The sequence below is a fragment of the Nicotiana tabacum genome, chromosome 20 (genome assembly GCF_000715075.1).
Source record: "Nicotiana tabacum cultivar K326 chromosome 20, ASM71507v2, whole genome shotgun sequence".
Classification (NCBI taxonomy): domain Eukaryota; kingdom Viridiplantae; phylum Streptophyta; class Magnoliopsida; order Solanales; family Solanaceae; genus Nicotiana; species Nicotiana tabacum.
The window spans coordinates 39,925,379-39,991,506 of NC_134099.1; the positions used below are offsets into that span (position 1 = coordinate 39,925,379).

At 38.4% G+C, this 66,128-nt stretch overlaps 1 protein-coding gene and 1 long non-coding RNA gene across 5 annotated transcripts; one reads left to right on the plus strand and one right to left on the minus strand.

Moving 5' to 3' along the window:
- Positions 1-3,902: 3,902 nt before the first annotated feature.
- LOC107801460 (uncharacterized) lies at positions 3,903-8,454 on the minus strand. 3 transcript variants are annotated; one of them, XR_012703763.1, is made up of 3 exons: positions 6,080-8,443; positions 4,810-5,237; positions 3,903-4,248 (listed from the first exon to the last, which is right to left on the minus strand). It is a non-coding gene; the product is annotated as an uncharacterized LOC107801460 (long non-coding RNA). The 3 variants fall into 3 exon arrangements; XR_012703762.1 differs by having other exon boundaries at positions 4,796-5,237; positions 6,080-8,442; XR_012703761.1 differs by having other exon boundaries at positions 3,903-5,237; positions 6,080-8,454.
- Positions 8,455-10,892: 2,438 nt separating this feature from the next.
- On the plus strand, positions 10,893-21,983 carry LOC107801461 (ubiquitin-like-specific protease 1D). Of its 2 annotated transcripts, none has more exons than XM_016624789.2 (14): positions 10,893-11,281; positions 12,199-12,244; positions 12,609-12,703; positions 12,799-13,043; positions 14,305-14,353; positions 15,617-15,693; positions 15,788-15,820; positions 15,923-16,018; positions 17,724-17,826; positions 19,035-19,132; positions 19,548-19,670; positions 20,123-20,234; positions 21,170-21,277; positions 21,372-21,983. In XM_016624789.2, exons 1-14 carry the CDS (start codon positions 10,961-10,963, stop codon positions 21,468-21,470), a joined length of 1,605 nt encoding a protein of 534 aa, XP_016480275.2. In that variant the 5' UTR covers positions 10,893-10,960; the 3' UTR covers positions 21,471-21,983. The 2 variants fall into 2 exon arrangements, with proteins under 2 accessions (XP_016480275.2, XP_016480276.2); XM_016624790.2 differs by having other exon boundaries at positions 19,038-19,132.
- The last annotated feature ends 44,145 nt before the right edge of the window (positions 21,984-66,128 follow it).

Genomic DNA, 66,128 nt, shown 5'->3' on the forward strand with positions numbered 1-66,128 from the left:
ATCCATATAAGTCTGACAACACAAACTAACTGAAGATCCTAACTATGACCTTAGTACATAAGCCTTAAAATCAAATCCTCAACATTCGGAGCTCATTATAAGACCCGATTCTCGCATATATATACTGTGCAAATCTAAACAAACTGTATCAGGCCACAAATCTGAACAAACTGTATCAATCCATAACCATAACCCAAGATATAATCACATGTTATACCGCAAAACTCAAGTACATAGCAATTACTTTCGGCAATAATAACTGCTCAATAATAAATCTGGTACCAGTAACAAACCTCGTATTAAGTAAAACATTGTTCAGAACCTTTGTACACTGCCAATCTTGAATGAAACATGCAGAAACTCATAATTATTTATCAAATCAACTAGTCGTGGAGTTTTCTTGCCCGGTAAGAACTATTGCCAAATTATAAACTAACTTCTAATATTATTCTTCCAAACATACCTTAACCAAATCCGATAGTACTAATTCTAGATCCAATAACCTTATCTCGTCTAGTAAGAGCTTCTTAATCGACATGCCATACCAATACCATCTATAACCCTATATCATCCAATCCGTACACCAGACAAGCAAAAACTCCAATATACCCAATGATGAAAAGAGAATCAAATGTGATAACCATCCCGCAAGCTAAATAGATACCACCACAAGCGAACTGCTATAAACCCATCACACAAAGGAGAACCAAACCACACGAGATAAACACAAAGTGTCATATCCCGACATAAATCTGATGTGATGCGTGACCCATTCCAAACACCGATCCACATGAAATACCTTGAGCCATGATGCTCATAATCAACAACCATATACATAACAACAACAACACATGCGAAGTTCACGACCATGACCATGGAGAAACTAATAACACAATATACCATAACAGGAAAGCCATACCCCAGGCGCAATCAACTATTCAACACCCCAAGAGCCATCTTGCCTAATTTCTGTCATAAGGCCCAAATAGAACCGCGTCACATGTGCAACTAACCAACAGATCACAACCCATCGTAGCATAAAAAAGTAACACATAGGACATATTAGAACACGAACAAGCTCAAATCTAATTGAATGACACATCCCTCGACAATAGTATTATCGGGTCAACAAATTCGTCATGGTGTAGAATACACATCCTCATTAGGCCTACCCATGGGCCTCCAAATTAATTTTAGTCATCCGCAAATAGATAATAACCCTCCAAAAGTCCACAATAATCTAACCATAACACATATTATTAGTTGTCTAACTTTGGTCATACCTTCATAGTCCACAACCAAGAAACAATCTTCCTCTGAGAATTCCCAGTCTCCAAATCCCTAGAATACCAGAATCACCATATCCGATCCCAACTCGATCACTCAAGTGACAGACGCATCCCTCATACACAATCATCCCACGATAATTACTTCTATAATTTATCCGTGCCACATAGCAAAATCTGAACATCAGTAGTCGATCAACTAGGCGATTACCGTAATATCAATCAAGCATGGGCAAGTCAAAGCACAATGCGCCTTCTCGAAATACACGCTCTTCTCAGGTGATACTAGATAGTGTCAGTATTCTTCTATACATCAAAAACCTCCAGACTATTTAGAACTCATGATCTTCCCTTCGAAACTGAACCACAAACTTGCACATGCAAATCTCAATCCCACACGACGCACCGCCAACATACCATCATATAAAGCATGAGAATCTCATTATCAACTCTGAGTCACAAGTATAATGCATACTCAATCAGCCAGAAATTTTCCATTTGATCTCATCTAGGAGAAAATCACAACGCGCGACAAACTCCTTATGCCTGTAGAAATATCGATCCCAAACTATGGTCAACACCATCGAGAACTCTTCAAAACCATATGCACATAACCAGGCTATTATAACAGAATTCCTCTTAACTCAACCAAGTCACGCGGGTTGCCAAACGCAAGAGTATTGCCATAAAATACTGGTAGAAACCCACCACATTAAAAGAACCAAAAGAATCGATAATTTCTATTACCATGATGATCCAACCTACTACCAAGTTGTCCCATTTCTCTAAGTTCTTTCCAAATTGCCTTCAAGTTAACTCTTCTCATTACCAGTACACTATGATCCCTAACCCAAATCTCACCACAAGAGATCCTAGCATGAAACCAAATCATCTTAAAGCCCATAAGCCACTATATTCTCTCTTAAACACCCAGTAATATCGCAACCGAAATGCCCACTCTGAAGAGACTTTCTGTAAATCTAATGTTGTTTCTCCAACTTCTCTGATACTGAAAGGTAGAATCACAAATAATACAGAAATACCGCAAGTCCTGAAACCATCCAATGCAAATCTCAGATCTTAGCCATTTACAAATCCAAAAATTCCTCAAATACCACATATGATTCTTGAACCCATTAGAACCTTCTCGAGAGTCATCCATCCTCTCCAAATCTTAAATGCACTGTCCAAATGAGCCGAACGACCTGCGGCTTATTAGCACACCGACACTCAAAGAAGTAACCCCACCTTAACACAACCGAGTGACTCCCTTTTCTTAGCACATTACATCCATCACGAATAACAAACCTAAACCATTCCAAGATCTCCATATATCCATAAAGTGTAATACATCATGCATCCAGAAATTTCCTTACTCAAGTCATCCTCAAAACCAACCTCTTCAAGTCATAATTGATCCATAAACCTGCCTCAGGCCGAAACTAATATAGTACATAACCATGCAACCTGATTATTGATAGTAAACCCAGCCACTTGGCTCAAAGCCATAGAACACAACACCTGATAACCAACAATACTCTTACTTCATTAATGCCATAATCATGCACTGTAATTCAACAAAATCCCTTCGCACCTCACGTAGCTCTAATCATAAAATAACTCATTTCATATGCTAAGCGGATATCCATCCTCGTGAGAGTCGTGCAAACTTCCTCAAGCGATCCAAACTCAAATTGCAACACATGTAACCCACAAATAGAAAGAAACTCTCCGCAGAATCAGCGTAAGAATCACAAAACCTCATAACATCCAGCAGGAGATAACCCACCTACTTAGCCTCAAACCTGGCATTTCGCTATACCCTTTTATGGCCACAACCACTATGCAATCACTAAATCTTCTTGAGTCTGAACTCGTCAACAAGACATAAGAATCTACTTCATCCCACAAATAAACAACATAAAAAATCCCTCAACACACCCATAACTTGAGTCTGTAAAACACATCAAGGCAAAAATCAAGCATCCATATTTCCTTCGCATCCCAAGCAAAATTATTCTCCTCACATCCAAACCATCTAAGCATATTATGCAGTCACATAATACTCATCATATAGCTATCCAAACACTCACATCGCCATAAATCCCACTCCTAAGGGACACTACCGGAAATATAAATTCAAAAGCACATACTTACATCACTAAAACAATCAAGCCCAAGTTGCGGTCTAAACTAAGCCTCAAGTCCTCCAGACTGGTCCATCACTAAAACACGAAAAATACATCTCGCACCTCATCCATGGAATCACAAATCATAGATGCACAACTGATACCGAGCACTCATATAACATACGAGTGAGTGGAAGGAATTCAACAGATATGCTTCAAGTTGAATCAATGTCGCGCGATAAGGAAAGAAAGATGGAAAAAAATTTTACATGCCCTATAGCCTCTTGAAGATAGGTATGGACGTCATCATACTAATCCGCAGGACTCTACTAGACATTTGCTCATGACTCGTAGAACCTATGAATCTAGAGCTCTGATACCAAGTTGTCATGACCCAAAAATTTATTAGTCATGATGGCACATAACCCAACCCGCTAGGTAAACCAAACAACAATTCCACAATTTCAAAAAAGATAATAAGAACTCATTAAATGAATAACTGAACTTCTATGCATTAACCTCAAGGATTGATAGTACAAGTCACGAGCCACTAAGACTTAGATTTACAAAGCCAGTATGAAATAATACAACATCTATTTGGAATATATATAAACAAAATTTAAGTTTTAAAACTACCAATGACAAGTAGTAGCTATATCCGAAAAGTAGGTACATCTTCAATGCCAGCTCCCGCTATACACAGAGCATCAACACCAAGATATGCATGCAAGGTGCAGAAGTGTAGTATGAGTACAACCGACCTCATGTACTCAATAAGTAGCAAACCTAACCTCAGGTTGAAAGCAGTGACGAGCTTGGAAGATAGTCAGAGTCTAACATCAAATAATCGATAATAACATGAGATATGATAATGCCGGAAATAGTAACAACTCAGAAAAATATTATGCTCAACTCGGTCATAGTTACAGAAAAATAGATATGCTTTTTAAGTATGACAGTCAAAGTCTAAACCTTAGCATCAAAATCAACTAAGCATGAGTTTATCAAACTAACTCTATATTTCCAATTCACAACACTAGATAAGAATCTCTATTTACCAATTAGCATGAGAAAAGTACATCTTTATGCCTACATATTAGTATACATGTCAAGTCAGTAATTATCATATATCGTCTAGCATGAAAAATATACACCTCTATGCTTATCTGTCAAATATAAATTTCAAATTATCAAATATCATATTACCGTCTAGCAAGAGGAATATACATCCTTATACCTACATGTCAATATACATGCCAAGTCATCAGAAGTCATAAACTGTCTAGCATGAGAAAAATACATATCTATGCCTACATGTCAAAAATATACATGTCAACTAAATATCATCACAGTGAAACAACCAAGAATAAACACACTTACCACACTTACAGTACCTGGTCCAAGGCCCTCACGATCATACACAGCAACACGTAGCACTGTATGGGTGCCTGACATAAATTCCCATCACTAAAGCATGCATATAAAACACTGCACTTGAGCCCATTGCTGATATGTCGGACTCCGGAGGAATGGATCCTGCCCAAATGCTAATCATAAGCTAATATGGTCTGGTGCATGCGTAGCCTCAAAATCTGTAATACTTAGCCCAATGTGGGTCCTGGTGTATGCGTCGCCTCAATATCAATATAATCGTTGTTGTGTGCAACCCGATCCAACATAACTCACAACACAGCTCTACGGCCTACATCAGTCATCAATCCGCTCAAGTCTCCATATCTCAATATATCACAGAAACATAATCCAATCATATAACATGGAATACCCCAATATGCCTCAATTATAAATCAACCTGTGTCACGTACTAAGACACCAATAACAAGTGAGATAACATATAACAAATGTACAAAGGTAGAGATATAACATGCGGATATAACTATTATGACTGAAACATTATGACTACGGCTAAGGCAATTAGCTCAACATGGAAAAATAGTCCTATCATGTCTCAATAATTGAGCAGGTGGCCTAGACATAATTTCTAGCATGAATACCATCTCACATAATCATATAAATGGAGAAAACATGATATCAAAGAAGCATGGTAGCAAAACAAGGCACATAATAGCATAAAACTACCTGTATTATGAATATATTTCAGTGCACGCACACACGCTCGTCACCTAGCACGTGCGTCACCTCTAACCCATCTCAAATATCATAGTTTTCGGGGATAATTACCTCAAATCCAAGTTTAGATATATTACTTAACTCGAACAAGACAAATCAAATACGAGCAAGCCAAATAATACCCTATAAATGCCATCTCATGTGAATCAGCCTCCGAACGGCTCGAAATTAGCCAAAAGCATCTCAAAATCATCAATTAATGCCAAAGAAAACAAACCCAAATGAAAAGGGTCGAATTTTCAATCAAATACTCAAAGTCAACCAAAAGGTCAATCTAGTCTCGTATTCCAAAACCGAAAAAACTCACAAATTTTGATAACCCATTCAATTGTGAGTCCAACCATACTAATTTCACTCAAATCCGACTCTGAATCGATGTTCAAAACTCAATTAATCACTTTAGAGAAGTTTAGACAAACCCCCCCCCCCCAATTTCTCTTTTAAATTCATCAATCAAATGCCAAAATCGAAGATGGAATCATGGAATATAATCAAAACTAGGTAAAAAATACTTACCTGAATCCATGAGGTTAAAATCCTCTCCAAAATTGCCCAAATTCAAGCTCCATAACTCAAAATGTGATAAAATGAGCTCAAGGTCCGAAATAGAGTACTCATATGCTCTGCCCAGTGGTACCCTACGCCATCGCAGTTGTACCCTCGCGATCGCAATGCACAAAATACATTGTTGCGAAATAATGCTACGTGTTTGTAGAGCAACCCTCGCGAATGCGAAAAACACAACTGCCAGACCATATGGAACGCGTAGACACCAGCGCGAATGCGAAGAGGAATCCATCATGACCTGCCCAGCCCAGCTCAACACTACGCGAACACGAAAAAAGGGATGCGAACGCAAAGAATACCACCACTAACATTGCACGAACATGAATATATAGGGACGCAAACTCGAAGAAAAAATGAAGCAGCAAAAACCAACAGAACTAACATGGCCCAAAATGGTCTGAAACCCGTCTGAAACTCACCCGAGCCCCTCGAGACCCTGTCTAAACATACCAACAAGTACAAAATATAATATGGACCTACGCGAGGCCTCAAATTACACATAAAAACATCAAAATCACGAATCACACCTCAAATAAAATTTGATGAACTTTTGAACTTTCAACTTCTAAAATTCGTGTCGAACCTCATCAAATCAACTCGGACTGACCTCAAATTTTGCACACAAGTTCCAAATAAAATAAAGAATCTATTTTAACTCCCATAACAATAATTCGAGCCGATAACATCAAAGTCAGCTCCCGGTCAAACATATAAATATTCCAAACCTTGAAATTGCCAACTTTCGCCAATTATGGCCAAACCCTTCTAGAAATCTCCAAATAAAAATCTGAGCACATGCCCAAGTCCAAAATCACCATATGGATCTAATGAAATCATCAAAACTTCAATCCAAGGTCAAACACACCAAAGTTAAACTTGATCAACTCTTCCAACTTAAAGCTTCCAAAATAAGAATCATTCTTCCAAATCAATCCTAAATCACTCGGAAACCAAAACCGACGTTACATGCAAGTCATAATACACCATATGAAGCTACGCATGCCCTCAAACCACCAAATTGAATGCAAATGCTCAAAACAACCGGTCGGATCTTTACAACCCTCCCCCCGACACACACACTTTCCTAGTAGCTGCCTGGTATATAAGATTCCTCCCCGCTCAAATTCCTCTAATACCCCTCCAGTTCTTGGTATGTACCCTCTTTCAGCTCAATCTTATCTCTTTAGGAGAGTGGTTCAAGAGCTTGGGTCAAATCCTATAGACCACCTACAGGGTCAAAGCCTAGTAAAATACAAGTTGGGGGCATGTTAGTGGCCCAACTGACAGGCCCGTATACCTCAAGTACTCGAACCAAAAATTCAAAGCTCGACTAATTAAACAGACCCCAAGCTGCAACATGCCTATTAACAAGTTAAAAAAAATCAAAGCATAAAATGTTTATAGTTAACCATATTTTTAACAACAAAGAGAAATCAACTACTTTAATTAACAATGTCGAATTGAATCATGCAATTAATTTTAAGCAACTAAATATCATAATCGTTATAACATGCAATCGCAGGATGACACAGAAACCCTAATAAAACAAAATTGGAGGACTAATATTGGCATGTGAGAACAAATAAGGGCAGGAAAAATTAAAGAGGAAAATGACCTAAGCATTACATGTGGATGTTCAAACTGACTGGCAAAGAAAATTTCAGCCAACAGTGGTTATCGTTACATGACCACTTGCTTGGAATCTTTACAGTTTAGCTAGTTGTATATACCATGATAACTACTGTGAGCCGGATGTATAGAAGAAAGAGAAATTTCAGCGACTCTTAGCAAGTCAACCGAGGTTTGACCGAGCGTTGGCCACCGCGAAATAACATGAATCCTTCTTCAATACATAGACCTCAAAGAGATCTATCGATTGACGTAGGTTTCAAGGTCAATCGGTGGCCGATTTCATTCAAAATCAAAAGAGGAGAAGGCATGCTAGGTTTTCCATTTGGGGTTCGATTTGGAGTAGAATGGCAAAAATTGAATCTTGGTTCTTATAGGGTGGGATAGAGGAGAGGGGAAAGAGTCGAACAAAGGTAGTCTGTGAGGAAAATAGGATCTGATCACTCAATCTCCTCTCATATTTGGCGGAGATAAAAGAAATTTAGAGTTGAAGGTGTAAAAATACGATCTTTAACTTGTTCTTTTATGGAATAGAGTTCTAGACTAAAACGATGTAGTTTATAAGTGAACTACATTGTTTTAGTCCTCTAAAAGTAGTCTTTAGCATACCGGGTTCTGAATTGCACTGGTTGAAACGAAATAGGACCGGTCTTTGCACGAAGGCAAACCTCCTTCTCTTTCTCTTTTCTTTTACCTAGTACACATTTCAACTTGAATTCCAATGAACACATTTTTTGCACTTTTAGCCTATTCACCTAATAGACTACCTAATTAATGGTTAATTCGTCAATTAACCTAACAAATTATCTAATAATGCAATTAACAATTCTTAAAATGCAGAATGAAAGACTACAATATTCTTTGGTAATTTTGTGATTTATAATGCACTTAAATGCAACTAAATGCCAAAAATATTATTAGTTATGCAGAACAAATGAATAAAATTTCATAAAAATCCAGTAAAACTAAAAATAACTAAAAGATTAGTCTAGAGCATTTTTAGGAGCAATTTTAAATAGGCCAAAAATTATATGCTCAAAGTTGTGTATGCATCTTCAAACCTACGGGTAAAGGTCATAAATCCTCCTAGACGAGCAAAGGTACTAAGTTGGGCCGCCATATCACACTCTGCCATCTCCGTAGTTCTGCCGCCAAACCAATGGCTCTAATACTCGTTATTGGGCTAAAACGGCTCAAATGTACTCTTAACATGGTGTGTTATTGTCCGATTTGGCCTAGCCTGCACGATTTCTCCAAAAGGGCTCACACCATTAAAAGTATCCAACTCATTATAAGTGGCTTTTTTTTCTTTTCTACTTTTCATCTAGAACTTTGTTCACACATACCCAATAACTTTTTGTATAATTTTTAAATGTTTGAATTTTTTTTAATTATTGAGTTAATTTGATCAAATTTACCTTCGTTAGCTCTTGATAAAGTGAAAAGTACCATATAAATTGGGACACAAAAGAGTAACAATTTAAGAAATATGACAATTATAATTGAGGTATTAAAAGTTACGATGACTTCAATATTTTTTTGCTTAGCATGTTGGCCCATTCTAGCACCCGTATATCTCCACCTAGTTTTGTTAAAGAAGCGAGGAGTTATTTGGCAGGGGAACAAGTTATTTCGGGATTACAATAATAAAATTATAATATAGGGAGTAAATAATGATGAAATTATTTAGTGAATATATTTTTATTGGAAGATGTTTGATTCATTAGACTACAAATAGAAATAGAAATATGTATTTGGCGTATACCAGATAAGTTGTGATAAACTTTAGTTTTAATTTTAATCTTGAATTGTCTAGAAGACTTTGGGAAGAGCTTTGGAGACGACATCTTTATTTTTTTAATGTTTACCCCAGTTATTATTTCACCCTCAATATGAGATGAATAATTCCTAATTATAGAATTAAGGCAAAATACATACTTTACCTATCGACCTTGTACTCAAATCCCCCTTACACACTTGTTAAACACGGAAATAGTATTACACACTAAAACTTTTAAAAGTGTGTCAATTACACACCTCTTTTGCCATGTGTCACACACGTGTATTACACATAAAAGAGGCACGTGAAAACTAAAAAATTCACCCGAAATTAATTTTTTTTTTTAAATTTTTCCCTTTTTAACTATTTCCTTTAAATTAATGAAAAAATATATAACCCATGTCTTCTTCCCAAATCCCAAAACCGAGCGTTTTCTCTCCCCCCCGGTTTGTCTTCGTCCCCAATCCCCATCCTAGTTTTATCTACCACCTCATATTTCGTCTCTCCAACTCCATGACTAAGAAGAAAAGAAAAAAAAAACATGAGCTATTGGGTATTGTAAAAATTACCATTATTGACTTTTTGAAAAAGCTTGAAAATTTAATCGGGTTTTGTTGATTTTGGTGTTCCATGACCTAAAAAATTAGTTTGAATTCGTGATTATTGATGAGTAAAACTTTACTTAGGTAATTAATTTTGATAAAATTCAAAAAACACCATTAACAAGTTTGAAGCTTTGGGTTTGAGCTTGAATTTGAAATTTGTATAAGAATTTTGTGATGGATGTTGTTAAAAATCGGCAAAGAATTGAATCTATAGTTATGGAAGAAGGTTCTTGTGGTGGAAGGGTTGGTGGTGATGGAGAAGATGATGGGGTTAGGAAGATGAAGAGGAGGGGGGAGGGTTTCTTTTCTGTATTTTTTTTTTCTTTGAGAAGATGAGAAGAGGGGGTTTGGTGGGGAAGGGGGAGGGTGCAGAGGTTTTTTTTTTAGTTTTTCTTTTTTTTTCTTCGATTTGACACGTGTCAGATGCTGATTGGCGCATGTAAGAGTAATCTTTGAACAAATGTGGTCAAACACCGAAGTGGTGTGTAATTGACACACCTTTAAAAATTTTGGTGTGTAATATTATTCCCGTAGTTAAGAAGTGTGTAAGAAGGATTTGGGGACAAGGTCGATGGGTAAAATATGTATTTTACCTAGAATTAACTAATATCAAAATTATTAATCCTGAATTTACAAATTCAACCAAATGCCACATTATTTCCAATCCCACATACCAAAAGACCATGAGAGTTAAAAAGGATTAATTTTGTAAAGCGCTACAAGTTTGAGGTGTCATTTTAGGTATCAAAGCTATTAATAACATAAATGCACGCACTGACTTAAAGTTGTAAATGTGTCACATTTATCACATGCATCATGAAAAAAGGGTTACTTATTGACTGGAATAAGCTGATCAACGACGCCGATGACGAGCCTCCGGCAGAGCTCGTGGTCACCACCAAAGCACCGCCGGCGGCAGCGGCGGAGATACACCAACCGACGATTGCCGTGGATGGAGAAGACCAAAGTGACGAGCTTTCGGTACTAACGAATGCTGAACTAACCGACAAAATAGCCAGGCTCAAGAAGTTGCTTGGCTCCAGAGGCGCTATGTTACCTGATGGCGGTGAGAAGTTGAAGGCAAATATTAAAAAGCACGAGGATGAATTGGAGCGGAGAAAATCCGATAAGGATAAGGTGAGGCTCTGAGTTCTAACTAGTTTGGGATTGAGGCATACTTATTACTGTTGGTCGTACATTCATTGGATTTTGTAGATTTTCGAAGAAGAGAGTAAAATTTTTAAGAACCCTACATATAAGAGTGTTGCGGAGTTGTTGAATTATGGAGATTTCTCAATCAAATTTTGCTTTAGAACTAGTACAAAAATGTAGTTGGAAATGTGTGCATTTGTTTTTCACGTGTACTTTGGCTCATGCATTTGCTGCATTTTGTGAATTTTTGGGGAATAGGGTGACTATCTATAAACTTTATTAAAGAGTCTGTGCACCATTAACATGATGTATTATATGATCATTATCAATTTCTTATGACGGTGGTCCGGGGCCAACTTGTGCACGCACCTTGACTATTTCGTAGGGTACCTACTACCTCCTACCCGCATAAATATTCGGTAACTCTACCCATGCATCCGCCGGGATTTGAACTTGAGACTTCAAGGGTCTCCTCCCACTTCATCGACCACTACCGCATTATCAACTTAAGGTAGTGTGATTTACTTTTCCCAAATAAACCTGATTGTGAGTTATGTTGACCCACAATTACCTTTACCACATTTGCATAGCAAATGGTGGGCTTTATGTTACTCTGGTATTGGTTGATAAGTGAAAGCTGCTTGTAAATGTGTTTTAACTAATATGGCATTAGTGTCATAATTTGAGTGAGGGCTTACAATACTCTGATGAAAAATCTATCACGAATGAAAGAGAAAAACTTTTTCAATAACTTTAGTGGTTTTGATGTATAATCATAATGATGCTGTCAATCATGCATAGTGATAGATCCATGTTTGGAATATGTTCCCTCGAACAAATGTGTCCTTTTCCTCTTTGATTGGTTATGTAATTGAGCATTATTGCTTACACCATTTTGACAGGAAAATGGATGTGCCTCGTGGGGGAGGCACAGGTCTGGTTCTATTGGTAAGTCAATATTTTCTTTATGCATTTTTGGGACTATGTTAAGCCTTTCTCTGTTTTAAAAGAACAATTTAAGCTTTTCTTTTGTTACGAGTTCTTGTCTATACGAATTAAGGGAAGTTCCTTAGTGGGGAGAACAGATATATGCAAAAGAACTTCTAGCATACCAAGTGTACCCATGGTACAGATTGGAAAGGTCTACTGCTGACTTAGGCGCTTTATGAGTTCATTACACGAGCATGAGTGTGACGCTGGTTTTATGTACATGTATGCATGCAGCTACATGGGAATTAGATGGGCAAAAGATTTGAGTTGCTTTACAAGATATTTGTTTGAAAGGGAAGTAAAGGTGGATGGAATTTTGTAGGTGCGCTTGATGGCCTTGGGCAACGGTCAACACAATCAGCATCCCCTTCACAATCTTCATTTGCTGCGTGCTTTTCAAACAAGCTGGAGGAAAAAGTATAGCCTTACTTTAATAATCTTATCTGAAAATAGTAAATGTTATTCTACACTTACTGCAACATATATGGATTTTTTCTCTTACTGATTAACAGGCAGACACTAAGCCAGAAAATGCTTTCCAAAATGAATTACATGCTCTAAATCCATGTGGCCGCGAAAGGACATTAAACAGGCAGTTTTCTACAAGAAAAAGACATAAGATAGCGATGTCTTCACGAGAAGAACCTTTTAAATTCCGTGTAAACATAGATGAACAAGATTTTTATGCTGACCGAAAGAGAAGAAACATTTCTACTCGTTATTCTGAAGAAAGTTTCTCTAGCTGTTTCCCAGAAAAGTATGTGATTTTTCTGTCTCCCTCCTTATTTTATCGCATTTTATTGTTACCGTTGTTTTTCTGTTACTACTGGAGTACTTTACTGTTGCTCTTATTTTCTTGATTAATGGAGTTAAACTATATCTGGTGTGCAACAACAACAACAACCCAGTATAATCCCACTAGTGGGGTCTGGGGAGGGCAGTGTGTATGCAGATATTACCCTTACCTTTACCTGGTGGATATCTGGTGTGCATTTTACTAAAAAAGGTTATTTTGTAAGATGAAATTTTTTAGATACACTGAAAACTGAGACCTCTTTTATGATGAAGTACATTAGTTTCTTTAGAATTGATGGTCAAGCAATAAGAAAAGTAAGAAATATCATCCATTCCCATTAACCCTGTTCTCGCTGATCTTCCCAACCATTTATGTGCGTATATTTCTTTCAGCTACTATCTTTTTGGATTATGCACCTTCTAGTTCCAAGTTTGATTTTATGAACATGTTCATACTTCAAAGATATTACTCGGGAACTATAATTAAATTGTCAAAGGGACAATTCTGAAGGGGTTGTTTTGTTCTGTCAATGCTTTCATGGCCAAGACAAAGGTGGATTATATATTACCTACCTGATTAGAGGGAGTGTTGTCACTTGTCAGTTACTAAGGTGATTGTGAATGGGATAATACTTGGGGGGATTGGGAATATGATTGGTAAATTTTTGCGTCACATTTCTTTATGGATTAGGTGCGGAAATTTACGTGGGATTAACTTTACCTTTTTAAATCACATTTCTGTATCTACGACTAACCATATAAAGGATAAAGTAATAAAAATATATGGAGGGCTTGATTGGGGAAGATGTGCTGCTATGAGGATGGGTGTGTAAGGGGAAGAGTGTAAAATAGTATCTTTGTGCCTTGCTAGAGTGACAGTATTAGATAAAAAATCCCCTGTTCCGCGGCACCCCAACATATACACAAATGTAATTGTTAATCCCCTCATTGTAAGCCTAATGAATTGTTAGGTTGAGCTACCAATGCTAGATGTGAATCAGGTTATAATCTCTCCCTAACGAATTGAACCAAACTACGGTTCCGAAGGATGATTTATAATCCCCACAGTATTCTATTCCTTATGTGGCAACCACCCCCGGTGAGAGAAGTGCAGTTCTGGTGATGACATTTTGAAGATCCAGTCGTTTGTTCTTCTTCTTCTTCTAGTTTTAAAACTACGCGGAAAATCAGTTTATTTATGATTTGCTGCTCTACTTTTTCAGGTGGAATGCTTCTCAAGCCCAATCTTCATGTACTTTGAGGCATGTGAATGTAAGATTCCCCTGTATCTCTCTCTTTCCTTTTGGTTTCCTCATGTACATTCTTCATTGAGTAGAAAAATTGCATCCGTTTTTGTTCCTATGTATGGATTAAGGGATGATAATGGCTACTTTATCCTTGATAGAGGAAACAATCATTAGTCATTTCCACTGCCTCTTTTCTTTTCTCCCTTTGGTGGTGGGGATGGTTAGTAGCATCGTGTACGCATGGATTTATTAGCTTATTAGAACTTCTACTTCATTTGAAGTGGTAAGTATTATTGATGTAAAAAAAACAGCACAAAGAAAGTGCTGATTACATCCGAAAGTACAGGCAAAAAACAGAAAAAAAACTAGCAAAAAGAGCTAGTAACAAAAGGGAGGAGTGCCCAGTCTATGCTATACAAAACTGTAGCAAGGGCTCAGCCTCATTTACACTTTCCAATTTACACCAAAAGCCAAAAGTATACAATCATAGGTCTTCAGTATGGGGTTATTGTAGGGCCCGTTTGGATGGGCTTGTTGTAAATGACTTTTAAGCCAAAAGCCATAAGTTAGGAATTCTAGCTTTTGGCTTTTGGCTTATTTTTGTCATTTTAGCTTAAAAACAAGTGCTTAAAAGCACTTTTTTACTTTATCCAAACACTACAAAATAGCTTAAAAGCACTTAAAATAAGCCAATCCAAACGGGCTCGTAGTCTTCAAAGCCTCTTCTGTTTCTCTCTTTCCACATACACCACCAAATACAAGCAGGTATGTCATTTCCAATTTTTTTCTTTCCTTTAGGCAGTTCCTTACTGTAACAGCATAGAATGAGATCTGCAGCTGACCTTGGCATGGTCCATTTTTGACCCAAAGTATTCAGAATCATCTACCAAAAGTTCGGCAGTGTAAAGATAATGCAAAAAAAGTGATTGCTGGATTCAGTCTCTTTTCCACACAAGTAATGTCTGTTGACAAGTTGGAAGCCCCTTCTTTATAAATGGTCTTGAGTTAAGCACACTTCTCTGATCACCAGCCATACAAAACACATTTCCTTTGTTGGAGCCTTAGAATTCCACAACTGCTACCAAGCACTATGATAAATCTGGTACACCTTCTTGTCAACAAACAATAACAAGACTTTACAGTGAATTGTTACAGCATCTCCCCCCATTCAAGATAAAAAATTCTATCTTCAGTATTATGGTTCATGTTCGAGGTTAGAAGTGTGTCAGTCTTGTATTTACTCTTAATATGGTCCCGGGTCTCATTATGACGTTCTTTATTTTCTTAGGATGAGGCTGTTGTTCTAGTGGATGAGGAGGAACTTGATGTTGTTGAGATAAGGCAGCAAGTTCATGTGGTTGAAAGGTATTGAACTGATATATTTGTCTTTTCATGTGACACGTAAGCACCTAGTTTTAGTTCTGGTAGCAATTATTGATTACTCTTGTACCTCGTTCAGCACAATGGCAACCAAGATATACTATCCGTCGAGGTATGTCCTGAATGAACATTTTTTTATCAGCATCACTTATTACCTTGGGCACTATCTCTTATTTTTTATTATGATATCTGTACTATCTTTTACATTGATTAGGGATGATCCTGAATCAGTCGAAATCTGTTATTCAGACATGGAATCTCTTGCTCCTGAAGCATATCTGTCGTCTACTATAATGAACTTTTACATCCGGTAAGTGAAAGATTCTGATCGACTAGTTACTGAATTGATTAGAAAACGTAGAAGTTATATGTCTGGCATAGATAGATAATAAGCACATCTAGCTATCAGTCACAAAGTACAGATCCATTTTTGAATAGAAACATGTTCTTCAAACTGCTTCTTTTTCAGCAATAACTACCATAATAAATAAAATACGAACTGTAGCTGATTGAATAGTTTGTTGTGACAGATTCTTATGTTTAGATATTACTATGTTAATGTTCTGTGGATATCTCAGATATTTTTGTACTCTATATCCTTCCCAGACAAGAGATCGCATGTTATTCTACTCAGCTGCCTGTGAAAACAAACTAAGGGGTCGTTTGGTTGGCCACATAAGAAAAATAGTACAGGCACAAAATTCTGCTTACTAATACAACATTTGGCCTACAAGATAAAACTCTGCATTACGAATTTGATCTTTGCATAACTAATACAATGTTCAGTTTTCGGTATGAAACTATGTTTAACCAATGCAACTTTGGTTTGTGGTATTGAACTCTGTATTGCTAATATTGGCATAATATGCAGCAATTAACTACTATTTATACAGGAAAAAATGTGAAACACAGATAAACGTGTTAGCAACATGAATAAATATCACACCAACTTATAAAAAAAAGGTATCACTCCCAGACTTCGATCTAAGTGGTAAGACCTATTTCTGGCCGCAAAGAAAAGCATGGTATTTAAGAGGAGAAAGGTAGAGTGGTGGTTCCAATATCCACCAAGTTTTGAACCATGTGCCAGTTGGCCCTGGGGAATTTCTCGGTTATAAAAAAGAAACATGAATATGAGTATCTCAAGAAAAAAAGGCCCCTAAAGAAGGCAATCCATGCTTAATCATTCCTGTATTATTGTTCACCCCATAGCAATCCTTACATATTTTTCACTGCATAACCATCCATCCATTAGTTTTCACTGCATAACTATTCATGTATTATAATTCTTGCATAATTAATCCGTGAATGAAACAAACCTTCTGACTAACCTACTAAACAGTGTTGGATGACAAACTTAATTTTTAGCAGCTTCTTTTAGATTGTTTCCTCTGTCCGTCTTTATGGAATTAAAGTAATGATACCTTTTGAATGCATGAACTTGATCAAATCTTAAGTTATCATTGTTTATATTTTTGTCTTTCACAACATTTTAATATCACAAAAACCACTAAATACAAAAGATATCTTTTCTTGAAACTTTTTAGTCCTCAGTGGCACTGATGCTGATGCAGGTATGCGATACTCTTTTAACCTTGATCAATGTTGACTCGGGAAAAGAATGATAATATTTCTATCAAGTGACTAAACATAATTACTTATGTATGTATAGAAGTTCGTTACTAATCCTTCCTACGCGATGTATTGGTGGCTTCCTGTTGACTACTTATGCTTCTTCAATTTGTTAGCATCATGAAATAATCACCCGAGAGATAATATTTGGATTAATTGGCGTTTAGATGATCATGGTAGCTTGATATCTTGGGAATGTGACTGGACCTTTTTGCCTATGAGACATACTCCCTGAGTTTGTGTGACACGACAACCTTGTTTTAGTAACCTAAGTTAGATATTGTTGTTCAATTGATTCCGAAGTCATCTGGTAGAGGATAGAGGATGCTTGACAATGACTTATTAAATCTGTTATTCCCTAATTGCCTTCTCTTGTTGGATAGGTACCTCCAGCAGACAAAGTCTCTTGCAGATGGTGAAAGGTGCGCATATCACTTTTTCAATACATATTTTTACAACAAGCTCAAAGAGGCTGTTTTCAGTAAGGTAATATTTCTTCTCTGCTAAATCCTTACTGTAAACTTAACTAACTGGTTTGTGTAATATAATGAATCCTGGTAGAACGGATCTGAGAAACAAATATAGAGTTGCTATGAAATGGGTGGTGCAGGATAACTCTGTGCTTTGTACTTGTATTATGATCATGCAAATAAAATATACCAAATACTCCCCCATTTTATGTGACGGTGTTTGATTGGACACGGAATTTAAGAAAGACTTTTGAAACTTTATGGTCTAAGGCAGGCCATAAAATCATGTCATTAAAGGTAAAATGAAAATTTTAAAGTTAAAATGTTTCCAAAATGTAGAAGGCGCCATTCTTTTGGGGACAGACTAAACAAGAAAGTGTCACATAAAATGGGATAGAGGGAGTAATGTTTATTTATAGAAACCAAAATGAATTCTGAGGATTGTTTCTCTCTCTCTCTCTCTCTCTCTCTCTCTCTCTCTCCCTCCCTCCCTCCCTCCCTCTCTTCTTTTCCTTGCTCTTGCACTTATTCAACTATATCAACGATTTAATCAACTAAATCTCAATTCTAAATTAGTAGCAGAGGCCTATATGAATTCTCCTTATCATTTTGCTCTGTTCAGGTTTATTTCATTCAAAAATCTTAAAGCTTCTCTCCTTAAGGCAAAATAGTGGTACTCCAAAACCAGTGGTTCTCTAAATCTTGCGCTTAGCCTAGTCACACATATAGTTCTCTAATCAAAATTAAAAGACTACTGACTAATACACCCTAATGTTAGTGTAACAAACAACTACTAAGCCTTTATCCTGCCTAATTGCCATTGCTTGGATGGATCTTTTGCTTTCATTGTGTTTTGTGCTTAGCTAAGTCTGCAGTGATTACACGAGATTGTAAGCTTCTCAAGAGAAGTTTATAATGTGTGATTTTAGGTTTGCCTCATCACTTTTTATCACTTTCAATCATCGGCACACCTGCTGTCTGGAGGTCTATATTAGATATGGCATTATCATCTCAAGCGACCTCTTATTTCATCCTTCGTGTGTGCTATGTTCACTCCTTGTTAGATGTGCTCGTTTCTAATTTTGTCTAATCTTGCATGACATCACATCCATCTTAACTTCCATTTTACATCCATCCTTTTTTTATCGGTAAATAAGAAATTCTTTTTGCATCCATCTTATATATGTAAATCTGAACAATTTTTGGTTTTCTAATTTTTAACAGCAGAATGACAAGGAAGCTTCATTTGTCAAATTAAGGAGGTGGTGGAAGGGGGTGAATATATTTGAGAAAGCCTATATATTTCTTCCCATACATGAAAAGTAAGTTTTCGAGGTTGCATTTGCCATTTCATTGGTTCATGAGGATTCAGTAGTTGGGTCAATTATGCTGTCCGCCAAGCTTTTATACATGGCCTAGTTTTGCAGTTTTAATCAATTTATGAAACTACATTATTTAGGTCAAATTTGATGCTTGTTCAATGTGGATCATATATTGGGGACTTGTTTACTTTTTCCGCATTTTGCTAAGTAATTGAAAAGATTTGAGTTTTTAATAGCCTCACTGATTTTGCTCAGATTCTTTTTTTTTTAATTTTCTTTCTCCCTCTCTCTCTCTCTCTCTCTCTCTCTCTCTCTCTCTCTCTCTCTCATCTAAGATAGCTATTTGTTCTTTCCCACTAAGTTTCCTGGAGCTTGCTGTTCATATCCTCTTGTTGTTTCTTTTTATTTTCTGTAGGCTTCACTGGAGCTTGGTGATAATTTGCATACCAGATAAGGAAGACCAATTGGGGCCAATTTTACTTCACTTGGATTCATTGGGGCTCCACTGCAGCAGGTCTCTTTTTGATACCATGAAAAAGTAAGCTTAGCTCTGTCATCGGCTGTTAAATAATAGGCATGCATGCATGCTACACGATTTACTTCTTGTGAAGTTCTAGTCTTTGCTTAATTATTATTAGCTTGTTGGGGACTGCAACTATTATTAGGGGTGTATATGAGCAAATTTTGGCAGATTTAAAGAAAAATCAAGTTAAAACCATATCTAGTGATCTTTTAGAATTCAAGACCAAAATTACCCATCTGTTATGAAAACCATTTGTTTTGGTTTAAATAACTTCTGGGCAGTTGGTGCGCTCCCTCGGTTCTCTACTTTTTATATACTACTTGTATATGGGGAGTTTCTCCCACATTAGTAAATTATTACTTCATAGAAAAGATTCTCAAGTCCTGACTGATGGAACATCATTTCTGAAATGGAGAGCTTCTTTACTCAGGAGGTTCATTTAATTCAAAGTTTTAATTTTGGACCAGATTTTTGGTGGAAGAATGGAAATTCTTGAGACAAGGAGAAGTGGCAGATCTTCCTATTGCTGACAAAATATGGGATAACCTTCCACGGAGTATAGATGATATTATTATTCAGGTATCCTTCTTTTAGAGTTTTCTTGTCTCTTATTTCTAAGCATTCTTGTGAACTTTTTTCATGCATATATAGTCAATAACTTGTAAGGTAGCGGAATTGGTTTTAGCATCAGATGGAATGCGAAATTTTATTTTCTGATTCATTGTGGCAAGGCTGGAAGGGGAGCCTTGGCGTAACTGGTAAAGTTGCTGCCATGTGACAAGGAGGTCACGGGTTCGAGCCCCGGAAACATCCTCTCGTAGAAATGCAGTGTAAGACTGCGTATAATAGACCCTTGTGATCCGACCCTTCCCCGGACCCCGCTCATAGCGGGAGCTTAGTGCATCGGACTGCCCTTTTATTGTGGCAAAACCGTTCAGCTGCACAGCTGGACATTCTCTCTAAGAATTCATCCGTCTTATAAAACAAGATTCATTTGTCCTATATTTTCGAGAGCTTTAGCCGTGAATTAAAATCTTTTCATACCTTACATCATTGCAGTCAAGAAGCACCGTGTTACGGTTTAGTTGGTAGGTTAAACTTTTTCAGTAACATTCGATGCATACAAACATTTTAAACTGATATTGTTACAAAGAGAGCGGTTTTCACACTATACTGGAAATGCAAGTGGTTGTGTTCCATTGCAATGACCTCCAGTTTTATGTGTCTAGTTGTCTTTAGACTGTGAAATTCTCTGCTAGATTGGCTCAGTCCAGCTTTTGTTTTTTTTCCCCCCTTTTTTGCTTTTATTCCCCTTATTCATTTTCTTTGCCTTTCTTTTTGGTTGTCTCAAAAGAGATCATCCGAATGCATACTAGACCGAAGGGGGGTGGATTGGCTCAGTTCGTCAACTTCTACTTGAGTATTTTCTGCAATAGAAATAAGTAAACTTGTAAATACTTCATGATCACGTCTCTTCACGGTAACCTGCTTGTTCTGTCGAACTTCTCTGACAGGTCCCACAACAAAGAAATGAGTATGACTGTGGACTCTTTGTGCTTTTCTTTATCGAACGCTTCATAGTTAAAGTTCATGAAAGGCTTAAAGAGAAGGATCTGGCAATGGTATAATTTCTTCTCCAATTATAGAATTTTCCATCTTTCTTCCCTCCGATAATGCATCGGTTTCTTTGTTTGTGATGTGTTGTCCCATTTTCAGTTTGGAAGGAAGTGGTTCGAACCTGAAGAAGCGTCTAGTATGAGGCGGAAAATCCGTAACATACTTAAGGAAAAATTCAAGAATTCTAGTGACAAATAATGTTTCTTGGTCACCTACCATCTGTAGATAACTGCTGCTCTTGACAAGCATTTCTTAACCGGATCAGGCATCAATGGAGCTAACTGCTTATTACCACCACTCCTGAAGTGCCCGACTCTGTATAGCTTAACTGTTAGATATTATTGTTGCTCACATGCCCCGATTCAATAGAGATTCTGGAAGTTCTCTCTGCATTCTCTGTTTAGCAAAGTTTCTCACCAAACACTGTGAAGCATAAGAGAGAAATTGTACAGATCCCTTTGGTGGAAGCTAAATTTTAAAGGAATCAGAAGATGTAGGAGAATTTCGTATTATCTGACTATTTTCTTTCGAAAAAAGAAGCTGCAACAAGTACATTCTTAGGATATTTCTGCTGATCAACATTCTTTTTTGCCTGCCCTTCTGTTTGGGTGTAGTTGTTGAGGAAGAAGTGGGGCGAATTTGTTCCCTTCCTGGAGCTTATACCGTTCATGTAAATGACTTCCTTTCTAATGAGATGAAAGATCAAAGCTATATGTGTTTCTTGATGCAGCATGATCTCATTTTGGTATATACTTATGCGAACTAATTACCCATTTATAAATAAATCATAACCACCCACTGTATATATTCTACAATATGCTAAACTGAATGAAACTAAATCCCTATAACCTGCAAGTGCAACTATGATACCAGCTAAAAGCCTCTTGAGCATGAATTTTATTCTGTCCAAGAGATTAAAAGAGTTGAATCAAACAAATGGCCCTAGATGAGCACCACCATTTTAGATTGATGGTAAATGATTTGTACGTTGTTATAGCCTCTGGCATCTTTTTCGTATTTGCATCCCAACATTGTTGATACGTTCTAATATCATTTGATTTGTAATAATTATCTCCTATAATGGGTTTACGTTTTATGTGCGTTTCCTTACCAAAATATTGAAAAGGTAAACGGTATCATAAATAAAAAGGTAAAGCAAACATTTAGGAAATTAAATATTTAGGAAACCGGTTATGCGTTCAAGAAACTAGGTTGCATTAAATTCAAGAAAGGTTGCATTAAATAGGGTTAGCGTATTTTCTTACTTCCAAAAAATTTGATCCGATAGCTGACTTCGATAGTTTAGGAAACTCTCTCCTTATTCTGACTTCGATAGTTTAGGAAACTCTCTCCTTATTCCTGTAGGAGATGATAAAACTTAATGTTCCCTATATATATTTCATAATGCACTCACTAAATTCGGCTACTCACCTTTCATATGTACTGCTTAGGGTTTTCTTCTTTAAGTTTTAGTAAACATGATGCTTTCTTCTCAGCCAAAGTCTGTCATTGCCACAAAGATGGCTTGCTGTCGAAAGAAGAACTTCTCTCAAGTTTCTGATTTTGACGATGTGTTGCTGGAGAAGGATGACAAACAACTCCGAGCAATGATGTTGAAGAACCGTTTCCCTAACATAATCTTCAAGTCCGAACAACAACTACTCGGCAAAGATTTTGACGAACAACTACTGATGAAGCAAAAAGTGCAGTTGCGTAAAGAGATCAAGAAAGCCGAGTTGAAGAAACAAAGACAAAGAGAAAGAGAAGCTACTCGTATTTCCATAGAAAGTATAAAAATAATAGTAATTTTGACGACGGTTTGAATGCAGAAAGAGAGCTCTTGATGCTGATCCGGGCTGTCTGAATTTTTACTTCTATAAAAAAAATTTATTTTTATACTTCCACAGATTTACAGTAGTTAGCCAAGAAGAAAAACCAAAGGCAAAGAATTGATGATATTTTGTGTACTAAAGAATTACGTTGTTTACTAAACATGTTTCAATTTTAACTTACACAAATGTCCCAAATAAATCTCAACTTACCAACCTCTAGCCATTAGTCATAGACTTACTAAAACCTACCAACAAAAATTGAAAAACCATATAATAGGGTTCTTTCTCTCAAAGATTCACATGCAAAAATCAATTTCCATATTTTTAAGCGTGATTAGCAACACTAGATACAAGACAGAAAGAAAAATTCACGGATGAGGTAGCAAATAAGGTGATGAAATACAAAAATATATACAATATTCCAAATATCTAAACAAAAAAAGAACTTTTCCAATGGGTATAGTTGAAATTCATTGAAAATATATAGATAAGTCAATATACAAAATTTGAGGAAGATTGGAGGTAATTTGGACTGGTTTTGTATCAAAATTCGTAATTAAATCGAGTTCAAAAAAGTCTTCTGCGACACATGTATCAAACATGTATCACGCATGTATCTCACACACAGGTATACATGGATATACATGTGATACATAATTGACACAAATATGATACATATGTGATACACGAATGATACACAGTGTTATACACATCATTTTTTTCATGTTCAGTTTTTACTTCGAATTTTCAATTCAAACCACCTCAAAACTTCACCAAATCATCCCAAAACTGAGATTCAAGCTCCTTAAGTTGTGCCCAATCTATTCTAATAGCACCCACTCAAAACAAAGCAAAATTTTGATATTTTTTTGCTACAAATAGCTAATTGGCTAATATTAGTAATATTTTATCAATTGACCAATTTTTATAATGAGCTGCTTATAAATGGACATAGCTGGTAATTTCCCTTCAATTTTCGTTATGTTGATTCTAACATATGTGTATTTTTAATTTGTCCTCAAATGTGCGTGTTGACTGCTAGTAGCTTATAAATGGCTGTCATGTTATTTTTTGTTGTGTGTTTCTTGCATCAACTTGAACAATCACTTGTGTATTTCAAAATTTGTCAGCCTATTTTCAGTGTTGGTCATGGCCAAAATAAAACTGAGTTTGAGAAGATATATTATCTGAATATGTAACTTTTCCAGATTTCCTTTTCTATGATAAAGAAAATTAAAATCAGCTCTTGGAGAACAAAGAACAATACATCAGAAGTAAAAAATTCAAATATCAAAAAGGTCAACATATATATATATAATGGGCGGACTAGTGCATAGACTACGGATTTCCGGGAACCCAATAACTCTTGCGTAGACTCTGTATTTATATTAAGAAATTCACTAAATATTGGTAAATATCTGACTGTGAACTCAGTTATTAATGCATATTAATCTGAAATTACGGTAGGAACTCATAAACCTCAAATCCTGGATTCTGTTAATATATTGTAGCGAATACGATGAATGTATTCAAATTGAAGAACTGCGAAATGAAATATATTTTTCTCAAAACAAAGTTGGGAGAGTTAAGCTAATTGACTATGGAGTTTCTAGCTTAGGGTTTAAGCTTATCCTATTGAGATGGCCGCCGAGGTACTATTGTTATTGAATATGACCTTCTCATCTAATTAAAACCTTAAGTTCTTAAAAGAGGGTATATTTTTATTTATTTAATTATATCTTTGATACACTCACTTACGTGCAAGTTTGATTTTTTCATAGAATATTAACCACGTAGAAATTCTTTTTTGTGGTGATGAGACTTGAAGCGAATCTAAAACGACTTATTTGCTATAATTTACATATATATATAAAAGGTAACTTGACACCTCTCTTTAGCCAATGATCCTATTTATCTTTTTTTTCCTTTTTGTGACTTTTCCCCCTTCATTCATTTAATTTAATTTGTTCAATAATTAAAAATTGATCATTTTCTATTGTATTTATTACATCTCATTATATTAATTTCAGTTACGGAAAGTCCCTTAACTATTTGCTGCCCTATTTTCAGTTTCTAAAACCTTTCATTTACAATACCTTTTCATTAGCTGGTAGTAGATGAAGGACATTAATAGTGATCTTGCAATCTATATTATGACACGATGAACAAATTGGTTATGATAATCCGAAGACGTGAGTTGCAGTAAGACAACAATAGCTATGAAGGGAGCAGCGGAGGAAAAGAAACCATACATCTGTTATTACCTCTTCTGCTTTTTGATTTTCCACTTTAAACTTGTAGCTTTCAGAATTCCTTCTTCCTAGAATATCTTGCATTCTCACTTTTTTGTTATTCAATCTCTGTTATTGATTTCTTTGTTACTGTGGCTAACTTATTTTTGTCATTTTCCATCACTGATATAGGAATTTTTTACTCCTCTTTTTTTATTTTTAATACTATTGCATTGGTACTCAATGTTGCATACGTTTTGTTTTATAATTTGAGCAGTATTTGATATTTGATGCTTTCTCTACTACTATATAGATTATTGAATACCTTAACATTTTTTAATCTGTTGTATTCTCAATTTCTCACTTTTTCGTCTTTTTTGCTAATGTCTAATTTGTGGGATTTATTTGTTTTTTCCTTTCTCTTTTACATTTTTTTTCTTTTGTTCTCTTTCGTCTTTTTCTTTTTGCGGATGATGATTATACATGGATTATTTACATATTATACATCAAAGGGCTATTTTAAGTTTAAACGATTGGGTGAATGTCTATTTAGGTTGATTCTTCATATAAACAATCCCAAAGGCAATAGGTCATATCTGAATTTTATCTCATAAAATTACTTTAATTATCATAAGTTTCTTCAGTTATTTTATATTCATAAGAATATTTTACATGTCAAATATTGTCATTAGTTAGTTGTTGTCACTATCTTATTGATTTTGATTTTTGTTATTTAGTGTAGTTCTATAGATCTAAGACCAACATCTATATTATTAATTATTTTTTAAAGTTTTAGAGAATTTTTTTTCCCTTGAAAATGAAATTAATAATCCAATTAATCTGATTGATCAAAGAGAAAAAACCAGCTTCCTATTATTTTGAGAAATAAAACTAGGCATTTTATCAATATGAAAAATATTATATCTTGGCCAGAATTCGTCTTTAAGGTAGTTGTGAAAGAAATACGAGTAGATTTATTTGAAATAGCAAAGTAGCCTTCAAAACAAAAACAAAAAATATAGCTAAATAGTTCAAATTATATTGGATGGAATGTATATTAAAGTCAAACTTATAACTCAAAGTGAAAAAGAAATAAATAATTCAAATTAGTTATAGATTGGTCAAGGTTACATGAAAATTTTTCATTTCTTCTTTTCACAAGAAGTCAAAAATATCAACAACAACAACAACCCAGTATAATCTTACAAGTGGGGTCTGGGGAGGGTAGTGTGTAACGTAGATCTTACCCCTACCCTGGAGTAGGGAGGCTGTTTCCGAATAGAACCTCTGCACATACGATAATAGAATAGTAACAACAACAAGAAGAAGTTAAAAATATCATTTTATAAATTTAATGTTGATGTCTTGTATGCCTGCGTAAAGCGCGGGCAATTTCACTAGTACCATAATAAGCTTGATTCAAGGCTGCGTTTCGAATGTGCGGGAATTCATGTTTTTGTTCTAACTAATTAATATTATGAAATACACCAAAGTGGTGTACAAGATTTTGACCATCTAAATATTGTCACAAAGGAGAATATATTTACGCTATTCTAGTTTATCCTCTATTCAAGTTTTCTTAATTTTGTGTTTCTATACCAAGAATTCTATCGCAATACATGATATATTGTGTAAATTAAGCAGTTCTACATAATGAAATATTCACCGTCTATCAGTGTCCCGTTCTGACCTCTTTGACATTTCATTATAATTACTTAAGTAGTGTCCACAATGAACGCTACTGCAACAAATGTGATATTTAGCTACAATACTTTTAGCCATGGCACAAAATTCGTCACTAATTATTCACTTTTCGTGACGAAAAGTATGTTTCGTATTTAAATACATAATCTGTATACATTTAGTGACGAAACATATATTTAGTGACGAAACATAAAAATTCGTTGCAAAAGTTTTGTCCACTAAAATTTTCCACCAAAAAATAACTTGGCGCCATTATTTAATAACATTAGCCCGAAATTTTATACTATCGGTGACATATTATTTTGTCAGATGTACCCAATTTGCGACAAATCATAATTTGTCTTAAAATTGGTAAACCTTTGGACACGAAAAAATTTCGTCCCAAAAAATGCGTTATTACAATAGTGACAAAATAAAATTTGTAGTTAAACATGGTAAATTTTAGCTACAAAAGTTTATAATTTATTATGACATTAGTTTTTGTCACTAATAGTGCAAACAATTTATCCTCTATTCAAGTTTTTTTAATTTTGTGTTTCTATACCAAGAATTCTATCGCAATACATGATATATTATGTAAATTAAGCAGTTCTACATAATGAAATATCCACAGTCTATCAGTGTCCCGTTCTGACCTCTTTGACATTTCATTATAATTACTTAAGTAGTGTCCACAATGAACGCCACTACAACAAATGTGATATTTAGCTACAATATTTTTAGTCATGGCACAAAATTCGTCACTAATTATTCACTTTTCGTGACGAAAAGTATGTTTCATGTTTAGATACATAATCTGCATACATTTAGTGACGAAACATAAAATTTCGTAGCAAAAGTTTTGTCCACTAAAATTTTTTACCAAAAAATAACTTGGCGCCATTATTTAATAACATTAGCCAGAATTTTATATTATTGGTAACATATTATTTTGTCAGATGTACCCAATTTGCGACAAATCTTAATTTGTCTTAAAATTGGTAAACCTTTGGACACGAAAAAATTTCGTCATAAAAAATGTGTTATTACAATAGTGACAAAATAAAATTTGTAGTTAAACATGGTAAATTTTAGCTACAAAAGTTTATAATTTATTATGACATTAGTTTTTGTCACTAATAGAGCAAACAATTTATAGTTTTTTTTAATTTTGTGTTTCTATACCAAGAATTCTATCGCAATATATGATATTTTGTGTAAATTAAGCAGTTCTACATAATGAAATATCCACCGTCTATCAGTGTCTCATTCTGACCTCTTTGACATTTCATTATAATTACTTAAGTAGTGTCCACAATGAATGTCACTACAACAAATGTGATATTTAGCTACAAACCTTTTAGCCATGGCATAAAATTCGTCACTAATTATTTACTTTTCGTGACGAAAAGTATGTTTCGTGTTTAGATACATAATCTGCATACTTTTAGTGACGAAACATAAAATTTCGCAGCAAAAATTTTGTCCACTAAAATTTCCCACCAAAAAATAACTTGGTGCCATTATTTAATAACATTAGCCAGGAATTTTATATTATTGGTGACATATTATTTTGTCAGATGTACCCAATTTGCGACAAATCATAATTTGTCTTAAAATTGGTAAACCTTTGGACACGAAAAAATTTCGTCACAAAAAATGAGTTATTACAATAGTGACAAAATAAAATTTGTAGTTAAACATGGTAAATTTTAGCTACAAAAGTTTATAATTTATTATGACATTAGTTTTTGTCACTAATAGTGCAAACAATTAGTGACAATTATTTAATTGTCTCTATTTAACCTACAATTTAGTCACAACAAAAAAAATTCACAAAAAATATAATTTTTAAATGGCTATGACTAGAATTTTGTAGTTGAATAGTACAATTATTGGCGACGAAAAAGATTCATAGTTAAAAACTATAGTTTTGTTCATGTATGATACATAAAATTACTTTAGGACTAATTAACCTTATGACTGAAGCACCCGTCTTGAAATTTTTTTTTAATAAAGTTCTATATTATGAAGTCTATATGTCCTGCAAAATCGAAAGAAATCAAATTAAAATCATACTCATTTTGATTCAATTGCCATATCTAACTTTAAAAAATAGAAAACCAAAATAAAATTTAATAGAACTCAAGGAACACTTGCTATAAGAAAAATTTAGCTTCCGCTTCAAAATTTATTGAAATTAGAAGGTTATTCCCCTAAATAATCCTCCTTTATTTACCAATTTAACCTTATATCTAGCTCATCATTTTATTATAAATAAAAATAAATAGCACACTACTTTAGCTCACTAATCACAATTAATAAGTCTATACTCACGTGAATGCTTGTTAGGCTAACTAACCTGAGACGCCGAAAACACAAATATCAAAACACAACAAAAATTAGAGTTCTATCCGTCAATAAACATGCATAACACAAATTCAATTTTCTCTGAACAATTATTAGACTATACTGCCAACATATCATGTGATAAAATAAATAAAATGCCTAAAAACATCAGGATACTCTGAATAAAAAAAGTTACAAATTAAGTTGTCAAAATCTCAAGAGTCTCAACAAGTCTGCAAATACTTTATCACACACATGGCTAATAAAAGGCTTCTGAACATAGGAGTTTACAAGATCCAACGCAACAGTGAGAGCTAACAAGAGTCATATGCCTACTTCTAAGCTGTATTCTCACAAAACAAGATAGAGAACAAGAATTTCAATAATGTTGTCTGATTTGGCAGAGAAGCCTCTTCCATTTTTTTTCTGCAAATGTCACTCAAACCAAAGTTGTTGCTTCTTTTTCTTTTTCCCTGTGTTGGCCCAAGTAAATGTGAAGTTTTGAAGACTGACAAAAGAACTCAGACATGGACCAGGTCCATCTTGTGAAGCACAGTCGTGATCAATCAAAACATGTGAGATGCACGTGATGGAGATAAATCTAACTTATCAGAAGTAATATCTCTTGATCTGATCGAAAAGGTTGCATATTGGATAAGGAGAGAAAGACTCCTTACACGAAAAGAACACAGTTTAGGAAGAGGATAGAGTTAGAGTATGAGATCAACTAGAACTCTTCTACCATAGAAGAGTAGCATCTATATCCCAGTCAATCTCTAATTACTAACCCCTTAAATATCAGTGTTGTTCTCTTTTACAGGTAATGCACATAAACAGAAGTTAAACATGGATTGAGAGCAAAATAGCAAGGCAATTTTGCAAGTAATTTATGTGTGATTCAAGTGTGCAATCCTGAAGCTACTTGAACCAGATAGAAGAACCAGTTCCAAGTGTCTATCTTTTATTCTAGTTCAATTGTAGTAGGTAATTTTACATTGTACCTTTCAGCTTTTATAGAAGCAATTGTATTAGGTACTTAGAGTGTTCAAGTTAGAGTTAACTTGAAGTTGTCGCAACAGTTGAGGTTGTGTGCCACAACGGGATTAGAGTTAATCCTAGGTTTACTAAAGAGTTTTTGTAAATGCAGTTTTTGGCTCAGTGATTTTAGGAAATTTGGGAAAATCCTACTGAGTAGTAGGTCGTGATTTTTTCACCTTTTGAGCCAGGTTTTTTCCACGTAAAATCTCTGTGTTCTTTATTTTCTGTACTTATCATTCCGCAACAGTAGTAGATGGAACACATAGAAGAACCAGGTCCTTCTATAATTAAGTTAAGCAAAAATTGGGTACCACACAAACCACCCCCCTCTTGTGTGGTATTCAAGTCTAAAAAATCAATTGGTATCAGAGCAGGTTATCCTTGAAGAGGCTAACACCTTAGGAACAGATCAAGATGAGTGCACCACCTGAAAACTGGGAAGGGCAATCCACTGCTAGGTCCCCACTCTTTATTGGTCGTACTATTCTTGGTGGAAGAATAGGATGAGAGACCACATCATATAAGAAGACTAAGAACTCTGAGACATAGTCACTGATGGTCCCCTGGCTACTACAAAGAAGAATGCTGAAGGAGTGGACATGTCAAAGACAAGAGTTGACTGCACTGCTGAAGATTTGAAGAAATGGGAAATGAATGCCAAGTCCAAGAAGTGGCTTGTGTGTAGACTAGGTCCAGACGAGTACAACAGGATTCAAAGTTGTACCACTGCTAAGGAGATATAGGACACTCTACAAGTGGCCCATGAAGAAACTCCTCAAGTAAAGAGATCAAGAGGAACACTGTTATATTCTCAATATGAGAATTTCACCATGAAGGAAGGAGAAACTATCCAGGAGATGTACACAATGTTCACAACACTAACAAATGAACTTAAATCTCTTGGAAAAATTATCCTTGAAGAAGACAAGGTTGAGAAAATCTTGACAAGGGTCTTAGTAGTAACTTGGGAAAGCAAAATCACTGCTATTCAGGAATCAAAGAACATTGTTACACTCAAGTTGGATGAACTAATTGGAAATCTCACTGCCTATGAACTGAGAAGGCAAACCATGAAAATGGATGCACTCAAGAAGGAAAGGATTCTGGCTCTCAGAATAGCTGAAGGTGCAGATCTAGAGGATGATGAAATGGCCATGATCACAAGGGATTTCAAGAAGTACCTGATAAGAGGAAAGGGTTCTTCAAGAGGTACAACCTTCAACAAACCAAGGGCCCTTGAGAAACAGACCAACGAGTGTTGCTACAAATGTGGCAAGACTGACCACATGATCAAGAATTGTCCTCAGTAGGAAATCGAATGGAAGAAGGAAAGGGCTGAACGAATGAACAGGAAGAAGGAAAGGGCTGAACGAATAAACAGGAAGAAGGAACAGGTTCAAACCAAAAGGAATAAAGGATCAACAAAGGCTATGGTTGCTGCTTGGGGAGAAACATCGGATGAGGATTTAGAAGATGAAGCTGGAGATGAACAAACACTTATGGCCATTGGAGAATCAGATGATGAACAAGAGGTAAGTGTGATTCATCTCAAAGACAAGATTAAATTAGTATCTAAAGAAAGGTTAGCTGAATTATTGCTAGACTTCATCGATGAGTTTGAGGTAATAAACAATGAGAAGGAACAGTTGTCTAGGGAGTGTGTGATCTTAAAAGCCAAGTGCAAAAATCTAAAATCTAGGGCTAGTGAGAGTGATAGTAAAAATGTTGAGTTGAAGTACCAGGTTCTTGAACTTGACACCAGTGTCTTAGAACTTAGGTCTGAAAATTTAAAACTGAAATTAGGAACAGGTAAGAAGAAAGCCGATCACACACATCTCACCTTAGAAGAAAATCTAGGAAAGATGAAGGATAAGTTGTACAAGAAAGATGAGCAGATAAGAGTCCTAAAAGAAGATCTAGGCAAGGTGAAGCATGAACTAGATAGAACTTGCAAATGGAATAAGTCCTCTGATGCACTATCTTGGCTACAAGAGCACCACAGTAGCAACAAGAGAGGACTTGGCTATGGGACCACAACACCTAAGTGGGATCCCAAAAGCAAATATATCACACTTCCTGAAAACAAAATCTTCACACACTGTGGCAAGACTGGTCATTACAAAAGTGAATGTAATGCAAAAGAAAAGGCCAGTCAAAAGAACAAAACCTTTGTTCAAGAGAAAAATAGGTTGTTTGGATGGGCTAAAAGGAATTTAATTCACCTTTTTTGCCTATAGAAAGGGACCCAAACTAACTGGGGTTCCTAAGACTAACCCCTGATTTCATTTTGCAGGTCCAAGTGAAGGGAAGTAGCCAAATATGGTACATGGATAGTGCCTTCTCAAAGCATATGGCTGGAAGCAAGAACCAGTTCCTGTCACTTAAGGATCTAAAAGGAGGTAATGTCTCCTTTGGAAATGGGAAGAAAGGTGAGATCATTGGGGTTGGAAAGGTAGGTAAGACAGACTCACATTCCATTGAGAATGTCTACTTGATAGATGGATTGAAATATAGCCTAATCAGTGTATCACAACTGTGTGACAGAGGTAACCTGGTAGCATTTACCTCTACCAAATGCTTTGTGATTAATCTTACCACTGACAAGATTGTTTTGCAGGGAAAAAGAGTTAACAATATTTACATTGTAGATTTGTCCACTCTTTCAGAAAATGAACTCGCTTGCTTGAGTGTGTTGGACAATGATCCCCTCCTATGGCACAAAAGACTTGGTCATGCAAGTCTGAATCAACTCAACAAATTAGTCTCCAAGGACCTGATGATAGGGTTACCTAACATCAAGTTCAAGGAAGACAAAGTTTGTGAGGTCTGTGCAAGGGGGAAACAGGTAAGATCATCTTTTAAAAGCAAGAAAATGGTAAGCACAACCAGGACGATGGAACTGGTTCATATGGATCTCTGTGGTCCAATGAGAACATTGAGCAGAGGTGGTAAGAAATATGTAATGGTACTTGTTGATGATTACTCTAGGTTTACCTGGGTACTGTTTTTAACATCTAAGGATGAAGCATTTGACATGTTTACTGCCTTTGTTAGAAAAACTCAGAAACAACTAGGTAATCAACTTGCATCAATTAGGTCTGATCATGGAACGAAATTTGAAAATGCTAAGTTTGCTGAATTTTGTGATGAGCATGGTATAGATCATAATTTCTCTGCCCCTAGGACCCCTCAACAAAATAGAGTAGTTGAAAGAAAGAATAGGACTCTTGAAGATATGGCTAGGACTATGCTTCTTTCTAGTAAACTACCCCATAGCTTCTGGGCAGAGGTTGTAAATATTGCATGTTATATCATTAATAGATGCATGACTAGACCTCTTGTAGAGAAGACTCCCTATGAGTTACTTAAAGGGAGAAAACCAAATATATCCCATCTTAGGGCATTGGATGCAAGTGTTTTGTTCATAATAATGGAAAGGACTCCCTAGGTAAGTTTGATCCCAGAAGTGATGAGGGAGTATTCTTGGGATATTCTTCACATAGCAAAGCTTATAAAGTGTACAACAAAAAAACTTTGTGTGTAGAAGAAAGTGTACATGTAAATTTTGATGAAACTAACATTCTTTCTAAGAGACAGGAACATGAAGATAAAGCTATTGGGATGGTAAAAGAATTGAGGGAAGTCACAGCTCAAGCTAAAGATGCACCAAAAGAAGGAATAGGTGATGGAATAGGTTCTTCCATCCAGGGCAACCTGATAGGGGGAACTGAACAAAGAAGAACTGAAATCAATCCCCTAATGGAACTTGTCCATGACTCTATTCCTCAGCAACAGAACATGGGAGAAACATCAAATAGAAACCAGTTGGTTGTGAAACCTTACAAGTATCAAAGTTCTCATCCCATTGAGAACATAATTACTAATCCAACTTCTTGAGTTAAAACTAGATCACAATTAAAGAATTTGTGTGCTTTTGATGCTTTCTTATCTCTTATTGAACCTAAAAATGTTGTTGAGGCTTTGCAGGATGCAGATTGGGTAAATGTAATGCAAGATGAGCTCAATCATTTTGAGAGAAGTCAAGTTTGGCATCTAGTTCCAAGACCCAAGGATAGATCAGTAATTGGCACTAAATGGGTCTTCAGAAACAAGCTTGATAAAGATGGAACAATTACAAGGAACAAGGCAAGACTGGTAGTCCAAGGTTATAACCAAGAGGAGGGCATAGATTATGATGAGACCTTTGCTCCAGTTGCAAGACTGGAGTCAATAAGACTCCTCAGCCTTTGCAGCACACATGGAATTCACTCTTCATCAGATGGATGTCAAAAATGCCTTCCTGAATGGCTACATAAAATGAGAAGTGTTTGTCAAACAACCTCCAGGGTTTGGGAGCAAGGATTGTCCGGAACATGTGTACAAATTAGACAAGGCTCTCTATGGACTCAAGCAGGCTCCTAGAGCAAGGTATGAACGATTGTCCAAATTCCTGCTTAAACATGGCTACAAGAGAGGTAAAATTGACAGTACTTTATTCCTGAGGGGAAAAGATAAGGATATTCTTGTAGTACAAATATATATATTGATGACATAATTTTTGGGGCAAACACTGACAAACTAAGTAAGGATTTTGCCAAATTAATGGGGAATGAGTTTGAAATGAGTATGATGGGTGAGCTTAACTTTTTCTTAGGCTTACAGATCAAACAAAACCCAAATGGAACCATGATCCATCAGCAGAAATATGCAAAAGAGTTGATTAAGAAGTTTAAAATGGATGAATCAAAGGAAATAGACACACTCATTGCAACAGCTACAAAATTAGACATAGATGAACCTGGTTCATCTGTTGATCAGAAGTTGTATAGGGGTATGATTGGTTCACTTTTGTATCTTAGTGCTAGCAGACCTGACATAGTTTTCAGTGTAGGGCTTTGTGCTCGTTTTCAGGCAAATCCTAAGGAATCTCACTTGACTGTTGTCAAGAGGATATTGAGATATTTGAAAGGCACTACTGATCTTTGTCTTTGGTACCCTAAAGGTAGTAATTTTAATCTAGTGGGGTATGTTGATGCTGACTATGCAGGTTTTCTTATGGATAGGAAGAGCACCTCAGGTATGGCTCAGTTTCTTGGTTCATGTCTTGTATCATGGGCCACTAAAAAGAAGAATTCAGTGGCCTTATCCACTGCTGAGGCTGAATATGCTGTTGTTACCTCTTGTTGTGCTCAGTTGTTGTGGATCAAACATCAGCTGATAGATTTTGGCATTGAAGTTGGTTGCATTCCTATCTTTTGTGATAACACTAGTGCTATAATTATGACAAAGAACCCAGTTCATCATAAGAGGACTAAGCACATAGATGTTAGATATCACTTCTTAAGGGACAACTATGAGAAAGGAATGATTACCATAGAATTCTGTGCTACTAATAAATAAATTGCTGACATCTTTACTAAAGCACTGATTAGAAAAGGCTTTGAAAGGAACATGTTAGAATTAAGGATGATTAAGATCACCTAATGGGACCAGCTCAGATTGCACAATGAAAAAAAATGAAAAAAAAAATTTGGCTAGGAAATCTGAAACTTGTGTAAATATCTAGATTAATCTTTACTCAGCTTCATATTGTAAATAGTATCCTCCTGTGACATGTGTTAATATGACTCACTCATCTCTAACAAATTTTTCTCTATTGTGGTAAATTGAGGTATGATCAAGAGAATTTTAAATGAAGAACCTGGTTCATCAGTATTGGTTCATCTGAATGACAAGGTATACTTTCTATACTCTACACAATTAGAAATATAAATATTTAAATCATGAGCAGAGTCCTACCATTATTCAACACATTAGAAAATCCTATCCGTTTGTTTTTGAACCAGTTCCGTCCTCATTAGAATTCTCACCACAAAAATTGCCTAAAATCTAGGGAAGCCTAACCGTTCATTCAACCTGCAATTTCATGTTGATTAGACCTCTAATGGATACTAAAGTTACCGTTATCCATTAAATAACCCTTTCTCTTTAAATACCCATTATTACTTTCTGCCACCCTCATTATTCTAAACCGTCAAAAATCCTTTTTCACTCCAAATTGTTTTCTTCTCCAAACGCTTAATTCACAAATTCTCTCAAGCCATCAGCTAAAATGTCGAACCATCAAGATAAGCCAGGGAATCCTCCACCACTATCCCCTTCTGGTTCCTCCACACCTCCTCCACCCAGTATAAACCCCCAGCTTAAGAAACAACGTGTTAAAATGCTAGCATAAAAAACTGTAGCCTCAAGTGCATTGTCAAAGAAATTAAACGTACAGTTGAAGGCCACTGAAGCCCAAGATTCTGAGAACTCAAACGATTCGTTCAAATCTGCAAGTGAGGGGGAAGGACTTGGGTCGTCTGACTCTAAGAAGACACAAAACCCCTTTTCTGAGGTAAGTTCTGCTTTGGCAAAAAATTTAGAAAATAGGTTTTTTTTTGTTGGACATATTAGGGAGGTAGAAATACCTGAATTGGGAAGGAGTGGAGGTAAAAAGAAAATTGAAAAAGAAAAAGAGTGAGAGGGTGTATGTGGTGATGTGAGGGGAAAAGGGAAAGGAGTGGCTGGTTCTTCACCCACTTCTGAATTGTCGTTACCAGCTATCTGTGGAGTAAGTGTGGAAGAAAGTGGCAGGAAGTCAGGGGGAAGTGGTTCTGGGAAAGCTGCTGAAGGGTTAGTTAATCTAAGTTCACAGGGAGATGAACTTGGTTCATCCATTGAAGAGACCCTAGCAGACCTTATAAAGAAAGTAGGTGCCAGTTATGATCCAAAAAAAAGGAGAACCCCCAGTGCTGCTAAACCTTCCAAGAAATGAAAGGATTCCTCCCCAACAACTACTGAAACTCCATTGCCAAAGGAAAGAGCCACAAGAAGCAGGGTAAAACAAAGTGAGAGTGACCTACAGAAGGCTTTGGCTGAAAGTAAGAAGAAAGGAAAAGGTAAGGTTGCAGATTCCTCAGAAGCTGTTGATATTGAGGAGATGGAATAGGTCCATCAGGAGGACCATACAACAATGGAGGTTCAGACCCCCAAGCCCAAAAAGTCCAAGACTTCTTCCAAGAAGTCTTCATCTATGTCTAAGGTTGTTGAACCTTCAATGGCCAAGAGGACAAGGTCTGCAGTGAAAAGTAAACAAGTTAGAATTTCTGAAGATGAGTAATGGAGTGGTGAAGAAGAAAGTGAGTCTAATGGTGAACAAGACAAGCTGGCCAAGTTTGGCAAACAAAAATTTTGAAGGGAAGATTGCTGAAAGATTTGATGGAACCAAGAATGGTTCGTTTGGTTGACACCCTAGCTGCTCAGGGCTGGAAGGACATGGTCCTTCAGATGGATGGGAGATTGTCCAAAAATAAAATCATTGAATTCATGGTGAATGCTAAGGTTAAAGATGGCATAGTTACAAGCAAAGTCAAAGGAGTTCAAGTGACATTTGATGTAGAGAAGCTAGGAGAGATTCTAGACATCCCTGTTGAGAGATATGATGTCTACACCAGACAGAGATGGCCAAGTCTGGATTCCCTCCCTCCTACCCTTGAAATCACTAAGAGATTCGGTGATGTTAAAGAAGTGAATGAAGCCAAGTTTGTGCACAAGAGTGAGATGTAGCTACAACACAAAGTCATTTTTGAGTTTGTCAACAAGTGCCTACTGCCCAGGCAGGAGAGAAGGCATATTGCAAATTATATGGACTTAGTTTTGATGGAGTGCCTTGAAAGTGGAAGGCAAATTAACTGGCCTGCATTCATCATCAAGCTAATGGACAGCGTCATCAATGGCTCCAAGGCTCATGCCACCCCCCTATGGCTTTATTCTGACTACGGTTCTGGATAGATGCAATGTGCCTCTGAAGAAAAAGGAAATGGCTACAATCAAGGACTACTTTAGCATTAATACTTTGCTTGTTTGTGACTATTTAGTCAATGCCATTCCAAATGAACCTGGTTCATCCAAGAAGACACCTATCAATAGTAAAGTCAGGGCTCTTGTTCAGGAAAGTGAGGCCAAGGATGTTGAGATAGCTAGGCTGAAGGATCGCTTAGCAGAGGTTGAATCTGAGAGGGATGCCCTCAGAATTGAGCTTACCAAGGAAAAAGAGAAGAATGATGGGATTCTTCACAATATGTTGAATCTTCTCCAAGCCCAAAACCAACCCTCTAGCTCCCCCAAGCCTTAGGAATTCTAGCTTTTATCTCCTGAACCTGTCTAGTACCTTCAGTGACCCGGATTAGGGATTTTTCTTTCTTTTGCTCATGTTTTGAATATTTTTGCTTTCTGGTTGTGGATTGTGGTAGCAACATATCTTCTATCAATGATATCTACTATTTTTTACTCTTGTTAAATGTTAATATTTTCTTGATAGTTTAAATATGTTTGCTTGATTACTGGTGATTAATCCATGATTCCACTTGCAGTTGCCCCAGTGGCCATGAGTACTTATTAAAATCTGGGACTCACACTTTGTTTATGCAAACTTTCAATGATACCAAAAGTGGGGAGAGATATTGTGCTTTACATATTCTGAATAAGTGATATTTATAACCTAATTAACCTAGTCCTTGATGATAAGTGAATTTTTCTAAACTTTGTATTGATGGTTAAGTTGAGTTTTTACAGGGTTTAAATCAGTAAAAAGCACAGAGTTTTTCATCATCAAAAAGGGGGAATTTGTTGGCCCAAGTAAATGTGAAGTTTTGAAGACTGACAAAAGAACTCAGACATGGACCATGTCCATCTTGTGAAGCACAGTCGTGATCAACCCAAACATGTGAGATGCACGTGATGGAGATAAATCTAACTTATCAGAAGTAATATCTCCTGATCTGATCGAAAAGGTTACATATTGGATAAGGAGAGAAAGACTCCTTACACGAAGAGAACATAGTTTAGGAAGAGGATAGAGTTAGAGTATGAGATCAACTAGAACTCTTCTACCATAGAAGAGTAGCATCTGTATCCCAGTCAATATCTAATTACTAACCCCTTAAATATCAGTGTTGTTCTCTTTTACAGGTAATGCACATAAGCAGAAGTTAAACGTGAATTGAGAGCAAAATAGCAAGGCAATTTTGCAAGCAATTTATGTGTGATTCAAGCGTGCAATCCTAAAGCTACTTGAACCAGATAGAAGAACCAGTTCCAAGTGTTTATCTTTTATTCTAGTTCAATTGTAGTAGGTGATTTTACATTGTACCTTTCAACTTTTATAGAAGCAATTGTATTAGGTACTTAGAGTATTCAAGTTAGAGTTAACTTGAAGTTGTCGCAACAGTTGAGGTTGTGTGCCACAACGGGATTAGAGTTAATCCTAGGTTTACTAAAGAGTTTTTGTAAATGCAGTTTTTGGCTCAGTGATTTTAGGAAATTTGGGAAAATCCTACTGAGTAGTAGGTCGTGGTTTTTTCACCTTTTAAGCCAGGTGTTTTCCACGTAAAAATCTCTGTGTTCTTTATTTTCTGTACTTATCATTCCGCAACAGTAGTAGATGGAATACATAGAAGAACCAGGTCCTTTTATAATTAAGTTAAGCAAAAATTGGGTACCACCCAAATCACACCCCCGCGTATGGTATTAAGTCTAAAACATCACCCTAGCCTGACAATAAATTTTCATGTGCATACCATATTATTCACCAAAAAGAATCTGAGAAATAAATATCCTTCCATACAACACAACAAATTAGTGATTTAACACAAATGTAGCAATATACTTATCAAAATTTTGCTAAGATTCTTTCTAATCATGATTGAATAAGGGTTATATCTAAAAAGAAAATGACTACGAATTATAACTCAATAAAATATAAGTATGATAAACACTGATTTATCTACTACCAATAAAAACACTCTTGCTAGATATAAGATCAATCGTAAAATACAGAAAGAGAAGAAAGGAAAAGAAGAAAAAAATGTGTAGTCTCTATAGACTTTTCCCTAAAAAGAACGAGGATATTCCCACCGAATTACATTGGTGCGAAATACATCTGCTCTTTGTGATGGCTTAGAAAAATACTGAGTTGACATGGTGACAAGCATGAATATAAGCAACTCGTAAATTTGTAAAAGATACATCTTCGAGCTGCCAATAAAACGACACACCATCAGCACACAACTGGCAAGTCAAGTGAGAAAATATTTTTTACACAAAGCTCAGCACACCTTAAGTCTACTCTGCCAAGAAAATTAAGCATACTACGCACAACAAGGCTCAATAATTTATTTCTATAATCATCAATCAATCTATCAAACCCAGTGAAATCTCACAAGTGCAGTCTGGGGAGGGTAGTGAGTACGCAGACCTTATCCCTACCCGCGGGAAATGGAGAGGTTGGTTCCGAAAACTCTCGGCTCGAAAGGAAAAATAGAAAACAATCAAATGTCAGCGACAAAAGCCAGAAAATGATAACAACAATGTAAGAACTAGAAAAATAGATGGAAGATGATGGTCTAGATCATACAACTATTTATTGGATTGAGTTCACTAACTATGATTTCTCGACAGCTAAGCTAACGAGCCTTTTAAACATTTTTTATGATATGATTCATCTCAATAGCATGCACTGCAGACGGGGAAAAGAGATGCTAATTAACTAAAATTACAGCAGAACTTAAAGTTGACAAGCAGCTGGAAAAGAACTTTCCGGCCTAGGTCATCCTTTAAAAAATACCCAGCATTTCCTTCTCAGCAGGTAGGCATGATAGTGAGCAAATATCTTTAGGAAGTAAATATATAAATGTTTGAGGGCCTGTGCTTCATTCAACTCCAAGGAAAATGACAGCCCTCACTCTCACTATTCTACAAACAAAACCCCTTCAACATGATGTCGATGTGAGCCATTCATTGTATTACAATCCTCGAGGGATAAATCTTTAACATGATGAATGATTTGAGGTCCCAAAAATGTAAATCTATTTAGGAACGTGACGACGTGGGCTAATAGGCTTTCAAGGAGTTAAAGTAATGGGATCCAGATTAGATTCAGTCCCACAAGCCAATTTTGTATGTGCCATTGAACTGATAGGGGGTGAGTGTTATGGACAAATTGGACATGAAACAATTGGTTATTTTCAGTTGTCTTTTTTGACTATCTGGAAGCCAAGTATCATAGAATCTCGTAGAGGTTATTAGCAAAGCATCTCTATGATGAAGAATTTTGCTAGGAATGAGTTTTTGAAGCCCCTTCATCCAAGAGGATCAAGACAATTTTCAAATAAAACCAAAGGGCTCAGCAGTTGGTGATACATAAAGGAAAGGAAGAGCAATATGCCAACCATCTGTTCATAATGCTTAAAGCATTAAGCGGATGATTTATTTGCTCTTTCACTATATATTCAGAATTCATGTGATAGACACTAATAAAGTTAACATTTAAGAGAAAACAAAAGGAGAATCTGCTTTAGACGTTTAAAGTAGAATAAACAGAGGACAGAGAGACCTACACAGACGGATATTACCTCATGACATATAGAAATGGCCTAATTATTTAAAACTTTCCATTCTCCCCATCGCCAACATAATATATTAAAAAAAATGCACACCCAACAACAAGTTACTGACCTTACTATTATGAGGTTATATCATAAAACCAATGTCGTCATCATCATCTGTGTTATCGACTTCATCATCATTAGTACTAGTATTACCTCCATTCCCCTCATTCTCCTCCTGATCACTGATGTACTCTACCATTGTGTCACCCTCTTCGCTAAAATTTTCTGTCATAACAAGCTTCATGTTCTGTCTGAGCCTCCAATTCAATTATAGTTGTGTGATGATCTGATAAGTCATCTTATGATTTAAAATCAAATTCTGTGTTCTGAGACCCTTAAAACCTCATTTTATCCCTTCTCTATTTGTGTGCACAGTCCAGGCGTATTTCCGAAAAGCTTTTGTGTTGAAAGTTGATGAAAATAGAGATTTTTTATTAAAAACTTTATTTGAGATGACTTCGGTCAACATTTTTGGTAAACGGACCCAGATTCGTATTTTGACAGTCCCGGTAGGTCCGTATCAAAATATGGGACATGGGCGTATGCCCGGAATCGGAATTGGAAGTCCCTAGCTCAAGTTATGAATTTTTTAAGAAAATTGTAAGTCTGAAAATTTAATGGTTTTTAAGAAATTGTTAATGTTTGATCTTGCTGGTATCTGGTTCGTATTTTGGTTCCGGAGCCTAGTACATGCTCATTATAATATTTAAGACAGGGAAAGGCGACCTTCACATTTGCGATCACTGGATCGCATTTGCGATTGGCTCAGCTCGCAATTGCGAGCATTTCTTCACTTTTGCGAAGGAAGAAGAAGTGTGAGAGACCTTGCAAATGCGATGGTTTTCTCGCATTTGCGAGCTTCGTAAATGTGACATCTGCAGTTGTGTAAAACCTAACTTAGATGGGATTGATAAGTAGGGATTTTGACCGCTTATTTGCTTTCTTTTACTTGCGTTTTAGCTCAAAAATGCTTAAAAGTATTCCCAGAAACTAACAAACTATGTTTACTTACAGGAATATTAGGAAACGAGCCAAAGAAGTCAAAATCAACTCAAAAAGGAGTCAAAAGTGAACAAGAACCAAAATCGGGCAAAAAGGCTAGCAGTGCGGACCACACAATTCTAGTGCGGTCGTAGAATAGAGATTCAGAGACTGGTGTTTTGGCCAGCTTAGGGAGTGCGGACCGCACTGAAATTGTGCGGCCGCATGAGATCAAGTGCAGCCGAATCCATTATTATGCAGTCCGCACGATTGAAGATTCAGAGAGCTGGAAAGGAAAAGTGCGGACCGCAGCACTTTTGTGCGGCCGCATAATCCTAAGTGCAACCTCACCCACTTTTATGCGGACCGCAGAAGCCTGAAGTGCCAATCCCAAATCCCCAAAACTGCGGACCACAACACTTTTGTGCGGCCGCAGAAGCCTATTGTGCGGACCGCACCAGAATTATGCGGCTGCACAACCTTCGCAAGGGCATTTTTATCATATATTTTTAGCTTAGTATAATAGAACTTTTTGTTATTTTTAGGTCAAGTTTAATTTGCAGAGGTGCACCTGAGAGGTTTTCTTTACTTCTTTGAGTAATTTTTTATTAGATTGACTTCTTAACATTGGATTTTCTTTGTTTAATCAATGCATTCTATCTTAATTTTTTCTTGTCTTTCTTTATTTTTTATGAGTAACTAAATATTTAGCTAGGGTTGTGGCTCAATCCTAGTGTGGGTACTTAGTGGGTATTTAATTTTAGGGCTTGTTTGAGATTGGGTTTGTGATATTTAGCCTTGTTTATGCTTAAATTCTAGAATTAATGGTTTCAAACATTGATTTATGCCTTTTTTACCTAGTCTTCATTTGAGAAAGAGAGACTAGGTTTAGGAAAACTTGGCTAAAAAGGAATTGGGGTGAACTCAAGAAATTGATAGCTCCAATTAAAGGGTCAAATCTAGAGATAGTAAGACCCGACTTGAGCATATATCACTTGATTTGTGCAATACCCATTTGGGCTTGAGAAAGCCAAATTGGGCAAAATCACTCAGACTACCGAGAGGTATAGAGTGAGCAATTGCGTGTAATTGCTATACCATGACCTCGATAAATCAAACTTTCCCTATAGTTTACAACCCGTTAGGTAGCCACCTAGGTGGAAGTCACGACCCTAGATTCCTTTATCATTTAAAAAATAACCAAAACCAAAAATATTGTCTTCTAGTTTATTACTTGCAATCATTAGTTAAAAGTAGAAATAAAAACAACCAATGAATATGTGGAAGTACAAATTGAGGCACATCGTATACCTACTCTAGTTATATACCTAATCACATATCTAACTCCCGGAGGAATCGACCCCGACCTGTGTTGGAATTTATTATTGCTTCGACCGCCTCACTATCTAATTGTGGTGAAGAGTGCTTATAGCCGTCGAATTTCCTGTTTTCCCTGATTTATCGTTTTCCCTTAATTGTTTGCCCTCCTATCTTAATTGTCACATGCTCTAAATGCTTTCCATGCTTAATTGCTATGTGTTGATCAATGTTTTCTTCTGTTAATCATGTTAGCTCTTCTCATATTACCCCAATCCTCGCTATTTACTTAATTTGACTTGTTTGTACCTTTTAACTGTAAATTGTTGGTTTGGTCTCGATGTGTAGTGTTATTTGTGTAGATTCTATATTGAAAAAGGTTCCTTTTCTTGGTTCAATTTGATACTTATTTATCGTAAAGGCCTTGTGATTTAGCCAGTTAATTTGACTGTGTACATTGACTGTTTGGTATTGATATATGGTGGGATCGGGCTGCACTCCGCAACATATGTAATAAAGGAGGATTGATATAGTGGAATAAGGGTGAATATGTATATACGGTGGGATCGGGTTGCACGCCGCAACAGGTGAAATAAGGGTGGATTGAGATGGTGAAATAAGGGTAAATTACGATATTGATATTAATATACAGTGGGATCGGGTTGCGCGCTGCAACATGTATATATATTATTTACTGTTATTGATATTGTGTTGGTGGAATAAGGGAGGATTATGTGATGTCTAGTGGGATCGGGTTGCACGCTGCAACAACCTATATGTTTCATTTTCTTGAGCTGCGTTGTTTTCCGGTACTTTTATTTGAGTTGGTAGAGATTGGTAATTTTGGACGATACTGGTTTATTTTTGAGGATGTAGTTATCATTTCCTATTGGCTGTTTAATTCTGTATTGTCTGTCATTATTAAAAACTGCGTACAGGTTTTAGCGTAGGTGATCCGCCTTGGCCTCATCACTACTTCGTCAAGGTTAGGCTCGGCACTTACCAGTACATGGGGTCAGTTGTACTGATACTACACTCTGCACGCTATGTAGATTTTAGAGATGGTTCCGGCAGCGACTATTAGAGAGCTCGGATCAAACCTTCGTGAAGACTTGAGGTACGGCTGTTCAGTGCCCGCAGCTCCTGGAGTCCCTATCCTCTATCTATTTAGCTGTGAACTTTCATTCGAATAGCTTGTTATTTATTTCAGACCCTTATGTGTATTACTCTAGTAATTCGTGCACTCGTGACACCAGGTTCAGGGAATTGTAATAGATATTTGGCTAGTTCAATTTCTGCATTGTGACTTTAGATTTATTCAGTTATCACAGTTCTTCTTTAATATCTGATTTAAACTATTAAAAGGAGTAGATTGTTCTAACATTGACTTGCCTAGAAAGTGTAATATTAGGCGCCATCACTGTCCCGATGATGAGAAATTCGGGTTGTGATAAGTTGGTATTAGAGCACTAGGTTACATAGGTCTCATGAGTCACGAGCAAACTTAGTAGAGTCTGGAAGATCGGTACAGAGACGTCTATATTTATCTTCTGGAGGCTATGGAGTTAGGAATAGTTTCACTTCTATTCTTCTCTGTCAAGCAATTTTATTCTATCACTGATGATTGAACTCTTCTATTATGTTCTCTCGCATATGGCGAGAACGTGTACCACATCTTCAGCTGAGCAGCAGCCAGAACCCCCAACATCAACTCCTACGAGGGGTAGGGGTCGAGGCTGAAGTCATGTCATAGGCCGAGGTAGAGGCAGAGCTCAGCCTAGAGCTCGAGCAGCAGCACCAACGGTACCAGCGGTGGAGCCTCTAGTAGAGTTTGATGAGGAGGTTCCATCCCAGACTGTGCCTGTCGGACCAGCTCAGGTCCCGAAGGGGTTCATCTCTACCCCAGTGTTTTAGGATGCTTTGGTCCGTTTAGTGGGCCTTATGGAGAATGTTGCTCAGACTGGCACATTTCCTGTGGCACCATCCGTCTCTCGAGCTGAGGGAGGAGTCCAGACTCCTGCTACTCACACTCTAGAGCAGATGGCTCCCCAGTTTTAGACTCCAGCAGCCCAGCAAATATAGACAGTTCTGTCGGGTATTGCAGCACAAATCGGTGATGGATCAGCTATGTCTTCTGAGGCTTTGTGGAAGTTGGATAGGTTTACCAAGCTTTTCCCAATTCACTTCAGCGGTGCATCTTCAGAGGATCCCCAGGACTATTTAGACAGTTGTCATGAGGTGTTACGGAATATGGGGATAGTGGAGACCAATGGGGTCGACTTTGCTGTATTTTATTTGTCAGGTTCCGCCAAGAAATGGTGGAGGGATAATATGTTGACTAGACCAGCTGGTTCACCTACTCTTACTTGGGACCAGTTCTCTCAGATATTGCTTGAGAAGTTCCTTCTTATCACTCAGAGAGAGGACTATCGGAGGCAGCTCAAGCGTCTGCAGTAGGGTTCTATGACTGTCACTCAATACGAGACTCGATTTGTGGATCTGGACCATCATGTTATTCTTCTGCTTCTCGCCGAGAGAGAGAGGGTGAGGAGTTTTATTGAGGGACTTGCTCAGCCTATCAGATTACTGATGGCTAAGGAGATTGGGAGCGAGATTTCTTTTCAGTCTGTAGGTAATGTATCCAGGCGAGTCGAGATGGTTCTAGCTCAAGGGAGTGGTTAGGGATCTGACAAGAAACCTCGTCATTCAGGTAGTTTTAGTGGTGCCTTGTCTGGATGCTGGGGTACCTTTGGTAGGGGCCATCCTCCCAGGCCATATCATTCAGCACTTCAGACATCTCATAGTGCTTCAGGGAGTCGTGGTCATTATGTGCCTCATTCTAGGAAGCTAGCCTACAGTGCATCGCCAACTTCTATTGGTGCACATCCTATTCAGAGTTATTACCGTGGTCAGCCAGCCCATTTGGGTTGGAATTAGTTTCAGCAGCCACAGTACTAGGATGGATGTTTTGAATCTGGTGGTTATGGGCATATTAGGAGGACTTGTCTGAGGTTATTGGGCGACACGCCACAGCAGAGTTCTCATGCCATGATTCTAGCATTAGTTGCATCACCTCCAACTCAGCCAGCTAGAGGTAGGAGTCAGGGAGCCAGAGGTAGAGGTCATGCCGCTAGAGGTGGAGGTCAGGCTGCTAGAGGTGGAGGTCAGGCCGTTAAAAGTGGAGGCTAGGCCGCTAAAGGTGGAGGCCAGACAGCAGGAGGTTATCCTAGAGACATGGTTTAGAGTGGTGGGACCCAACCTCGATGTTATGCTTTTCCAGCCAGGCCGGAGGCTGAGTCTTCTGACCCAGTTATCATAGGTACGGTTTCAGTTCGCAGTAGAGATGCCTCAGTTCTATTTGATCTGGGTTCTACATATTCATACGTGTTGTCCTATTTTGCTCCATATTTGGTTGTGCCGCGTGATTCTTTGAGCGCTCATGTATATGTTTCCACCCTTTTGGGAGATTCTATTGTTGTAGATCGTGTCTATTGCTTGTGTGTGGTTACTATTGGAGGTCTTGAAACTAGTGTAGATCTTCTGCTTCTCGATATGGTTGATTTTGATGTCATTTTGGGTATGGATTGGTTGTCACCTTATCATGCTATTTTGGATTGTCATGCCAATACGGTGACCTTAGCCTTGTCGTGGTTGCCTTGATTAGAGTGGAGGGGGACCCCTGGACATTCTACTAGCAGGATTATCTCTTATATGAAGGCTCTACACATGGTCGAGAAGCTAGATTATTTGGCTTATGTCCGTGATTCTAGTGCGGAGGTTCCTTCTATGGATTCTGTGCCCGTTGTTCGTGAGTTTCCTGAGGTGTTTCCTGCAGATCTGCTGGGGATGCCACCCGACAAAGATATTGACTTCTGTATTGATTTGGATCCAGTCACTCAGCCCATTTCTATTCCGCCATACCGCATGGGCCCGCCATAGTTGAAAGAATTGAAGGAACAGTTGCTAGACTTACTTGATAAGGGCTTTATTAGACCTAGTGTATCACCCTAGGGTGCGCCTGTATTATTTGTAAAGAAGAGGGATGGGTCAATGAGGATGTGCATAGATTATCGGCAGTTGAACAAAGTCACTATCAAGAACAAGTATCCATTGCCGAGAATTGACGACTTATTTGATTAGCTTGAGGGTGCCAAAGTGTTTTCGAATATGGATTTGAGGTCTGACTGCCATCAGTTGAGGATTAGGGCATCCAATGTCCCTAAGATAGTTTTTCGGACTCGGTATAGACATTATGAGTTTTTGGTGATGTCATTTGGGCTGACAAATGCCCTAGCAGCATTCATGGATTTGATGAACCAGGTGTTCAAGACCTATCTAGATTCCTTTGTGATTATTTTTATTGATGATATCTTGATCTACTCCCGCAGTCGAGAGGAACATGAGCAGCATCTTCAGATTGTTCTTCGGACTCTAAAAGATAGCCAGTTATATGCTAAGTTTTCAACATGCGAGTTTTGATTGAGTTTAGTTGCTTTCTTGGGTCACGTTGTATCAGCATAGGGTATTTAGGTGGATCCTAAGAAGATTGAGGCAGTCAAGAACTGGCTTAGACCCATATAAGCTATGGAGATCCGGAGTTTCTTGGGATTTGCGGGCTATTGCTATCGGTTTGTGGAGGGGTTTTCATCTATAGCAGCCCCGTTGACCAGGTTGACCCAGAAGGGTGCCCCGTTCAAATGGTCAGACGAGTGTGAGACGAGCTTTTAGAAGCTTAAGACTGCTCTGATTACGACGCTAGTGTTGGTGTTGCCCACAGGATCAGGGCCTTATACAGTATATTGTGATGCATCTCGTATTGGACTTGGTGCGGTATTGATGCAAGGAGGCAAGGTTATTGCATATGATTAAGGCAGCTAAAGGTTCACAAGAAGAACTACCATGTTTATGACTTAGAGTTGGCAGTCATTGTTCATGCGTTAAAGATTTGGAGGCACTATCTTTATGGCGTGTCCTGTGAGGTGTTCACAGATCATCGGAGTTTCCAGTACTTGTTCAAGCAAAAGGATCTCAATTTGAGGCAGGGGAGGTGGTTAGATCTATTTAAAGACTATGATATCACCATCTTGTATCATCCCGGTAAGGCCAATGTGGTGGCCGATGCTTTGAGTAGGAAGTCAGCTAGTATGGGCAACCTTGCATACATTCCAGTCAGTGAGAGACCGCTTGCATTAGATGTTCAGGCTTTGGCCAATCAGTTCGTGAGGTTGGATGTTTATGAGCCTAGTCGTGTTCTAGCTTGTACGGTCGCTCGGTCTTTATTGTTTGAGCGCATCAGGGAGCGGCAGTATGATGACCCTCATTTGCTTGTTCTTAGGGGACATAGTGCAGCACGGTGGTGCCAAGCAGGTTACGGTTGGATATGATGGAGTTTTGAGGATGCAGGGTCGTGTTTGTGTGCCTAATGTGGATAGACTTCATGAGTTGATTCTAGAGGAGGCTCACAGTTCCCGGTATTCTATTCATCTGGGTGCCGCCAAGATGTATCAGGACTTGCGACAGCATTATTGGTGAAGGAGAATGAAGAAAGATATAGTGGCATATGTGGCTCGGTGTCTAAATTGTCAGCAAGTAAAGTACGAGCATTTGATACCTAGTCGTTTGCTTCAGAAGATACAGATTCTTGAGTGGAAGTGGGAGCATATCACAATGGATTTCATTGTTGGACTCCCACGGACTCAGAGGAAGTTCGATGCAGTTTTGGTTATTGTGGATAGGCTGACGAAGTCAGCGCATTTCATTCCGGTGGCAATTTCCTATTCTTCAGAGTGGTTGGCAGAGATTTATATTCGCGAGATCGTTTGTCCTCACGGTTGCCCGTGTCTATCATTTCTGATCGAAGTACGTTGTTTACCTCGGATTTCTGGAGGGCAGTACAGTGTGAGTTGGGCATGCAGGTTGAGTTGAGCACAACATTTCATCCTCAAACAGACGGGTAGTCCGAGCGCACTATTCAAATATTGGAGGATATACTCCTCGCGTGTGTTATTGACTTCGGAGGCTCTTGGGATCAGTTATTTCCACTGCAGAGTTTTCCTACAACAATAGCTACTAGTCGAGCATTCAGATGGTTCCTTATGAGACATTATATGGTAGACAGTGTTGATCGTTGGTTGGATGGTTTGAGCCGGGGGAGGCTTGGTTATTGGGTATAGATTTGGTACAGGATTCCTTGGATAAAGTTAAGATCATTCAGGATAGACTTCGCATAGCTCAGTCCAAGCAAAAGAGTTATGCCGACTGTAAGGTCCCTGATATTGCATTCATGGTCGGAGAGAGAGTGTTGCTCCATGTGTCACCCATGAAGGGTGTAATGATATTTGGAAAGAAGGGCAAGTTAAGCCCTAGGTACATCGGGCCTTTTGAGATTCTTGATCGAATGGGAGAGGTGGCTTACAGACTTGCGTTTCCACCTGGTTTATCAGCGGTCCATCCAGATGTGTCCATGCTTAGGGAGTATCACGGCAATCCATCTCACATGTTATACTTCAGCATTGTCCAGTTGGACAAGGATTTAACCTACGAGGAGGAGCATATAGCTACTCTAGACTGTCGGGTTCGTCCGTTAAGATCGAAGAGTTATCCTTCAGTTCGAGTGCAGTGGAGAGGTTAGCCTGTTAAGGCAGCTACCTGGGAGTCCGAGTCCGATATGCAGAATATATATCCCCGCCTTTTTCCTAGCTCAGGTACTTTTCTATGTCCGTACAAGGACGAACGATTGTTTTTGAGGTGGAAAATGTAATGACCCGATAGGTCATCTTATGATTTAAAACCAAATTCTGTGTTCTGAACCCTTAAAACCTTATTTTATCCCTCCTCAATTTGCATGCACAGTCCAGGTGTGTTTCCGAAAAGCTTTTGTGTTGAAAGTTGATAAAAATAGGGATTTTTGATTTAAAACTTCATTTGAGTTGACTTCGATCAACATTTTATGTAAATAAACTCGAATTCGTGTTTTGATAGTCTCGGTGGGTTCGTATCAAAATATGGGACCTGAGCGTATGCCCAAAATCGAAATCGAAGGTCTCTAACTCGAGTTATGAATTTTTGAAGAAAATTGTAAGTCTGAAAATTTATTGGTTTTTAAGAAATTGTTAATGTTTGATCTTGTTGGTATCGGGTCTGTATTTTGGTTCTAGAGCCCGGTACAGGTTCATTATAATATTTAAGACATGTGTGTGAAATTTGGTGAGAAATGAATTTCGTTTGACGTGATTCGAACGTCCGGTTGAGAAAATATAAATTTCAAAGTGTTCTTGAGAATTTCATTTGATTTGGTGATAAATTCGTTGTTCTATGTGTTATTTTGTTGATTTGATTGTACGAGCAAGTTCGTATGATGTTTTAAGACTTGTGTGCATGTTTGGTTTGGAGCCCTGAGGGCTCGGGTGAGTTCCGGATAGGCTGCGGAGTGATTTGAACATGGAAAAATTTGTTGGTGCATCAGATTTCATTGCAGGCCTCACACCTCGCAAATGCGAGATCAAGCATTGCATTTGTGACCACTTTTGGGTTTTACGATCCACACATCGCATTTGCAAAGAGTGGCTAGGAAGGCCAGCATTCGCAATTGCGAACAATTATTCGCATTTGCGATTGGGACGGGGGCAGGCGACCTTCGCATTTGCGATCAGCTGAGCTCACAATTTCAAGCATTTCTTCGCTTTTGCGAAAGAAGCAGAAGTGTGAGAGACCTCGCAAATGCGATGGTTTTCTCGCTTTGCAAGCTTCACAATTGCAAAGCCCAGGTCGCAAATGCGACATCTGCAGTTGTGTAAAACCTAACTTAAACGGGATTTTTGCTCATTTCTCAAATTTTTCAAAACAAGAAACCCTCTAGGTGATTTTCCAAACACCAGTTCTTCCCCAAATCATATGTAAGTGATTCTTAACTAGTTTCTTTCAATCTTTCACTTTATTTTACAAGATTTCTACCTAGAATCTAAGGTTTTCATGGTAGAATTGGGAATTTTGGGTAGAAATTAGGGATTTTAGTCCTCAAATTGAGGTAGGATTCCAAAACCAATTGCATATCCATGCTCGGGGGTGAATGGATAATCGGATTTTAGTCCGAATTTTAGGTTTGGACCAAGCGGGCCCAGGTGTTGACTTTTTCAATAATGGCCTAAATTGAATTCTTATCGATTGTCGGTGATTCTAAGGTTTATTTTGAAACGTTTGGTTGGTAATTTGCTAGATATTGTTGGTTCAAAGGCATGTTTGAAAGGCAAAGTTATGATCGAGTTTTAAGTGGCCCTTGGAGCGAGGTAAGTATTGTGTCTAACCTTGACTTGAGGGAATTAGGAACCCTCGGACTTGGTGTTATGTGAATTCTATGTAAGCAGCGTATATGCAAGGTGATGAGTGCTTATACGTCGCCAAATTTCCTTTTTCCCTCCTATCTTAATTGTCACATGCTCTAAATATTTTCCATGCTTAATTGCTACGTGTTGATCAATATTTTCTTCTGTTAATCATGTTAGCTCTTCTCATATTACCCCAATCCCAGCTATTTGCTTAATTTGACTTGTTTGTACCTTTTAACTATAAATTGCTGGTTTGGTCTCGTTGTGTAGTGTAATTTGTGTAGATTCTATATTGAACAAGGTTCCTTTTCTTGGTTCAGTTTGATATTTATTTATCGTAAAGGCCTTGTGATTTAGATGGTTGATTTGACTATGTACATTGACTATTTGGTATTGATATATGGTGGTATCGGACTGCAAGCCGCAGTAGGTGTAATAAGGGAGGATTGATATGGTGGTGGATCGGGTTGCACGCCGCAACAGGTGGAATAAGGTTGGATTGATATGTTGAAATAAGGGTGAATTACGACGTTGATATTGATATACGGTGAGATCGGATTACGCGCCACAACATGTATATATATATTATTTACTATTATTAAAATTGTATTAGTGGAATAAGGGAGAATTATGTGATGTCTGGTGGGATCGGGCTGCGCCGCAACAACCTATATGTTTCATTTTCTTGAGCTGTGTTGTTTTTCGGTACTTTTATTTGAGCTGGTAGAAACTGTTAATTTTGGACGACACTGGTTTATTATCGAGGATGTGGTTATCATTTCCTGTTGGCTATTTAATTTTGTACTATATTTCAATTATTCTATCATTATTATAAATTGCGTACAGGTTTTAGCGTAGGTGACCCGCCTTAGCCTCGTCACTACTTCGTCGAGGTTAGGCTCGGCACTTACCAGTACATGGGGTCAGTTGTACTGATATTGCACTCCGCACACTGTGTAGATTTTGGAGATGGTCCCGACAGCGGCTATTAGAGAGCTCGGATCAGACCTTTGCGGAGACTTGAGGTACGGCTTTTCAGTGCCCGCAGCTTCTAGAGTCCTCATCCTCTGTTTATTTAGCTGTGAACTTTCATTCGAATGGCTTGTTATTTATTTCAGACCCTTATGTGTATTACTCTAGTAGTTTGTGCACTCGTGATACCAGGTTCAGGGAATTGTAATAGATATTTGGCTAGTTTAACTTCCGCATTGTTACTTTTGATTTATTCAGTTATCTTAGTTCTTCTTTAATATCTGATTTAAACTGTTAAAAGGAGTAGATGATTCTAACATTGTCTTGCCTAGAAAGTGTAATGTTAGGCGCAATCACGGTCCCGATGATGGAAAATATGGATCGTGACAAGTTGTAATGACCCAGCCGGTCGTTTCAAGAGTTATAGACCCATTCCCCCGTTTCCTGCTCCATTTGTGTTCTTCAGCTGTATTTTGACTCACTGTGTTAGTTGGTTCAGGTCCGGAGTGGTTTTGAAGTAAATTGAGACATTTAGTCTCTTATGAGAAGGTTTAAGTTGGAAGAATTGAACGAATATTGACTTATGCATAAACGACCTCAGATTTGAATTTTGAGGGTTCCGTTAGCTCCGTTAGGTGATTTTGGACTTAGGAGCGTGTCCAAAATATGATTTGGAGGTCCATGGTAGAATTAGGCTAGAATTGGCAAAAGTTGGAATTTTGGCGAGTTTGGCCGGCAAAAGAAATTTTGATTTCGGGGTCGGATTAGATTTTTGGAAATTGTAATAGGTTTGTGGTGTCATTTCTGACTTGTGTGCAAAATTTGAGGTTATTCGGACGTGTTTTGTTGGGTTTCGGCATCGTTTGTAGAATTCAGAAGTTCAGAAGTTCTTAGGCTTGAATCCGGGTGTAAATTGGTGTTTTGATGGTGTTTTGGGTGATTCAAGGTTCGACTAAGTTTGTATGATGTTATGACACATGTTAGTATGTTTGGTTGAGGTCCCAAGGATCTCAAGTTGATTTCGGGAGCTTATCGGAACAAGGTTGAAGTTTGAAGGATTGCTGAAGTGGTCTGGCTCTGGTGTTTTCACACCTGCAGTGGGGAGCCCGCAGGTGCGGACCGCAGAAGTGAAGAGGTGCTCATAGGTGCGGGCGAGAGTGTTTTGGTCTGGAAGCACAGGTTCAAGGGTTTGTGTGCATCTGCGTAAGCGCAGATGCGGGAGGCGGAGTGCATATGCGAAAAAAGTGGCGGAGGCAGGATTGCAGAAGCGGGCGGGGCCCGCAGGTGCGCACCCGTAGGATCAACTGCAGATGTGGACTCTGAGAACTTAATGGGTTTCACACCTGCAATGGATTTTCCGTAGGTGTGGTGTCGTAGAAGCGACATTTGGACCGCAGGTGCGGTATCGCTGGGCAGAATGTATAAATAGAGGACTTCGTGATTTTCCTCATTTCCACCATTTTCAACTCGGACTTTGGAGCTTTTGAGGTGACTTTTGAAGGGGATTCAAGTATTTTCACTAAGGCAAGTCCCTTGAGCTTAAGTACCCTTAGCTATGGTGTTTTCCCGTTGATTTCTCATTTAATTGGTGGGATTATGAAGTGGAAATTGGGGGTTAGGTTAGGGCTTGGGATTTAGGAGAGTATAATTTAGGAATTTGAGGGGCCTAATGATGTCGGATTTTGATAAATTTTGTATGGTTAAACTCATAAGTGAACAGGCTTTTGGATTTTGTGACTTTTGTCAGATTTTGAGATGTGGGCCCGGGGGCCGGGTTTGGGCTGATTTTGGATTTTGGCTATGATTTGGTATTTTTCTTGTGGAATTGGTTCCTTTAGCCTATATTGATCGCATCGTATTGTTTGTGGCTAGATTCGGGATGTTTGGAGGCCGATTCGAGAGGCAAAGGCATTGCGGAGTAGGATTTTGCATGGATTGAGGTAAGTAACGGTTATAAATCTGGTCCTGAGGGTATGAAACCCCAAATTTTGTGTTGTACGACTATTTGTAGGTGACACACATGCTAGGTAACGAGCGTGTGGGCGTGCACCGCAGGGATTGTGACTTGGTCCATCCCGTGAGACTGCGGAATCAATTAGCATACTGTTTAATACATGTTTCCTCTATTTTCATGGAAATTTGACTACACTTCATGTTAGAAATCATGTTTAGGCCTTATGTTATCACTGTTGAGACCTGCAAGATCGTGTACTTGTTGAATTAGCTGCTAAGTGTTATTTTGTACTCAGTCATAGCTTTATTTTCTTATTATGCCTCAGTCATAGCTTTATTTGCTTATTCTGCCTCCGTCTCTTATCGTTCATTGATGATACATGATATTATATCTGTTTGGGCTGTTGTATATAATTTCTGGGAGCCCGAGAGACTAGGGAGGTTGGTGACTAAGTGAGGCCTAGGTCCAAGTGGTGAGACATTGATGTTGTAGCACGTGAGTTATCTGTGCGGCACGTGAGTTGTCCGTGCAGATCTTGATTTGATATTATATCATGTAAGTTGTCCGTGCGGGTTCTTGTTTTGATATTATAGCACATGATTTGTCCATGCAGCACGTGAGTTATCCGTGTGGGTTATAGCGGTTGGGCTGAAGGAGCTCCTCCGAAGTCTGTACACCCCTAGTGAGCGTAGGTACCTATTGAGTATGATTACTGAGGGCTAAGAGCCAAGTGATTGAGCAACTAAACTGAGATGAGTGACTATTGTCTTGAGAGACTATACTTGCTTTCAATTATTGTTGTTATATGTTCTTGTTGTTCAACCCTCTGAAAGACTTGATATCTGGCATTTGAGCATGAACTGATTGACTTAAACTGTTAAAACTTTAAAGCATGCCTATTCATTATTGAAATTTGCTGAAATAAACTATATTTGCATAGCTCGTCACTGCTTCTCAGTTCTTTATTTATTTCTGTTACTTGCTGAGTTGGAAGTACTCACGTTACTCCCTACACCTTGTGTACAAATTCAGGTGAGACCGGTCGCAGAGGTCGTTGAGCTCGTTCGCGGTCGACTGCTCGGAGATCTACGAGGTAGCTGTCAGCGTCCGCAACCCTTGTCTCTCCTTCCATTGTTGTCTTTTCTTCTGTTTAGTATTGGTAGACTATTGTAAACTCAGAATTTTTATTTGGTTTTAGATGCTCATGACTTAGTGACACCCCGATGTTGGACTATCTTTTTCACATTTTATTATGAGTTTAACTCTTCTTATGAAATATCTATTATGAAAAGGTTTTGAACTATCTTCTTGTAAATTATCAATGTGTTTTGGGAAATGTCCGCTTTCCTAGTCCCACAATAGGCGCCATCATGATGGGATTTAGTTTTGGGTCGTGACAAGTTGGTATCAGAGCTTAGGTTACATAGGTCTCACGAGTCATGAGCGGGTTTAGTAGAGTCTTGCGGATTGGTACAGAGATGTCTGTACTTATCTTTGAGAGGTTGCTGAACCCTTAGGAAACTTCACATTCTTGAATTCTTATCATGTGAATCTGTTGATACTGGTAACTAAACTTGTGTTATTATATTCTCTCAGTTAGGACACGTGTTATCGATCAGGACGGACAGCCACCAGTACCACCAGTTGGGGCCGCAAGAGGCTGAGATCGCATTAGAGGTCGTGGTAGGGGCAGGGGTGTAGCCCGCACAGCAGCTAGGGCAGCACCTGCAGACCCACCAGTTTCCCCAGTTCAGGATCAAGTCCCGGTTATAGATGCACCAGCAGGACCAGCTCAAGCACCGGTTGTGCCAATTATTATCCCAGACCTTCAGGAGGCCTTAGCTCAGATTTTGACTATGTGCACCAGTCTTGCTCAGGCGGTCTCTATTCTGGGTAGGTGCTTAGACTCCCGCCGCCCGCACACCCGAGCAGGTGGTACAGGGACTCCAGACACCGGGGGTACCACCAGCCCAGCCGGTTGGACCTACTCAGGACTATGTGATTCCAGTCATGCCTGATGATGAGCATCGTAGATTGGAGAGGTTTGGTAGACTTCAGCCTCCGACTTTTAGTGGTGCAGAGGGAGAGGATGCCCAGGGTTTCTTGGATAAGTGTCAGAGGATTCTCCGTACAGCAGGTATTCTGGAGACTGGTGGGGTCTCGTTCACTATATTTCTGTTCTCTGGAGCTAACTTCACTTGGTGGGAGGCTTTTGAGAGGCGTAGGCTTTTTGGTGCAGTGCCCCTTACATGGCAGCAGTTCTCCGTTTTCTTTCTGGAGAAGTATGTGCCGCAGTCCTGCATAGAGGAGCTGTGCAGACAGTTCGAGCAGTTGTGTCAAGATGATATGACTATGACGAAGTACGAGATGAGATTCTCTGATTTGGCCCGTCATGCTATCAAGTTGGTCCCCACACACAGGGAGAGGATCAAAACGTTCTTTGATGGCCTCACATATCAGCTGCGGATTCCCATGACTAGGGAGAGGGTGTCTGGTGCTTTTTTGAGGAGATTGTTGACATTGCTCAGTAGATAGAGTTGGTTCATCGCTAGGAGCGAGTTTAGAGGGAGGCCAAGAGGCCTCATGGATCAGGGAGTTTTGGTGGCATTCCTTCTAGGGGTCAGTTCCACCACGGTAGGGGTCATCCCTATAGACATACTTAGACAACCCAACCAGTTCATCGTGGTGCGTCAGTCAGCCATAGCCCTCACATTGCTCACTCAGGCCAGTCTTCATTCAGTGCACTACCAGCACAGAGTTCTCACCATGCCTCGTTTGCTCAGGTTTCTACGGGTAGTTCTACAAGGCATCAAGAGCAGCAGTTCTGTCAGAGGAGGGGTTGTTTTGAGTGCGGGGATCTTGGTCATATCAAGAGCGATTGCCCTAGGTTGTTGAGTGGGACTCCGCAGTAGAGTTCTAGGCCGATGGCATCAGCACCAGTAGCTACACCACCTACCCAACCAGCTCGGGGTGGAGCTCAGTCAGCCAGGGGTCACCCGAGAGGGGGAGGTCAATCAAGTGGCGGTCAGGCCTATTTCTTTGCACTTCCTGCCAGACCAGATGCTATTGCTTTAGATGTTGTGATCGTAGGTATTATCTCACTATGTCACCAAGATGCTTCGGTATTATTTGACCCTGGCTCTACTTATTCATATATGTTATCGTACATTGCTCATTATTTGGATATGCCCTGCAAGTCTCTAGTTTCACTTGTTCATGTATCTACTCTCGTGGGCGATACTATTATTGTGGACCACGTATATCGATCCTGTGTAGTGACTATTAGGGGTATGGAGACCCGAGTATACCTTTTGCTGCTCAGTATGGTTGATTTTGATGTGATATTGGGTATGAATTGGTTGTCTCCATGTCATGTCGTTCTAGATTTTCATGCTAAGACGGTGACATTGGCTATGCCGGGGTTGCCACGCATTGAGTGACGAGGTTCACTAGACTATGTTCCCAGTAGAGTGATTTCATTCTTGAAGGCCCAGCAGATGGTTGGGAAGGGGTTTCTTTCTTATTTGGCCTTTGTAAGGGATGTCAGTGCAGAGACTCCTACTATTGATTCAGTTCCGGTGGTGAGAGATTTTCCGGATGCGTTTCCTGCAGACCTGTCAGGCATGCTGCCGGATAGGGATGTTGACTTTGATATTGATTTGGTGTCGGGCACTTAGCCCATTTCTATTCCACCGTATCATATGGCACTGGCGGAGTTAAATGAATTGAAGGAACAGCTTCAGGAACTCCTCGATAAGGGGTTTATTCAGCCTAGTGTGTCACCTTGGGGTGCATTTGTTCTATTTGTGAAGAAGAAGGATGGCACTATGAGAATATGCATTGATTATAGGCAGTTGAACAAAGTCACAATCAAGAACAAGTATCCTTTACCGCGCATTGATGATCTATTCGACCAGCTTTAGGGAGCTAGGGTGTTCTCCAAGATCGACTTGAGGTCAAGGTATCACCAGTTGAAGATTAGGGACTCGTACATTCTTAAAACAGCTTTCAAGACCCGATATGGTCATTATGAGTTCCTTGTGATGTCTTTTGGGATGACCAACGCCCCAGCAGCATTCATGCATTTGATGAACAATGTGTTTCGGCCTTATCTTGATTCGTTTGTTATTGTATTAATTGATGATATCCTGGTGTACTCTCGTAGCCAGGAGGAGCACGTCGAGCATTTGTAGATTGTGTTACAGCAGTTGAGGGAGGAGAAGATTTATGCTAAGTTCTCCAAGTGTGAAATTTGGCTTAGTTCAGTGGCATTCTTGGGACACGTTGTGTCCAGTGAGGGTATTCAGGTTGATTCGAAGAAGATAGAGGCGGTCTAGAGTTGGCCCAGGTCGTCCTCAACTACAGAGATTCGTAGCTTTCTTGGTTTGGCAGGTTATTACTGCCGGTTCTTTCAGGGTTTCTCGTCTATTGCATCACCCTTGACTAAATTGACCCAAAAGGGTGCTCCGTTCAGGTGGTCATATGAGAGTGAGGCGAGCTTTCAGAAGCTCAAAATTGTCTTGACCACAACTCTAATGTTAGTTCTGTCATTAGATTCAGGCTCTTATACCGTATATTGTGATGCTTCTCGGATCGACATTGGGTGTGTTTTGATGCAGGAGGGTAGAGTGATTGCTTATGCTTCGCAAAAGCTGAAGCCCCACGAGAAGAACTACCTTGTTCATGATTTGGAGTTGGCTACCATTGTTCACACGTTGAAAATTTGGAGGCATTATCTCTATGGTATGTCTTGTGGGGTGTTTACTGATCATCGTAGCCTCCAGTATTTGTTCAAGTAGAAGGATCTCAATTTGAGGCAGCAGAGGTGGTTGGAGCTACTAAAAGACTATATTTTGTATCACCCGGGAAAGGCCAATGTGGTGGCAGATGCCTTGAATAGGAAGGCAGTGAGTATGGGCAGTCTTGCATTTATTCCTATTGGGAAGAGACCTCTTGTGGTTGATGTTCAGGGTTTGGCCAACCAGCTAGTGAGGTTGGATATTTCGGAGCCTAGTCGGGTTCTAGCTTGTGCGGTTTCTCGGTCTTCCTTGTTTGATCATATCAGAGAGTGCCAGTATGATGACCCTCATTTGCTTGTCCTCAAGGATAAGGTACAGCATGATGACACCAAGGATGTGACTATTAGAGATGATGGGGGTTTGAGGATGCAGGGCCGGATATGTGTGCCTGATGTAGATGGGCTTCGGGAGTTGATTCTAGAGGAGGCCCATAGTTCGCGGTATTCCATCCATCTGGGTGCCACGAAGATGTACCAGTATTTAAGATAGCACTATTGGTGGAGGAGAATGAAGAAAGATATAGTTGGCTTTGTAGCTCGGTGTCTCAACTGTTAACAGGTGAAATATAAGCATTAGAGACCGAGTGTCTTGCTTCAGTAGATAGAGATTCCAGAGTGGAAATAGGAGCGGATCACCATGGATTTCGTAGTTGGGCTCCCACGGACTTCTAGGAAGTTCGATGCTATTTGGGTGATTGTGGATCGGCTGACCAAGTCCGCGCACTTCATTCCTGTGAGCACTACCTATTCTTCAGATCAGTTGGATAGAGATTTATATTAGAGAGATTGTTCGCCTTCACGGTGTGCCAGTTTCCATCATTTCAGACAAAGGCACACATTTTACATAGCAGTTTTGGAGGGTCGTACAGCGAGAATTGGGCACTCAAGTTGAGTTGAGCACAGCATTTCATCCTTAGACGGACGAGCAGTCCAAGCGCACTGTTCTGATTTTGGAGGACATGTTACGTGCTTGTGTCATTGATTTTGGGGGTTCATGGGACCAGTTCCTTCCACTTGCAGAGTTTGCTTACAACAACAGTTATCAATCGAGTATTCAGATGGCTCCATATGAGGCTTTATATGGGAGGCGGTGTAGATCTCCAGTGGGATAGTTTGAGCTGGGTGAGGCTAGGCTTATGGGTACAGACTTAGTTCATGATGCATTGGATAAGGTTAAATTGATTCATGAGTGATTTCGCACGGTGCAGTCGAGACAAAAGAGTTATGCCGACAGAAAGGTCTGTAATGTATCGTACATGGTTGGGGAGAAAGTCTTGCTAAATGTTTCACCTATGAAGGGTATTATGAGATTTGGTAAGAAGGTCAGGTTGATCCCTCGGTTTATTGGGCCGTTTGAGGTGCTTTGGAAGATTGGGGAGGTGGCCTATGAGCTTGCTTTTTCGCCCAGCTTATCGAGTGTGCATCCAGTATTTCATGTTTCTATGCTTCGAAAGTATATCAGCGATCCATCTCATGTTTTGGATTTTAGCACGGTTCAGTTGTATGGTGATTTGACTTATGATATGGAGCCGATGGCTATTTTAGGGCGTCAGGTCCGAAAGTTGAGGTCAAAGGATATAGCCTAAGTGAAGGTGCAGTGGAGAGGTCAATCCGTGGAGGAGGCTACTTGGGAGACCGAGCGGGAGTTGCAGAGCAGATATCCACACCTATTTGAGACTGCAGGTATGTTTCTGGACCCATTCAAGGATGAACGTTTGTTTAAGAGAGGGAGAATGTAACGACCTAGCCGGTCGTTTTGAGAGTTATAGCCTTGTTCCCCTATTTCCTTCTACTTTTTTGTTCTTCAGTTGTATTACTACTCATCGGGTTAGTTGGTTTGGATCCGGAGTGGTTTTGGAGTGAGTTGAGAACTTAGTCTCTTATGAGAAAGTTTAAGTTGGAAGAGTTGATCGGATGTTGATTTATGTGTAAACGACCTCGGATTTGAATTTTGGGAGTTTCGTTAGCTCTGTTAGGTGATTTTGGACTACGGAATGGGAATTGGAGGTCCGTCGTAGAATTAGGCTTGAACTGGTGAAAGTTGGAATTTCGGCGAGTTTGGCCGGCAGTGGAAATTTTGATATCGGGGTCAGATTGAATTTCCAAAAGTTAGAGTAGGTTTGTGGTGTCATTTTTGACTTGTATACAAAATTTGAGGTCATTCAGACGTGTTTTGATGGGTTTCGGCATCGTTTGTAGAATTCGGAAGTTTAAGAGTTCTTAGGCTTGAATTCGGGTGTAATTTGGTGTTTCGATGTCGTTTTGGGTGATTCGAAGGTTCGCCTAAGTTTGTATGATGTTATGAGATGTGTTGGTATATTTGGTTGAGGTCCCAAGGACCTCGGGTTGATTTCGGGTTGTTATCGGAACAAGATTGAAGTTTGAAGGATTGCCGAAGTGGTCTGGTTCTGGTGTTTTCGCACCTGCGGTAGGGAGCCCGCAGGTGAGGAGTGCAGAAGCGAAGAGGTGCTCACAGGTACGGGCAAGAGTGGTTTGGTCTGGAAGCACAGGTGCGAGGGTTGGTACGCATCTGCGTAAGCGCAGATGCGGGAGGCGAAGCGCAGATGCGAAAAAGGCGAAGGAGGCAAGGATCGCAGTAGCGGACAGGGCCCGCAGGTGCATGTGATCAACCGCAGATGCAGACTCTGAGAACTTAAGTGGGTTCCGCACCTGTGATATATTTTCCGCATGTGCGGTGTCGCAGAAGCGACATTTGGACCGCAGGTGCGGTATCGCTGGGCAGAATGTATAAATAGAGGACTTCATGATTTTTCCTCATTTCCTCTATTTTCAACTCGGACTTTGGAGCTTTTGAGGTGACTTTTTAAGGAGATTCAAGTATTTTCACTGAGTTAAATCCCTTGAACCTAAGTACCCTTAGCTATGGTATTTTCCGTTGATTTCTCAACTAATTAGTAGGAATATGAAGTGAAAATTCGGGGTTAGGGCTTGGGATTTTGGATAGTATAATTTGGGGATTTGAGGGGTCTAATGATGTCGGATTTTGATAAATTTTATATCGTTAGACTCATGAGTGAATGGGCTTTCGGGTTTTATAACTTTTGTTGGATTTCGAGACGTGGGCCAGGGGCCGGGTTTGGGCCGATTTAGGATTTTGGCTATGATTTGGTATTTTCTTATGGAATTGGTTCCTTTAGCCTATATTGATCGTATTGTATTGATTGTTGCTAGATTCGGGACATTTGAAGGTTGATTCGAGAGGCAAAGGCATCGCGGAGTAGGATTTTGCTCGGATTGAGGTAAGTAACGGTTATAAATCTGGTCCTGAGGGTATGAAACCCCGGATCTTGTGTTGTATGACTATTTGGAGGTAACGCACATGCTAGGTGACGGGCGTGTGGGCGTGCACTGCAGGGATTATGACTTGGTTCGTCCCGTGAGACTGTGGAATCAATTAGCCTATTGTTTAATACATGTTCCTCTATTTTCATGGAAATTTGACTACACTTCATGTTAGAAATCATGTTTAGGCCTTATGTTATCACTGTTGAGACCTGCGAGGTCGTGTACTTCCTGAATTAGCTGCTAAGTATTGTTTTGTACTCAGTCATAGCTTTACTTGTTTATTATGCCTCCGTCTCTTACCGTTCATTGTTGATATGATATTATATCTGTTTGGGTTGTTATATATGATTTCTGGGAGCCCGAGAGACTAGGGATGTTGGTGACTGAGTGAGGCCTAGGGCCAAGTGGTGAGATATTGATATTGTGGCACGTGAGTTGTCCGTGCAGCACGTGAGTTGTCTATGCGGATCTTGATTTGATATTATGGCACGTGAGTTATCCGTGCGGGTTCTTTTTTTTATATTATAGCACGTGAGTTGTCCGTGCAGCACGTGAGTTGTCCGTGCGAATTATAGCGCTTGGGCTGAAGGAGCCCGTCAGGAGTCTGCACACCCCCAGTGAGTGCAGGTACCTATTGAGTATGATTACTGAGGGCTGAGAGCCGAGTGATTGAGCTGCTGAGCTGAGCTGAGTGATTGTTGTCTTGAGAGACTATACTTGCTTTCAATTATTATTGTACTTAGTTGTTATCTGTTCTTGTTGTGCAACCCTCTAAAAGACTTGATATCTGGCACTTGAGCACGAACTGATTTGACTTAAACTGTTAAAATTTGAGAGCATGCCTATTCTTTATTGAAATTCACTGAAATAAATTGTATTTGCATAGCTCGTCATTGCTTCTCAGTTCCTTATTTATTTATGTTATTTACTGATTTGAAAGTACTCGCGTTACTCCCTGCACCTTGTGTACAGATTCAGGTGAGACCGGTCGCGGAGGTCGTTGAGCTCGTGCGCGGTCGACTACTCGGAGATATACGAGGTAGTTGTCAGTGTCTGCAACTCTTGTCTCTCCTTCCATTGTTGTCCTTTCCTTCTGTTTAGTATTGGTGGACTATTGTAAACTCCGAATTTGGATTTGGTTTTAGATGCTCATGACTTAGTGATACCTCGATGTCAGGCTATCTTTTCCGTATTTTATTATGAGTTTAACTCTTCTTATGAAATCTTTGTTATGAAAAAGTTTTGAACTATCTTCTTGTAAATTATCAATATGTTTTGGAAAATGTTGGCTTGCCTAGTTCCACGATAGGAACCATCACGACGGGATTTAGTTTTGGGTAGTGACACAATTTGCATCTAGGGTAATCGAATCAACATCATCTCCATTTAGTTGACTCAGCATATTATCTGTATTATTGACAATTGAACTACTTTCAAGTGATACATCTTGATATACTTCATCATTTGTAACATACAATTCGCCATTTTATGCCTCTGAATTTTTTATCTCTGGCACATCATATAAGTGTCTATCTTGAAATCTTAGGACAATTCGCCAATTTTCTCCCAATTTCGGATCATCAATATAAAATACTTGCCTTGATTGAGTAGATAGTACAAAAGAATCATGTTCAAACCAAAATCTATTAACATTGATGCTCGTAAAATTTTAATCTTTCTGCATCCCTGTCTTCTTGTAAAGATCAAACCACTTGCATTTAAAAAGAAGAACTGGATTACCATTAAGATACTCTAACTCAATCATGTCAGTTATAATACCACAAAAATCAATCACCTCATTTTCCTGATAGCCTTCAACTACTAAACCGCAATTTTGACTTTTACGTAGTTCATCACATCTTTGAGTATGGTACCTAACACTATTTACAACACACCTAGTATATATTCTTCCACGCACATCAGGTCTTATTGCCAAAGGATATAACTAATTGATAGACATTGACTTTCCCTTATTATATAATTGCATAATCTACAATGAAAAAATTATTATTTTTAATTAATAAAGAGGAAAACAAATTAGAATTTAAACACATTAAGATTATTCTTATTTTAAAAAGTTACTTGCTTTCCTTTTGAACGATAAAGGAAATTGTTCTCTATGTTTCTTTTTTATATTCGCAACAGCTTGCTTCATCAACTCTTCTTTATGTTCCCTGTATGCAAAATAAATTTCTTATAATTTATTTAAAACAGAAAAATAACAATAGAGAGAAAAATAACTTACCAAAGAAAAGGTTCTACTTCTTCAGAATTATTCAACACATACCACCAAGCCATATCAAAATCTTTTTTTGGTATGGTATCATAGCTTCCATCTCCAGATGGCCTAACACTTTTTGAGAATATGTCCAGAACAAGTTCATCTCTGTTACTAGATCCATCATCATTTCGATCTTCATGATTAAATCTAGTTTCGATGCTAATAAGATACATAGAGCAAAATGTCAAACATTCATCAATAAGATAGCCTTCTGCAATAGAACCTTTTGGTCGTGCCTTGTTTCGCAATGCTTAATCTTGCACAAAAATCTTTCAATTTTGTGCATTCAATGATATTGTAC

Bases quoted from the DNA above. Each gene is read 5' to 3' on its own strand.
- LOC107801461 (XM_016624789.2), top strand. From the start codon at position 10,961: ATGAAAAAAGGGTTACTTATTGACTGGAATAAGCTGATCAACGACGCC. The intron at 19,133-19,547 runs GTAAGTTTTCGA...TATTTTCTGTAG, and splicing joins TTTCTTCCCATACATGAAAA to GCTTCACTGGAGCTTGGTGA. The intron at 19,671-20,122 runs GTAAGCTTAGCT...ATTTTGGACCAG, and splicing joins CTTTTTGATACCATGAAAAA to ATTTTTGGTGGAAGAATGGA.